This window comes from Meriones unguiculatus, chromosome 7 (genome assembly GCF_030254825.1).
Source record: "Meriones unguiculatus strain TT.TT164.6M chromosome 7, Bangor_MerUng_6.1, whole genome shotgun sequence".
NCBI classification, from domain to species: Eukaryota; Metazoa; Chordata; class Mammalia; order Rodentia; family Muridae; genus Meriones; species Meriones unguiculatus.
In genome coordinates, this window is record NC_083355.1 from 41775001 (window position 1) to 41828930 (window position 53930).

General features: G+C 50.8%; 1 protein-coding gene across 1 annotated transcript; it reads left to right on the plus strand.

Annotated features, from left to right (window-relative positions):
• Positions 1–25044: 25044 nt before the first annotated feature.
• Slc13a2 (solute carrier family 13 member 2) lies at positions 25045–48617 on the plus strand. Its single transcript, XM_021639778.2, has 12 exons — positions 25045–25235; positions 38991–39119; positions 40904–41040; positions 41134–41333; positions 42230–42401; positions 42505–42627; positions 45066–45284; positions 45464–45552; positions 45842–45963; positions 46783–46944; positions 47547–47684; positions 48071–48617. The coding sequence occupies exons 1-12, from the start codon at positions 25134–25136 to the stop codon at positions 48236–48238; spliced, it is 1761 nt and encodes a 586-aa protein (XP_021495453.1). The 5' UTR covers positions 25045–25133; the 3' UTR covers positions 48239–48617.
• The last annotated feature ends 5313 nt before the right edge of the window (positions 48618–53930 follow it).

Here is a 53930-nt window from a genome sequence, read left to right on the forward strand (position 1 = left end):
GTCAGTGGCCATCACGCTCAGCAGAATGACAAGCGGGAGGCAAGAAGGCAGTTCTCAACACAACACTGTAGCCAGGAATGGTTCACACTCTGGGAGTCTGACCCCAAGTTGTATATTTTAGGCATATTTTAAGCACAGCACAATTTAGTGAAAATTATTCTGGTGATAATTAACTCGTCCTGCATGTACAACTAAGCCTATGTAAATCTCAAGAAACAAAGTAAGTTAAATATAGGCTATGGAAGTTTTGTGACTGCACTGAAACTCTTTTTAAAGTCTGTAAAGATAGGTCTATAGATTGACTGAAAAAAAAAAAAAAAACAACTTTATGATAAGAGTGTAGGGGAGGATCTGGAGCTGGAAAATCTGCTTCCACACAGAGAGTTCAAAGGTTGCCAGGCTAGAAAACATAACCTCCAGCCAGGTGTGGTGGCACTCGCGTGTAATCCCAGCACTCGAGGAGGAGGCAGACGCAGGAGGAGCTCTGTGAGTTCCAGGACAGCCTCATCTACAGAGTGAGTTTCAGGACAGCCAGGGCTACACAGAGAAACCCTGTCTCAAAAAAGCCAATAATAACAGTAGTAGTAGTAATAAGAAGAGAAAAAAGAGAAAGAAAGAGAGAGAGAGAAAGAAGGAAGGAAAGAAAGAAAGAAAGAAAGAAAGAGAGAGAGAGAGAAGGAGGAGGCTGGAGAGATGGCTCGGAGGATAACAGCACTGATTGCTCTTCCCAAAGGTCCTGAGTTCAATTCCCAGCAACCACATGGTGGCTCACAACCATCTAAACATGAAATCTGGTTCCCTCTTCTGGCGTGCAGGTGTACATGCTAACACACATTGCATAAGTAATAAATAAATAAATCTTTAAAAAAAAAGAAAGAAGGAAAGAAAGAAAGAAGGAAGGAAAGAAAGAGAGAAAGAAAGAAAGAAAGAAAGAGAGAAAGAAAGAAAGAAAGAAAGAAAGAAAGAAAGAAAAAGGAAGGAAGGAAGGAAGGAAGGAAGGAAGGAAGGAAGGAAGGAAAGAAGGAAGGAAGAAGAGAGCATGATGTCTACTCCAGCCTTCTTTGAGGAAAGCAGACTTTTCATTCCTTCCCTTGAAGGAACAGCCCTGTGTGCCTAACATTCCAGGTCCCCTGTGAATACAGAGAGTACAGAGACCTCTGTGCTCTCCACACAGATCCAGGTAAGGATGGCACCCATGTCTAGATCGGCACCGATGAGCTTACTGGGTTTTCTTCTAGAACCATGGTGAGCGGTTGCTTGTGTGACTTCCCCAAACAGCTGTATCACCAAAAAAGTCTCACCCATCATGAATGATGAATCCTCATCACTGCACAGGCAGAGTCTCCCATTCCCTCAATCTACCAGTGCTCTCTGTCTGGACCAGATGTTTCCAGGTTCTTGGTCCATCCTCTAAAGAACTGACACCCCCACCCACAAGCAGTAAGGCAGCAAGGGAAGGTGCCGCCCTGGCCCACTGCCAGAGAGCCGCAGGCTCTGGGTTTTTCTCTAAAAGTTGATTTTGACTCAGTCCGCCTTGCTACATACGTGCCCCAAGCCAGTCTGAGCCGGGTCGACCCACAAACCCCTACTCTCAGGCTACATTTCAGGAGGCTTGGCCACAAAGAGGGCGTTCCTAAGGCTTAACAGGGAACCCTAGGTCTGATGACCCCATGGTTGTTTGGAGAGGGATTTGTGTGCTGCTCAGTGTGGGCGGGGCCCTAAGTCGCTGAGGGCACCGCTGGGAAAGTGGGGGTACGTGTAGACCAAGCCATGCAGGGTCCCTATGCTGGTTTCATAGTCACACTGGTGCCACCCAAAAGCATACCCTGCTGGGGCGTTCGGAGTCTCTACTGTCCTGACTCTTCCTTCTGAGAAAGAGTGTCGACAGGTCCAGTCTGTCCGAGGTGTGACTGGGTGCTCGAAGCTGCTTTGATCAGGATGGTGATGGCTGTTACACTCTGAGGACAGTGGGTGTGGCAGGACTCTCTTGTTCCCTCTGGGAGGACTGGACAGTTGGCTGGGGTGCGTGCGGGGGGGCGGGTATCTTCTCTTGGACCCTGCTGTGTTGTGAATAACTAACCACTTTGTCAGTGAGAAAGGTGGGAAGGGATGCGTTAAGTCAGTATGAGCCCTGGGTTCAGTCCCCAGCACCGCACAAACTGGGTGTGATTGCACACACCTGGAATCCCAGCCCTCAAGAGGTGATAGCAGGAGGATCAGAAGTTCAAGGTCATCCTGTGCTATACGGTGAGTCTGAGGCTAGCCTGGGCTATAGGAAACCCTATCTCAAATTTAAAAAAAAAAGAAAAAGAAAAAGTATGCTGTCAGGTAGGCATACCTGTCGTCTCAGCACTTGGGAAACTGAGACAGGAGAACTGCCATGAGCCTGAAGAGACCCAGTCAGTGAAGTCAGAGTGACAGTATGGCGTCTGTGTTCCAGAGTAGAGAATCGAGGCTTCAGTTGACTGGTTCATTCCTGAGGTTCCCAGACTCTTCCATGGGCTGGCCCCTTTGAAGAACACAGGATGGGTGTTGCTTGGCTCATCCAGGTCCTGGACAAACTGTAGATGAGGTGTAACTGAGGGAGGGGACCCGCTTCCCCTGATACACTGGCTTCTGGGAATCCTCGGCCTGGGCCTCACCCTCTGCTCCTGCCCACTTCGCCATCTGGCCAGATGCAGGCAGGGTTAAGGCTATTTTCAGGCCTAGTCAATAATGTTTCTTATGTGTGATGTCACCTGCTCAGGCTCACTCCTCAGCAGAGCATTCCCTAGTCACAAGGAACTGAGATAAAATTTGGCTATATTTCTTTTCCACTTTAAATGAGCACTGCTTAGCAGAATAGAAGTACACAAATGCTCTACATCCTAAAGCATTTCAAATCTTTAGCCAATATTTAATTTAAAAAATTTAAATTGAGAGGGGAGGGAGAAGAAGAGGGAGAAGGAAGAAGGGTGGGAAAGAGAGAGGAGAGGAGGGAGGGGCCACAATTGGGATATAAAGGGAATAATTAATTAATTATTTAAAATGATATGTATATTACAAAGAGTCCAGGAAACAAGACCATTCTGGGAATCCAGGTGAGAGAGCTGGAGTCAGCTGCTGCACTTCATCTGTGGCACTTTGCTAGCTGAGGACCTTATCGGTAAACCTGTCTGTCCCTCAGAAACAGCAAGTTAAAATGTCTGAAACCACAGGTCTCCTGGCCTCCGTTTCATGGTTTCTATAAATCGTAAGGCTTCCACAGACAATGCAGAAAACAAAATAGGTTCTTTTTCTCTTTGTCTGGCTAAGCCATAAATCAATCCATCCTCCTTTCCCAATTTTTTTTTTTTTTTTAATTTAGTGCAGCTGAGATGGCACTTAGACAGAAGAGCCGAGAACTCAAGATTCTGGTCCTCAGGGAACAGAAAGGCTGGCCTCACCTAGTCCCATGCCCATTCTCCCCCCTCACCCCATGCCTTGTCAGAACATCTCCTCACAGCTGCTCCATAGTGGCGGTACACCAAGGCATAGTTTTTGGAAGGGGAGAGGAGTATTCACTGGAGAACATGCTGACATGCATTTCGCTCTCCTCTAGTTACGAATTGGGCAAATTATGGACATGAAGGAAGCCAGGATAAGGACAATTTGGGGCACCTTGGCTCAATCTCCCTCACCCTATACTGCTGGTTCTCTGGCAGGTGGTCTGTTGAAGACAGACCCCATCCTGGCACAGGACGAGACTTGTGGGGTGTATGGGGCTCACCACCCCATAAATTGTTTCAGGGCTCAGCTTTAGCTGCAAGATCAGTTTCCACCTCTGTGTCCTGAGAGCTCCCACTGCCCTCCTGCCCTCCTCCTTTCTTCGGTCCTGCTCAGTCCTCTCCCTCCCCAGATCTGCCCAAGCTACTCTTGTTTGCCCCCTGGTGGCCGTGTCTCTACATCTCGCCTGCTACCTTGGCAGAGCAGCAGTGGAAGTGTGTTTGTCTTCTGTAGCTGCTTTGGAGCACAGAAGGACCCAGGTTCGCACTGCTCACCCGCCAAACGACTGGCAGCCGTGAAAGGCGTGCGTGAAAGGCTTACGTGAGGAGGTCAAGGACAAGACTGACAGGGTTGAAGGTCAAGAGCTCCTAGCTGGTAGGAGACAGGCGCCAGTGTTGATGGTAATGGCTGATATCCCTGAGGCAATACTGCTAGGGATCTGGAGCTTAATGGCCTGTAAGGGACCGAGCTCACAGGAAGGGCTGAACGGAAGAAGAGTCACACCGACCCTGGAGAGGCGGTGACCAGGGAAGCCTGTCCTGTGTGTCCCTTCGCAGGAGCGCTCCCTCACAGGCTCTCTCTATTTTTTATTCTTCTGACTGCAGTTTGCACCGCCTTAGTCCCTTTTCAATTAGTGGGATAAGACGCCATGTCCATGGCAACTTATACGAGAACGAATTTGCTGGCTCTTACAGTTTCAGAGGGTTAGTTCCTGACCACCACGGCAGAGAGCACAGCAGCAGGCAGGCCAGCAGCGTGCTGGAACAGCAGCTGAGGGATTGCATCCTGAGATACAGCCACGAGGCGGAGAAAGCATGGCACGGGGTTTGAAACCTCCAAGGCCCTCTCCTAGGGGCACCCCTCCCTCCAACAAGGCCACATCCCCTATCGCTTTCCAAATACGTCCACCAACTGGAGACCAAACATTTAAACATATGAGCTCCTGGGGGCCATTCTCATGGTACTATATCTTCAGCTGAATTGCATCAACACAGCAATCTTCTCCCAGGGCCAGGCAGGTACCATTCTATGCCACCATAAACTTATCCAAAGTGCACAGTTTTGGAGTACTTCTGAGACAAGAAACACAGCCTGGTCTTAAAGGGTCTTGAAGGCTATTGAAATGTGGTTTCATAGCTAATTGGACCAATATATTTTGCTAGGTATAAGAAGCCAGTTTGAAGCCAGGCGTATCTGTAATCCAGCTTCTGGGAGGTGAAGACAGGTGAATCAGAAGTTCAAGGTCATCCTCAACCCTATAGTGAGCTTGAGGACTACCTAGGTTACATGAAACTCTTTGTGAAATAAGCAAACACCCCCAAACAACAACCGTCCCCAAATAAAAACCAAATGGAAACCTAAAAATCTGAGTTCACTTACTCTGACACATCTGCCATGATGCCTCCTCCCACCAGGAAGGTATAAGGCTTGACCCTAACTGTCAACTTGAACCTCTGCTGAAGGATTACCTTCCTCAGATTGGCCTGTAGGGCATGTCTGTGGGGACATTTTCTTGCTTGCTAATTGATGTAGGAAAGCCAAGCCTACTGTGGGTGGTACAACCTATCCACGTGGGCCTGGGATGTATAAAAAGCTAGCTGAGCAAGCCAGAGGGAGGATACCAGTAAAAGCATACCTCCTTGGTTTCTGCTTCAAGCTTCTGCTTTGAGTTCCTGCCTTGGCCTCCGTGGATGAGGGACTCAGGGTTAGGAGTGTAAATAAACCCTTTCCTCCCCAAGCTGCTTTTGATGTATGTGTTTCTCTTTACAACAGAAAGCAAACTGGGATAAAAGGGCATGTTCTCCCAGGCAGAAAGATCCCTAAACAGTCCAGGAAAGGGGTTGACTGTTAGCTGAACTTGGATCCAGGCAGGGATGAAAGCAACAGTGTGGTATCCATCCACTTAGCTGGAAGACCATGAGAAGCATTGGTTCCACACATAAGGAATTCTCCTGAGCAGTTGAGGCACACAATAATGTTTAGGTATTAATAGAAAAGGGCACACACAGTTATGTGTATGTTTTTCAAGACAGGGTTTCTCTGTGTAGCCCTGGCTGCCCTAGACTCACTCTCTAGACCAGGCTGGCCGAGACTTCATAGAGAACCGACTGCCTCTCTAGTGCTATAATAAGAACGTTAAAGCAGAAGGTTCAGTATGAAAGAAATAGTAAGAACTGACAATCATTTCAAGGAAGGATTGAGTTGGGACGCTGGGACTGTTTTGTTTTGCCAGAACAGGTAGAACTTTGGGGGGGGGGCTTTATGAGGACCCACAGTTTGTCACTGGAGACAGAAAATTTGAAGGGCTCTTTGAGAAATGATATAATCTCATCAAGGAGGAAAAAGGAACAACTTACTGACTGAATTGAAAGTTTCTGTTCTGAGTTTTCTCAGAATAGAGCACTTGTCTGTGAGGTCTGTGTGTTGTCTTGGTATTGGGGGGAAGAGTGTTTGAGAAAGGGACAGATGCTCTTCACATCCCATCTAACAGGAGAGAGACGCTGCACTATGAAAAGGTACTCACAAGAAGAGACTTCCTCTGTGGCCAGCTGGGAGCCCTGTTTAAAAGACAGTATCTGTTCACACAGGAATGGAGAGGCTGGGTGAGGGCAGCCAGTCCAGTCAGGAGTGATGGGCAGGCAGGGGCGGCAGTCCTCTGCAGAGTTGTGCTGTCTGGGGCATTTTGAAGGAAGGATAGTGGCTGTGAAAAGTCCAGTATGGGAGCCAGTTGGAATGAGGAGGTAATGATAGGGGTCACAGCTCAACGTTATGACTTTTATCCAAGAGTCTCTATTAGTCTCTCTGAAGGAACAGGTCTAGGATGAATTCCCTAAACTAAGTTGAATCTTTAGAACATTAAAAAACTTAAAAAATAAAATGAGCTCGTGAGGCCAGACGGAGTGTTGTTGGTTAAGAGTGCTTACTACCCTTGCGGACAACCTGAATTCTGTACCCAGCACCCACAAGTGGCTAATATCTGCCTGTAACTCAGATCTCTTCTTCTGACCTGCACTGTTACCCACACCCACTTCTCCCTCCCCTCCAATAAATAAAGTCTTGAGAGAGCAAGAGAGACAGACAGAGACAGAAAGAGGTGCCGTTCATTAGGGTCTGGGCTCATCTGGGTCTTGCCTGGAGAGGTGATGGGGAGCACCAGGATGCTAACAGGAGTAGGCCAGCTGAGTTTCTGGGGATGGATCAGCCTTAGCTCTGGACAGATGAAACCGTGGTACTGGGTCTTGTAGTTTGACTGCAGATGAAGACATGAGTAGGACCCAATAGGGTCTACTCCAAACAATCTCAAGTCTTCTGTCCCATGGGGTGGCTTTTAAGTAGACTCAGTCTTGTTGGGCTAATGTAGGGGGGCGTCTTGACAAGTTGAGGTGAAGCTTGGGACTGTTCTTCCTAGCAGTCAGTGATGGTCTTGATCATCTGTCCAGTGATACAACATGCTAAGCTATGTAACGAGCGTTGGGACCTAACAAGAGTTCAGTCTGGGGAAAGGGTCCAGAGGGCTCTGGAAAGGACATCAGGAGGGCTGAGATGGGTGGGACACTTAGAGGAAATGGGAGATCTTAAAAGTACCACTGGGAGGAGAGTGGGCCCAGATTGTTCAGTCTTCAGGAAAAGCTTGCTGAGGTCTCCATCTGTTAAGAGTTTGCTCCACCCTAGCAACCTTTTCAGAAGATTCCAGGTGCCGGGTGGGTATAATACTTGATTTTCGGAGTTTCCCTCATTCCCTTCATTGGAAATGAAGCCTGGACTGTTATGATCGTAGGGACCGAGGGAACCCAAAATGGAATACTAAGGCATTCTGAGAACAGCGGTCACCTCCGAGGTTTCTCTGCTTTAGTGACGAACGTCTCTATCTGCCCTCCGGTAACCACTCTGCTAGTAGATATTTGAGTCCCTTGCATGGAGACATATGGGTGAGATCTGCTTGTTGCCTTTCCCCGATATGGAAGGGAAGGAGGTCTGAGAGACAACCCCCTCGCCACTTCTTAACTATCTGAGACCAGTGAAAGGCCCCCAGGTTGAGAACCTCAAAGGCTTGATGGGGTTGGAACGTCATCCTACTCTGTCCTGGGGTTCATTTAGAGATCTCCATGATCGAGAGAACCACAACTCTTTTTGCACTTCAGGATTTGAATGGTATTGGGGTCCTCAAGGGAATCTGGAAGGCTCCTTAAGGGTAGTTGTGGTAGGGCATCCAGGAATGGAGATGGCCCAGACTTGCAGGAGAGTTGGATGAGGAGGAGGGTAGACACTATAGGGAGGGACTCTGAGGCTCCAGACAGCTCCAGGCCATTAGGGGCCAAGGGGATTGGTGTTGGGAGTGACATAAGAACCTCTGGAGCCTCAAAAAGCCTTAAATGGACTGGAAGTTCACACATGTTGTTTTTATACAGGGGGAGAATGGAGCATATAAATAGGACCAGAAAAGAATGAATACAAAGATTTTTATTTATTTATTTATTTTTTTGTCAACCATACAGGTTCAAAGGAGTGTAAAGGAGGCTGGCTGGGGTTTGCCATCAATCCACATGAGTAGGCCTCAGGAGGGACATCAATAAGGTATGTAACTGGTCCCTTCCACCTCTAGGTTACTCAAAGTCCATCAGTAGAGATGGAGAACGTGAGAACCTCTATAACAGTGATTCTCAACCTGTGGGTTACAACCCCTTTGGGATCCCATATTAGTTACCCTGCATAACAGATATGTACATTACGGTTCATGACAGTAGCAAGGTTACAGTTATGAAGGAGCAGCAAAATAATTGATGGTTGGGGGTCATCAGAACATGAGGAACTGTGTTAAAAGGGTCACAGCACTGGGGGGATTGAGAACCACTCACTGCTCCATAGCCAGTCTTCAGAGGACCTCCTTTCTCATCGAGCTCCTAATAGTCCGGGAACAAGGTCAAGGGCAATTGTCCTTTCCCGGGTTTGACCTGAGTATGAAGATGCTGGGTGGAGGTTGACTTTTCCTCAAGGGAAAGAAGGGGGCATTTGGTCTCCAGTGGACCCCCTTTGCAGACTGCCTGTGGTTCTAATGGAGGCTTATAGCCTGGTGGTCTGAAACATTCTCAGTTGAGAAAGTACAGGTGATCACAACAGTAAAAGGAAAGACCCCTTCAACCACAGGTGGCTTAGTTTTTCTCAGCCTGAACTGGGCGGCTGCTATACCGAACTCCAAGCCGGCCTGAGAGACAGTTACTGTAGCTGTCAGTAGACCTGGAATTCATCTCTTTCATCCTCTAGCTTAACTTTTCTGGCCGTTAAGGTCTCCTCTGTTACTAAAGACTTTGACGACCATGTCTAATAAAATGGGGGAAAAAATCTGGGGTCCCTAGTCTAGTTTCTGAAACCATTGTTCGTGCCCAGAGGGACTTGGCATATAAACTGTAAAGCCAGGATGGCTTGACATTCCTGATCCTTGGGGCACTGACTAGCAGAGTTAGACACAATTTCGGCTAGCCCACACTGACAGAGAAGCTCCCTGTAATAACGCCCATGATCTGTTACCATCGGTGGGGTTGATACCAACGTTTCCATTTCTGCGAAGGGGAACTAGAAAAGACAGAGGAAGTGATGGAAGGGAGGAAACAGGGGAATGAGGGTGGGGAATCTGATGTGGGGAGAGAGGGGTGTGGGGGAAAGGAGGACAGAGTGGCTGCAGAGAGAAGAGAAACCGTGTCCTGGGGCATCTCTGAGAAAGGCTGGAGACCTTTCTCAGGGTAAGTTCTGGGAGAATACGGGGTGACTCTAGCGGAGACCCTTACTAACAAAGGACGTGGAAACTGAAGAGGCCCCCCTCTAACCAGGCAGGACTCCAAGCAGAGGTAGGGGAACACCAACCCACCTACAAAAACTTTGACCCAAGATTTACCCTGCCTACAAGATATGCAGGAAGAACAGAGACTGAGAGAATGTCCAACCAGTGCCTGGCCACACCATGGGAGACAGCCAACTCCTCACACTATTGGCAACACTCTCTGGTGCTTGCAGACAGGAGCCTAGCATAGCTGTCCCTCCAGAGGCTCCACCCAGCAGCGGATTGAAACATGCTGAGACTCACAGCCAAACATTGGGCAGAGAGCAGGGAGTCTTGTGGAAAAGTGGGAGGAAGGATAGAAGGAGCTGGAGGGAACAGTGTCTCCATGAGAAAACCAACAAAACCAACTAACCTGGGCCCAGAGGAGCTTATGGAGACTGAAACTACAAACAAGGACCATGTATGGACTGGACCTAGCCCCCTACACATATGTACACAATGGATGGCTTAGTCTTCATGGGGATACCCTAGTAAGGGGAGCAGAGGCTGTCTCTGACAAGGACTTGCTTGCATGCTTTTTGATAGCTTGAGGGCTGCCTTGTCAGGTCACTGTGGTATAGGATGAGCTCAGTTCTGTTACAACTTGTTATGCTGGGATGGGTAGGTGGGGGGGGTTCCCTTTTCAGAGGGTGAGGAGGAGGATACAGGGAAGGAAGGTTGGACCAGGAAGAGAGGAGGGAAGGGGCTATGGTTGGGATATAAAATGAATAAATAAATAAATAAGAAAAAAGGAGCATAGCAGGGTATTGCAATTTAGCTCAATAAGAACATACATTTATCATCTCTGTCACTATGCTATTCTAAGCAGCATGTATTGAATTGTGAGGTAGGGAAGACAAAATGTCTGTTCTTATGTTAGGTGGTAGGGCCTGGATATGCCTCAGTGTTGGTGGGCCTCAACACAAGCATGGAAAGGGGGTGAGAGGAGTCCTTGGAACATGCAGATTTACCCTGGATCAGCTGCTGCCTGCTGCCTTACGCTGAACGTGAGGGGCCTTCCAGTAGGAGGGACAGCCTCTTACAGTGGGCATACTCCACCGCCCAGTTGCCATCAAGTCTCGTTAAACCATAACGAAGGCCAGAGTCCTTCAGTTATGTACAAGAAGTAAGGGCCCAAAACAAACAAACAAACAAACAAACAAACAAACTCTTAACGTGTAACCTGACGTGCATGGCAGTGTTCAGTCCTGGATTTTAGGTCCACTGGAGAGCCACCTCAACCAGGGACCCTCAGTTGCCCACAGGCCTCTCAGCTACCACAAGCATCAGAATGTACAAGGACCCAGAGAGACAAGGGGAGCATTTCCTACATGGCCACAAAGGATGTGTTAAGACTGATGGTGATGAGCAAAGGGCATGGGATAAATGTATTTAGTGGACCAGAAGAGACGTTAAAAGGTGGGCATGGTGGCCACGCCTTTAATCCCAGCACTGGGGAGGCAGTGGCAGGTGGATCTCTATGAGTTTGAGACCAGCCTGGTCTACAAAGCGAGTTCCAAGACAGCCAGGGAGGTTTTTACAGAGAAACCCTGTCTCAAAAAAAAAAAAAAGTTTAATAAAGAAAATATATTGCAGATTGGAGAGAGAGCACCATGGTTAAGAGCAGTGGCTGCTCTTTCAGGGGACCAGGGTTCGATTCACAGCACCCACATTGCAGCTCGCAACCATCTGTAACTCTAGTTTCAAGGGCTTCAGTGCCCCCTTCTGGCTTCTGTGACCACTGCAAGCATGTGGTACCCAGACATACATGCACACAAAACACACATACACATAAAATAAAAATAAAATATTCTGTAAGAGAGACACAGAGGGCAACTTAGTGGGAGGTCTTTTATCATAGTTAATGGAAGTTCCTCGTTTTTATCTGTGAGATCATAGATGAGTTGATAGGTGAGCATCTCACTACCTTATCAAGCAGTAAAATTTACGGCACCAGTTTTCTTTCTTGAGTAAGTGAGTAAGTGGGGCATTGGCTCACCAGGACCTCGGCTCTAAAGGTTTATTTATTTATTTATTTATTTATTTATTTATTGGTGTTTGGTTGTTTATTGTTTCCTTTAAAACGGGGTTCCAGGCTGTCATGGAACTTACTATGTAGACCAGGCTAGACTCAAACTTAGAGATCCACTTGCCTGTGCCTCCTGAGTACTGGGATTAAAAGGCTCCACTTCGAAGCGTACAAAGGATTATATTAGGTATCTCAAGTCATTAGGGTCAGGCTCCAAGTAAGTTAGTGACTGATTGCCAAAATATAGGAATTGGCTTTTATTTTTGTCCTTTTCATCCTTTTGGCTCTGGTAAGCTTTGGGGCATCTTGGGAAGATCCAGTCAGAATGGAGTCATTATAGGGCATGGGATTGTACCGAGTGGTTTCCGTAAGTACTCAGGGAATCAAGTTCATCCTGAGCTAAGCATCATGAAGAAGCAAGGACAACCTGATGATTGATCATCTTAACTATTCTTATCTAGAGAGCAGAAGGGTCAAGGCTGGGCTGGGGCTGTCATTGGTCAAAGTGCATTAGTCATTTGTGCTAGCTGGGACGGAAAGATGCTTGATGACTCTCAGGTGCATGGTGTCCTTGTGTTTGTCTTGATGTGTTGTGGTCACATCAAAGTCACCTTGTCTAATGCTGGCGCTCTGTCACAGTCATCAGGATAACATGATAGTAAAGATACCGGTAGCCAGGCCCATACAGTGATCAGCCATGTAGGCTTCCCTGGAACCAAGAGCTAACCCAGAGTGCGGGACTTTCAAAGCTGAGAGTAGGGAAGGTAGGGCATCTGGCAGCCTTCCTTAACAGGCAATGGCAAGCTGTCAGAATCTTTTTTTTTTCCTCTCTTTCTACCTTGGTTTCTTCATAGAGTACTCGCCAAGCCCTTCCAGCCACTAGAGTCTATGTGAGTAAATGCAAGTGTTTTCTAAGATGTGCAGGGACCAGCACAAACACCAGTACTCAGAAATAAATTTACTACACAGTGAGGTCAAGGCCAGCCTGGCCTACACGAGATTCTATCTAAAAAAAAAAAAAAGAAAAAAAGATTCTTTCTTCTCCCCGAGAGAGCTGGCCCTGAGGTCATGAGAGTGGGAGAGCTGGCCACTGCTCCTGCAGCACCCAGGAGAGCTAGGCCTGCCTCTTGGTGGCTTTGGCACTGGGTAGGCTAGCTGCGGTAGTGCTGGAGAGATTGCCCTGGTGGTGTGGGTGTGGTAGAGCTGGCAGACTGACCAACTCCGCTACCACCCAGCCCAGACTCAGGGCTTTGAATTGGCCCAACATCCGCCTCATCTATGAAACTGCTGGAGCTCATGAAGGGGCTGGTCCTACAGGTATGTAAAAGTGACTTTTATACTACAGATATAATTCTCATCTCGAAGGTCGCTGCCTCTGTCTGCCAACCTAGGCCTAGTCCTGGGGGCTTCTAGCCTCCAAGCAATCTTATGTAGGCCTAGACGGTTTTTAGCTCTGAGACTTACTGCAGAAAAAGTCACTCTTTCTAGTTCTTTCTGAACTCTGGCTGGGTGGTTCAACTCAGCTGTTCCGGCTCAAACTCCTCTCCAAGCTGACTGACTTAGTCTGGCTTCTCGGCCTCTGACTGACTGTTCTGCTTGGCCTCCAAGTGACTTTAGCAATCCCTTCTACTCTTCTGGCTCCTTCTGTCTTTGTCTGTATCTAGCTTGTTCTCTCTTCAACCTGTCTCTGTAAACCTCTCCAAGTTAAACTGCCTCTGAATTCCGTGAACTGAGCTGCCACAAACTAAACTCTCCTCACGGCCTCTTAACTCATGGACTCCACTGAACTGCCTGAACAGAATGGACTAGAACTCAGAGGCCTGTATGCCTGAGTGCTGGGATTAAAGGCGTGTGCCACCATTCCTAGACCTAAACTTTTCTTTATCTGAAATTTGGTCTATACCAGGCTGACCTTGAAATCAGAGATCTACTTGCCTTTTTTTTTTTCCTGGGATTAAAGGTGTGTATTCCAGCCAGATCACACAGACATAGGAGGTCTTGCCAGAGCAGCCATGTTCTGAATTACATTTCCTCTACACAGATCCAAAGCTGCAGAATCGCCATGACACAGGGCAACACCAGGATACCCAAGAGGAGCCCTGGTGAGGATCGAGTACTGAGAGTGTAGCAGAAGCCAGAGGCCTCGAACATCGATGACTCATTGCACGAATATTTGCAAATAAAGATGTGTGGACAAAAGGGTGTACTGTGGGACACACTAGAGCTTCCGCAACAGATGGTTGTTTTAGTTTTTCGTTTTATTTATCTTCTTTCGGAGAAGAGGTGGCAAAAAACAGAGGGTGGATATGAAGGGATGGCAAGGTGTGTAATCCACAAAAAATCAATAAGAAGTTATAAAAAAGATTCTCATATGCATGCATATTAAAAACACATAATAAGGGGCTGTAGAAATGGCTCAGAGGCTAAGAGCACTGGCTGTTTTTCCAAAGGTCCTGAGTTCAATTCCCGTAAGGGGATCTCATACCCTTTTCTGGAGTGCAGGCAAACATGCAGACAGAATAACATATAAGTCACCTCTTCCTGTTCATATTACACACACACACACAGAGAGAGAGACAGAGAGAGAGAGAGAGAGAGAGAGAGAGAGAGAGCAAGCAAGCACCATTCCCTGAATATTTATAATGATGTTTTGGTCACTGATGGACCGCATATACCATGGTACTCCTATAAGGTTTTTGTTTCATTCGAGATGTCTCACTATGCTCCTCAGGACAGCCTTGAACTCCTAACCTGTCTGCCTTAATTTCCTGGGCACTGGGATTACAAACAGGCACCGCAATCCATAGCTAGTAGCCCAATAAACTTATATCACCTGCTTACATTATAGCTGTTCCAGTTTGTGCAAGTGCGCTCTTTGCTTGCACAATGGTGGCATTTCTTAAAGAGACATTTCCCAGAACATATCTCCATTGTGAAGTGACACATGACTCTATACCATAAATCCCACATACCCACATACGTGTGACTGTATCTAAACATACAGACAGACACACCAAAAGTAAGCATATAACTAAGGCCATCAGAGCTATGGCAATGTGTTCCAGCTTGTCAATACTGAGAGTACCAGTGAATGGGCCTGTGTGAGTGACATGGAACAAAATGCCAGGGTTTGCATGTCTCCTCTAAAGCATATGTCAAGAGTCAGTTCCAGGGATGTTGGAATAGCTCAGTGGCAGAATACTTGCCTAACACATATGAGGCCCCAGGTTCAATTCCTAGCACTTCGCAGAAAAGAAAAGAAAGCAAGTAGGAAAGAGGAGGACATAGAAAAGAGAAGGGGAAAGGAAAGGAATAAATAAAAGAAATCTTAGCTAGGCTTGGTGGTGCATGCTTTTAATCCCAGCACTAGGGAGGCAGAGACAGGCAGCTCCTGAGTCTGATGACAGCCTGGTCTACAGAGCGAAGTTCCCAGCCAGCTAGCCAGGGAGAGCCAGCTATAATGAGACCCTGTCTTTAAAACAAAAGTGTAAGTCAGGAGGCAGAGGCAGGAGGATCTCTGAGTTCGAGGCCAGCCTGGTCTACAGAGTGAGTTCCAGGACAGCCAAAGCTACACAGAGAATCCCTGTCTCAAAAAAACAGAACAAAAGTAGCAATATTTGTGAAGGATCGTGTGGTTTATTTTTGCTGTTTTAAGTAATGTGCATGCATGTGTCTCTTTGGGGGTGAGGATGGATGTGTATGTGAGTGCAGGTTCCCGAACAGGTCAGAGAGCATCGATTTCCCTCTCCTGCTGGACTTACAGACAGTTGGGAGCCAGCAGATGTAGGTGCTGGGAACCAAATGGACCCTCTGGCAGAGCAAAAAGTTCTGGTAAGTTCTCTACAGCTCCCTAAAGGTATTTCAATGGGGATTTAGTATCCATAAAGTGGTGTTTCGGGTTATGGGGGGAGAAATCTCTATTCTCGTTGTCAACATCCCCTCTGGAGCAGGAGCCAAGGCGCTGAGACAGTAAACAGGCTCTTAGAGCAGGTTGATGGTTTGCGTTGCCTGAGGCGTCCAGCAGGGGGCGTGAGCCAGGGCCTTGCTGGGGTGTGGAACCGCTGGGGCACTGAAGCCTTCCTGGTGCTGGTCCCTATTGCAGTACGCAGGGCTGTCCTGCTGCATTCCTAGGAGAATGAGAGCTTATTTACAGGCTGTGTAAAGCAAGGCCGTATTCTCCCAGAAGATCACTGTTCTGGCCTTTCGCCACTTACTGGTGCCACCTGTCATCTTCAGTGGGCCGTGGCCTTCCCCCTTTCCTCCCTGCCAGGAGTGGGAACCGACTCTCCCAGCTACCTTCCGGCATTGGCCCTGCAGAGGAGGGGCTGCAGGCATGGCGGAGAGCGCTGAAACAACAGCTGAAGGTTCAAGTCTCCATTGGGCCACTTGCTAAGCATGAGGCCCGGGACCCTCTCCCTTTTCTCGGGCCCCAGTTTATCCCTCCGTTCTGCAACAACAATAAACCTGGAGTGGTGTGAGGAGAGAGGTCAATGAAAGAGTGGGAGCCAGGGAGGAGGAAGTGGGAGAGAAAGAGGAGTGCCCAAATCTAGTCCAGAACGTGCAGACCCAAGGGACTGCATTCTCTGGTTGCTGACTGGAAGTGAGGAAAGTGGCCTGGCTGTTCTCCAGCCTCCTCCGTTGGCAAGAGCGCCTCCTCCTCCCTTAAGCGAAGAGCATAGAGCGTTAAGGGTGTCAAGGCTAGGGAAGACCCACACGGGGAAGATGGCTCTCCGCCCTAGGCACCTATATGCTTTGCAAATTAAATACGATGCACACCTTGCCCTTCTTTCCTTTCCTTTTCCTTTTGTTTTATTTTTATGTAGACTAGACCGTCCTTGAACTCACAACCATCTAATCACCTCCATTTCTCGAGTACTGGAAGGACCGGTGTGAGTTACCATAGCCAGTTTGAGCATCGTTTTTTCTTTGGCCCTACTGTTTTAATTTCTGGTGATGCAGGGGATTGAACCCGGTGCCCCGTGCATTGTCTGCCACTGACTTGCATCTCTTGCTCCGTTTTGACATCTTGTAGAAGGAAATAATTGGAGATGTGTGTTGGGGTGAGAAGTGTGTATAGGATGGTAGACGAGGAGTTTGCTTGTCTGTCAGCCACACACAGTGTTGGCACCCGGAATTGTTCAGACTCTTGCCTCCAAGAGCACTGAGCTACAGCACACCCTGAACCTCTAACAGGGAGGTGAGTCAGATCCCCGCTGTTCCCCAGGCTCTCACAGTCCCACTGGGGACATGCCAGGGACAGATGTAACCACCAAAGGGACAGTTTGTGCCAGGGACCAGAGCAGACTGTATGTCCTAAACACTTCAGACAAGGCTGGTAGCCAAGGGCGCATTCTTGGGGGAGGGTAGGGTTCCGTGGTGGAAGGCGGGTGGGTGATGTGTTCTAGAAGCCTGGGTTCTGTCCAACCCTGTGGTAATGAACATGGGGAGGCTGAGGGAGGCTGGGCCTGGAGAGGGGCACACCCATGCAAATGGCGGCCTGAGCATAAAGGGAGCTGGAGGGGGGAGGAAGGAGCCAGCTGTTCTACTGTGTGCCCGATGCTCTTCGCACATCTTCCCACACAGTCCACTCACTCGCACCTTTTTTAGTGTTTTTCTCATGTTGCTATTACAAACGAGGCTTCTGACACTCAGACCAGGAGAAAGCTCTGCACAGACCAGGGTCAGCGCCAGGTTTCCCATCCCAGCCTGAAGCGCTTGGAATCTGTCCGAGGCTGGGAATGCCGGAGGCTCCCCGCCCAAGGACTCAGTGGTCCGGAGAAGGCCACTCCTCCTCTCGGCAGCTTTCCAGTCCCTGTCCTCACAGTCCCTGTCCTCACAGAGTGGGGCACCTGCCTTATCTCTGCCTCCACCCAGGGCAATCGGATCAAGGCTTGCTGTCTTTAGGGGAAAGTCCCTCTGCTCTTTATAAACCCTCAAGGTCGGAACGTGTAACAGGAGAGTTTCCTCACTGTCGTCAACACAGGGAAAACAGGCAGGATTCTGCATACATTGCCAAGCACTGATGATCTCACAGGGAAATCGTTGAATTCACAGAAAGCGTCAAGGCTGCCCCTTCCCCCCCACCCCATTCATCTTTGAGGTAGGGTCTCAGTGTGTAGCTGAAGCTGGCCTCAAACTCACTACCCTCCTGCTCCAGCTCTCTGAGCCCCGGGATCACATACGTTCACCAGCTTGCCAGCTCAGCATTTGTTTCTTGACTGTGACATTCAAGACGCCCTTGAGAAGGCCTGTGTCCACTCAGTGCTGGCCCGAGAAACAGTGTCCAGGCCCAGCAGACCCTTTCCATTGCACAACTAGTTCCTCCAACAGCCCAGCAGGCCCATTTCAAGTGTTTCTGTTTTTTCTTTTCCTCCTTTCTGCAGCACTGAATATACCTTGGGTGGGTTCACTCTGAGCACCACCCATAGCCCTCAGATCTTGCCTTTTGACACCGTCCGCTTCCTCACTGCTTTACAGAGACAGAAGCGGACACCAGGAAAGGTAGACTTGTCCACAGTCACACACCCTGAGCTTCCAGGGGCAAGCCTGCTAGGTCCTGAAGCCCCCTCAGTGAGTGAGTGCTGGATGAATGAATAAGAGAACTCGTCACTGTGTGGATGCGCAGTGAGTGGACGAGTAAGGTTCACAGCCCTGGAGACTGAAAGGCAGTGTTCATCTTATGAGTCCTCCTGGCTCCGTGGCCTTTTCACTGTAGAAAGCTAGGTGAAATAACTGCTCGTGTGTGCGTCTAAGGAAACCATTGACAGAGTGGGAAGTCACCCTACAGGAGGGGCGGAGCTCTGGCTGTGCTGACAGGAACCCGTAAACCCAGCACCCAGAAAGCTGGGCAGAAGCATTGAGAGATGAAGCTAGCCTGGCCTCTCCAGTACAAAGCTGCCAAAGAAAGGAAGAGAGAAAATCGTTGTTTGTATGTCTGAGAAGAGGTTAATATCTAAACCATATGAAGAATTCCTACAGTCCAACATCAACAATAGAAATCTCTATGAATAGCCAGGTGTGGTGGTGTATGCCTTTAATCCCAGCACCTGGGGAGGCAGAGGCAGCTGGATCTTCTTGAGTTCAAGGCCAGCCTGGTCTACAAAGGGAGTCCGGGACAGCCAAGGCTACACAGAAAAATCCTGTCTCAAAAGAGAGAGAGAGAGAGAGATCTAGGCACTTAAATAACATTTCTAGAATAGAAGGAAGATACACAAATGTCCAAGAGGTATATGAATGTTGTTTAACATCACTGCTAAGTAGAGAAATCAAAAGAAAAACACAAAGAAATATTTCTCCATACCCATTAGTGTGACTGCTTAAAAAAGTCAAATGATGGGGCTGGACAAGTGGCTCAGTCATTAAGAGTACTTGCTGCTTTTCCAGAGGACCCAACTCACTTCCCAAGACCCAGGCCGGAACTGTCTGTCACTCTAGCTTCAGAGGATCTGAAACCCTCCTCTGGACTCTATGTGTGCCTCACACGCATGTGGCACACACTCACACAAACACATAAATAAAAAAAAAGTTTTAGATCTTAACCTAACCAAAAAAGTCTTTAAAAAATCAAATAATAAGGATGCTGTGCTGGTGAGAATGTCTAGATTCTAGAACCTTTGTGTCCTGCCTAAGGGAGTGTGGCGTGTCACAGCCACCGTGAAAAACAGCACTGCACAGCACTCCCCCCAAAGTAAATAAGTGACCAGGTGGGCTGGCACACACCCTTAATCCCAGCACTCAGGAGGCAGAGGCAGGAGGATCTTTGTGAGTTTGAGGCCAGCCTGGTCTACGCAGTGAACTCTAGGCCAGATGGTGGCAGGTGACTCCATGGTGACAGGAACATGAGGCACCTTATAGTCTTACCCTGGTGACCCATCAGAAGACAGACAGCCCAAGCAGAAGAAGGACCAGCCTGAGGTAGAGTGAACTCATATCCAGCCTGGGCAACTTAGCGAGACTCTTGTCTCAAAAGAAAAATAAAGGAAGAGGCTGGGGCGTAGCTGTTTTACAGTGCTTGTCTAACATGCTCAAGGCCTTGGGATCAGTCTCTCCCAGTGTAAACACTCTGGCCTCACCCTCCACCCTTACATCTATCTGGCAGCCGGGCCCCATGTCTAAAAGGTTCTACAACCCCTCAAAACAGCGCTGCCACGGGAGAAGAAGTGTTCAAACCCAGGAGTCTGCAGAAGACGTTTTGCATTTAAGTCAGGCCAGCTCATAGACTGAAGTGTTGGAAGCAGGCTCTTAGAGATGTTTGTACACGCTCAGTGATAGCAACACTGTTCCCAGCAGCCCAGAGGTGAAAACCGACCAACGGACACCAGAGTGTGGGGTGTTCCTGCAATGGGGCGCTACTTGACCCTGAGAAGGAAAGACAACCTGAGACCTGATCCAACATGGATGAGCCTGGAGACAGCATGCTGAGGCCAATGAGCTGGACAGCCAAAGACAACCACGGTACGGTCGCATTCCTAGGGAGTATCTAGAGCTGCCTAAATCACAGAAACCAGAAGTAGAATGGCAGTTGCCAGGAACTGGGGGAGGAAGAAGTGGGGGCTGGTTAATAAACGTGGCCTGTCATGTCTGCAAGACGGAAACATTTGGAAGTCAGTTATGCAACAATGTGAGTGTGCTCTGCCCTGTACGCAGAAGCTTGAGCTGATAGCTTGTGCTGTGCTTACTTTATCACAGTTCTAAAAGCAGCTGGACATGGCAGGCCTTATGGGGCGGAACTCTAACCCCAGATATTCAGGAGGTGGAGGCAGGAGGATCAAAAGTTCAGCCCTTATCTAGGCTACCGAGTGAGTGCAAGTCAAGCCTGGGCAACCTAAAGAGGCCCTGACTCAAACTAAAACCAAACCAAACAAAAAACCAAAAACGTGAATGGGAGAGTACTTGCCTAGGCTGTGCAGGACCTCAGTACAATGATGACCTGAGTTCAGAACCCTGGCATCCACATGAAAAGCTGTACTCCAAACACTGGGGAGGCAGAGACAGGGGGGGTCCCTGGGATTTGCTGACCACCTAGTTTAGCCAAATCGGTGGTTGCCAGGTTCAGTGGGAGACCCTATCCCAAAAACTACAGAGGAGAGTAGTTGAGCAGACACCTGACATTTCCCTCTGGCCTCTATACAAGCATATAAAGAGAAGTTTTGGGACTCACTTCCTGGCAGTGTGGGGAGGTGGTTCTTGAGGTGATGAGCTCCTTTGAGGAGTAAACCTGGGATCACTGTCTTGCTTCCAGATACTTCTTCACTCCCCACAGGGATGTTGATGGAGGTAAAAGCCATTCATTTCTTTTCCCTGTTATGTGACTAATGACTCCAACGTCGTCTTCCCAAGCTCCAGAATGCTAGAAAGAGGGCTTAGTTCTCAGGCTTGAACCTTGGAGATTACCTCGAGGGAATAGTAGCTATCACCTACCCATTCCTTCAGTCTACACCTGTCTGCTGAGTACCGGCACCCGACGAAGCAGGATAGAGGATTCTCTCAGCATGCAAGAGAATGTGCAGTATGGAGCTGATCCAGGGCACTGAGCAGGGGACCTCACCCAGTCTGGGCTGACGGCTCACAAAGCAAGTTCAGTCAACAAGGCTGACCCCAGTAAAGTAGGGAGGAGAAGACACAGACAATGTGCCTAAGAGATGCCATAGCATGGGAACTTCCTGGAGATTAGAAAATACAGAGCCCAACGGGGGATCTGAAAACAGAGTCTGGTTCATCGAGCGAGAGGCACGAATAAGGAGGACTAAGCCAAGGAAGGAAGCAAGCAATGGGTCCCATGGGGCTTTTTAGTCACCCTTTGAGCACCTCAGGTGTGTGTGGGGGGGGGTGGATGTGAATATTTATGAACTAAGTTGTGTGGACCCAGCTGGAGAGGAGGTTGAGGGAGAGGATGCTCAGGGATTCTTCAAGCTGTAAGCAAACATCCATGCCTCTGCTCATATCTCCCTACCACCTTGCACTAAGCTGGTCCCTGGAAAGATGCTTCTTTTGATGAGGAAGTGGTTTCCTTGACAACAGCTCCATGCACCTTCCCAGTCTCTCTGAGCTGTGGTCCATTCTTGACCCTTGAGAACATCTTTGCCCTCTTCTTCAAAGATTTGATGACTTCATCTGGCCTTCTGTCCTCTGGGATAGACAGTTCTATGTCTTCATTTCAGATGTTGGTATATCTAGCTAGCCTTTCCAACCATCCCTAAGGCTGCATTGGGCCCTCTGAATGCCCTGTCCTCGCCTGTCCAGGTATGAACTTACCAAGAGCCACCTTTGCACCCTCCGCAGCCCAGATCCACCTCCAGCTTATCAGCAGCCCTTTGCTTCTGAGGAAAAGCTGGCTCTTGAATTCTGTGCACATCTCCCAATCAGCTGTCTTTGATGGCTCTCTCCAGGAAGGCCCATAGGCAAAGCGCAGGGCAGGAGGTTCCTGATTCTGACGTTCCCCTGAAATAGAACCCAAGGCTATCCCAGGCAAGACCCCAGCAAAGGCAGAAGGCTGGCCTCCAACCTGTACTGCTCATAGTCCATCAGAAGTCATATAGAACATTTACTGAAGGAAGGCATGGGGGCAGGGAGGGAAAATGAACAAGGCCTTGCAGAGTGGGCCCCTGGCTTGGTTGCTGGGCAAGGAGTAAGTTCTTGCAATGTGTGTGGCAGCTGGAGGCTTCCAATGGCCCGGGGATACAGACTCTGAGCTAAATTAATCATGGGGCTGGGTTGCCTGGCTGCTGCTGATTCAATCATTTTCCAGCACTGACTGAACCTCAAAAGAGCCTCGGGGGAGGGGCTGGAGAGATGGATCCATGGGTAGGAGCTCTGGCTGCTCTTGCAGAGGTCTAGGGCTCCTTTCACAGCCCTCCGTAACTCCAGTTCCACAGCACCTGACACTCTCGTACGGCCTCCACAAACACCATGAACAAGGCGCACAGATACACACACAGCAAACCCCGTGATCATACTCGTGAAATAAACAGATCTAAAATCGATTTGTTTTTGACAGAACAGCAGCGGCGAGACCGGGAGATGGTTCAGTTGGTAGAGTGCTCACCACAAAACCATGAAGACTTGAGTTCAACCCCAGCATCTCTGTACATCATCTTCATCATCATCATCATCATCATCATCATCATCAGAGTGCAACAGCACGCATCTATAACCCCACTGTTGGAGGTAGAGGCAGGAGGATCTTGGGGACTCACTGGCCAGCCAGCCTAGTTGTGAGCCCCAGACCAGTGAGAACCCTGTCTCTAAAAGCAGGGTGGGCGGCTGCTAAGGAATGACGTCTTAGGTTGATCTCTGGTCATATGTGTGTGGAACACTTACACACATCCACACACAAACACACACACACAGGCGTACACACACACTCATGCATAACCCCACACACAACAGAAGAGGAGGAGGAGGAGAAGGAGGAGGACCAACCAAGGCCCCCAAAGTCTATGGCATGGAAGAGGATTATCGGGAGAAACCGGAAAACAGTAGCCAGCTAATTTGGAAATGCCAAGTTTTGTCCCAGCTCCATCAAGGTAGTCCAGAACAACGGAGGCTGAACCAAGGGTAATGTTAGAAATGAACCTGACTTCGTGAATTAACACTCTGTGCGACACTAGGGAAGCCACCTCAGTGCTCCGAGCCCGTGCTCTAGGCTGGTATGGAGGAGAATCAGGACGCAGAGTTCACAGTCGTAAATTTTGTTCTTGGGGGAAGTGAGCCTAGGCTGGTAGCTGTGGCGGCTCCTCCAGGGCCCTGGGCCATGGGAGAGGCTTCCTTCCAGAGAAACTAGAATCAGGGTATTGTCCTGTGCATCTGAAACTCTTTTGTCTCCTGTCTTCCTGCCTCTTGTTCACTTTGGTAGCTCTGTGGGAGTAGACAGGGCTGGGAGCTACCTGTTATTTTACTGTAACTTCCCATCCTGCCTGGCTCTGCAACCTGGGCCCATCCGCTCCGCCGTAATCATTCTGCCAGGCATTGAGGTGTCTCTTACACAGACCCCAGGCATTGAGGTGTCTCCTACACAGACCCCCCGATGGGTCCAGCAGTGCATGGATGGCCTAACAGCCTGAAAACATGCCCAACAGCTCTCAATCCCACCCTGTGAGGTACAGCTTCCAGCCAGGAGGCTTTTCTGTCTTCAGCTCTACAGGTGTCTTTGTCAGGCTGTGTCACTAACAGAGACAGCCTCTCTGGCACCCTCCCTTCTTACCTGACACCCACAGGTCACCCATGAAGCACCTGCTGTGTGCAGCATGGGGCCACGAGGGTCAAGGGCACCTGAGAAACACACCACAGTCTACACCCCATCCCCCAGCAGCACACAGCCATCAGCCTGCTCAAGGTCCCGCTTTGCTCTTCCCTGCCCCTCCGACTCCACGCTAGACACTGGACCACACAGGCTCTTCTCCAGGCATCCTTGTTGGGCTGTCTCCATTGCTTTCCCCAAGCTTCGGCACTGGCTTGGCACCCACATGGGGCACTCACAGAAGGTGTTTAAAGTCTATCTGGCTCTGTGTCTTCAGGTCTCAGTTTCCCCACTTCTAAAGTGGAACAGTAACATCTAGCCTTTTGTGCAGTGGATGAAACGGTCCACCAAGCAGCTTGGACTACATGCTAGGGTATCATGCTCCGGGTGCAGCATTTTAATTTCTAATCCTTGGCAGCAAACGCTGCCCCTGACTTTGCTGGGTCAAAGCTGCCGAAGGCCTGGTTGGGTAGATTGATGCTACGTGGAATGGCTGAGTATGTAAATAGCATATGAAGCAATATTTGCCGTTTTCCCATGGCAGTCAGGAAGTGGGGACCAGGAAGATTCTGAAAGAAAATAACCTTTATTGTCTACCTATCACACATCAATGCTCAACATATAGAAGAAAAGATTACTGCAGAATGAGGAAGCAGCCGGTGGCTAGGTCAAGTCAGTAGGCCAGACTTGCACAGAGAGTAAGAAGAACCTGTGACTTTGTCAGATCCCCTGATACTTAGGAGGGGACCGGCTGGCTGGCCGGCTGGCCAGATACCCCCAGGCCTCTCAGTTCTGATTTTAGGCTTTGAGACTCCTGAGGACAGGATGCCTGGGTAGGCAAGGCAGGGGCGACGCCCAGCTCCAAGGGTCATGTGTCAACTCCTCAGCTGAGAACTTGGCTTTGGGGAATCAAAGGCTAGAGGTGGGCTGGGCTGCAAAGACGGCTTAGCCCCTGCTCTGTCCAGCCCTGGTTGGGGGCTCTCCAAGGCCACTTCTCCCACAGCCTGTACCTGGAAGGAATGGAGTCTGGCCTGCTTTCCTAGTAACCTGAAGCCTCTCTTTCTTGTCTTAGCCCTCCCTGACCCTGCTAAGTCTTCCTGGTTGTTACTCCTCCTGCTGCCCCTCCTCCTTACTCCCACCTCCTGATTCCAAAAACACTCTGATTGCCAGGGTGGGTCAATGGTTAACACTCATCAGGCTTTATATAAGCTGCCCCAGGCCACCTGCTGTGAACTGTTTTCAGCCCTTCAGTTTCGTGGCTCCCGGAGGCAGCTGCTTTGGCAGCCTCAGCCTGGCTGGTCCACACCATGGCTACCTGTTGGCAGGGCCTTTGGGCTTATCGTTTCTACCTGATCGTGCTATGTCTGCCCATTTTCCTATTGCCTCTGCCAATCATTGTGCGAACTAAGGTAAGGACTTGTGGGTCTTACTCCTCACAGTTAATTCTTGGGGCGGCATGGGAGAGATCATCAGGGTCAAAGTGGGGCATCCTTAGGTTTTCCTCTTCCCTTCCCTTCCCCGGAAAGTGAGGCCACCGCCTCCTGGTGCTTCTGACAGCATGAGTGGTTTCTGCAGGACAACTCGGTCCCTATGCAGACTGCTCGGGTACATGGGAGCCTGCCGCTTTGAGGACAGAAAGCCAGTTTCATAAAGGCAATGCAGGAGCAGACAGATGAGTTTATCTTACCACTGTGTGCCCACTCAGCCCTGAGCTCAATGCCAGCCAGCGACAGGAAGAGGCAAGTGGGTAGCTAGATTTTGAGAGGGCGATTAGGAGAGAGCTGGCCTCAGGCAGTTGTGCCTTCCCAGGTAAAAATAGAATAACCCACCTGCAATCTCATGGGCGAGTCCCTGAGGAATCCTTCAGTGGACAGACAGGGCACAAGGTACCCGCCCCTTCCCCAGAACCTTGCCCTTATCCTGAGATGGGTGAACTCCCACCACCTCTCCTGTCTGTAACGTGTACCCAGGAACCCTATTCCTCATCTTACAAGGCGGGTCCTACTGTCCCATTTTACAGATGGGGAGAGGAAAGATAAGTAAGTCAGTTTTTCAGTCTCAAGACCGAACTTGATTCTGTGAAGTTGGGTTCATTAGCCCTTATGGGTTTCTCTATTTAAAAAAAAAAAAAAATTAAAGCTGGGTGTGGTGTCATACGCCTTTGATCCCAGAACTTGGGAGACAGAGTCAGACAGATCTGTGAGTTCAAGGCTAGCCAGGTCTACAGAGTTCCAGGACAACCAGGGCTCAAAACAAACAAACAAACAAACAAACAACCCTAGAAATCCCTAAATTTTAACAAAATTCTCTTAGGGGTTTGGGAAGGAAGCCTCCAAGGGGGTCTCGTACCTTAACTTTGTGTTTGTAGGGGGCAGAACTGGAGGTGTGGCCCTGTCTCTAAAGCTCAGTCTTAGCCTTGGACCATCCCATGCCCCCGGGACTGACCAGTGAGCTCGTACTTGTTGCTGCAGATAGGGAAGTCAAGGAAGGTCTTTGGCTTGTGTTATTTCTGGGGAGGAGGCCCAGGATATGGCCCTAAGGCTTGTCCAGTGATAAGGCTTTAGAGATGACCTTCTCAGACAAGCGTCGTCTCTAAGCAGGGGATTGCTCGGATAGATTTCAGACAGGCTGGAACATGTGAGCCAGCACCGCCACCATCCTGGGAGAGGCACAGGTAGCTCAGGAAGACTCATTGTTTTGCCCCAGGGTCACAGGGTCTCGTGTAGTGGAGAGGCACGAGTTGGTGTGAGAAGCTGTGACTGTTGGTGGGGGTGTGGTGTGTTGGCAGCTCTGGGCTTTGGTCTGCCGTCCCTGGCTCTGCCACCTGCCTCGGGCACACAGGCTCTGCTAACCCTTTCCTGACTGAACCTCCTGTGTCCTGAGAGGCCAGGCACTGTGCTGGGCCTTGGGTTCCCATCCTACCCAGGAATTCTATTCCTGTGTGATCAATTTCTCCTCACCGGCTCGTGAGCTCATCAGCATGTAAACAAGCCGTTATGCTTCTCATGTGGAATCATCAAGACCCTGCCCTGTGCCCGTTCCCAGTAGCAAGCCCCAGAGTGTGCTCTCTCTCATCTCCTCTGACTCTGCTATCCAAATTCCCATCAGCTTCCAGTGTTCTAGCCCAAGTCCCATTCTCTCCTTCCTCAACCATGCCCAAGATTTGCCCAGCCGGTCGCATCCTCCTTGCCGTGTTGTCTTCACTTGACATTGGTGACACCTAGCTCTGCCCTGTCCGCACACGATTCCCGGGCTCCTCCTCCATCAGACTCTGCTGCTTTCCCAGCATCCCTCCTGTGTCCTCCATACCCCTCCCGACTCCTGGCCAGGTAATTGCATGCTGTCTCATAATTGGAAAAGAATCTCTCTAGCTGGGTGTGGTGGCCCCCACCTCTAATCTCAGCATTTAGGAGGCTGAAGCAGCAGGATCATGAGCTCAAGGCCAGCCTGGGCTGGGTGGTGAGAACCTGCCTAAAAACCAAAACAAGAACCTCCCCTCCCCCAAGGATCTCTATACCCCCCAGTCCTTGGTCTGGGATCCCACTCCAAACCAACACAACTATATTAGCCAAGTAACTTGGTACTCGGTCCACACGAATATTTATTTCTCTGTAAGCAGCCTCAGTTTCTCCCATTGAAATCAAAGCTTAGACTGGCAGTTCAGAAGACTCTTCCCCATAATCCTACTGAGAAATGTTTCAACCTACTGTTCAATGGTGGCCGAGACTCAAGCCATTCTGGATGGCCCACTTCCCTCCATCTACTCACACCAGCAGGTCCTGTGCGCTCAACACAGGACCAAAACAACAACACAGGACAAAAAGTTTCTGATTTATGATCCCAGAAAACTCACCCTAAGTTGAGGCCTTTGTAAATGGAGAACACACTAAGTGCACCCACTAACACCACTAAGCACGGCATAGCAACACAGCTCAGGGCAGAGCAGGGTTTGCTAATCTTCCTCACTCTGCCTAGGAGCTGTGGCTTGCTACCACCACCTACTATCACCAGTATGACAGCTTGCCAGCCTGGGGAAAGCTTGCAGCATCCTACAGCAAATCACAGGCGAGACTGTCAGGAGTTGGGGACATCCATCTTCTTCTTTTCTTTGAGAAAGGGTTTCTCTGTGTAGCCTTGGCTATCCTGGACTCACTTTATAAATCAGGCTACCCTCAAGCTCACAGAGCTCTGCCTGCCTCTGCCTCCCTCCCTCCAGTGCTTGAGATCACAGGCATGTGCCACCATGCCTGGCTTAGCTGACATCTGTGTTCTGAACTGCTGCCTCTCTACCCTGTCTTTTTTCACCTGTCCCAGCCTTCCTGACATCACTCCCCACCCTGCTATCATTCCCAAGACCTCTTTCCAATTACTGCCTTCCTATTAATCTTAGAAATATGAATTTAAGATGTCCCAGTCCCCAAGGCCCCACAGCAGCAGATCGCTCCCTCAGCCGCTCCCACCTCTGCTGCCTGAGACGTCCCTCAGCTCCCCTTTGGGCTCTCCTCTCATTCCTCCCCTTCTTTACAGCTCCACGCAAACCTATTTCAGAAGCCCTCTGTCACACCAGCCATCTGGCATTTAATTTACAGAGCAGCCCCCGTTCGAAAGAATGTGTCTGGGGCTGGGGATGTGGCTCTGTGGGTAGAGAGTGTTTGCCTAGCATACATGAAGTCATGGCTTGAGTCCCTAGCACTGCAGAAACTGAGTGTGGTGGCACACTTCTGGAATCACAGCAGTTGGGGTGTGGATGCAGGAGGATCAGAAGTTCAGGGTCATCCTTAGCTACGCAATGAGTTTGAAGCTAGCCTGGGATCTATGAGGTCCTGTTTACTTTTCTTCTTACCTTTCTTCTTTGAGGCAGGAGCTTTGGCTTGCTCTCTGTAGACCCCTAACCTCCTGGCTCTGGCCCCTAATGTGGGAAAGGGAGCTCCAGCCAAGGCTCAGACCTCTGCAATAAAACAGCTAACATTTACTGAATGTGTTTTACGTGCTCGGCATTGGGCCAAGCACCTGGAAGACCTAGCTCAGCAATTCCCTCGAAGGCTTAGCTCACTTGTCTCCCATAGAGGCCTCTGTTTAACTGTGATATTCTGCTATTTCCATTCCACAGACATGTAAGCCCAGGCCCAGAGGGGTGATATAACTTGCTTTCAATGCCCTCTGGGGAAAAAAAATGTTGGGACAGTAATCTGATGTTGGGGTCTCTGAAGCTGTCTAGAGAGGCAAAGAAGCCTCCCCACAGCCCTCCCTCAGGCCTTCCTCCTTCATGACCACCCTCCATTTTCCTGTCATGTCTGCGACGCCCTTGCTATTTTCCAGGGCCACAGGACAAAAACACAAATGTTCTGCCCTCAACCTAATCAGGGTCCCCAGGAGGAGATGGGTGTTTGTGCCACACAGGTGTAGCAAGAAGGCTGAAGCCCTCAGAGCAGGCAGTAGCCCCTTCAAAGGAGCCTCGGGGGACTGGGTAGCCAGGTAAAGCATAGCTGTGAGGCCCACAGAGGGTAGGCGAAAGCGCGGGGCCAGCAATAACCGTTGTGTGAAAGACAAAACACGACAACCAACCTCTTGAAATGCTGCCTGTCCCCTTTGGCAGTGCCAGCTGGTAGAGCACACAGTGTGGGCTGTGCCCAGCCTTGCAGGCAGGCACTGCCTGGCAGAAACTTTATACCGTTCATCTCCTCCCTCGTGGGCGAGCCTCGTACTCGGTGCTGTGTGTCAGGTACCGTTTCTGTGTTCTGGAGAGAAGGTGTGGGGAAGCTGTCATCCCTGTGGGGGTGGCCCGGGGGCACATACAAAAAAGGTGTACTGCCCAAGCGGTGTGAGTACTATGGCAGGTGTTGACATATATGGGCTGGGAGGAACTGCCCTCAGCACAGGGCTCCAGTCAGGCCACCCAGGGAGTGGACAGTTACCCTAGGACCAGAGAGGCAGTAAGAGCCAGCTAGACCCAGCTCTGGGTGAAGAACTGTCCAGACAGAACCTGCAGCAGGTGCAAAGTGCCAACGCAGGGGTGAACTTGGCAAGCTGACAGGGCAAATAGCACTCCCTCGCTCGGCGCCTGTACGATTGGTGTCAGTCAGGTTCAAAGAGAAGGGGGAGAGGGCAGACTATGGCAGCCCTGGGAAGCTGGGGAAGATATGGGACTTCATGCTTCAGGTGATACATCAGTCGAAAATGCAAAACCTCTTGGAACCTAAAAATATTGTGATCAGTAATGGTGCCATAAATGGTGTCCGGGGATCAGGTGAGATTGAATGTGTCTATGTTAAGAACGGAAAAGAGCAAAATATCTGGTTTTGTTTGTCTGAAACAGGGTTTCTCTGTGTAGTCTTGGCTGTCCTGGACTCTCACTTTATAGACAAGGCTGGCCTCCAACTCACAGAGATCCGCCTGCCTCTGCCTCCCAGGTGCTGGGATTAAAGTTGTGCACCACCAAGCTTGGCCCGAGAGCAGAATTTTTTTTTTTTTAAATTATGGCCACAGGGCACACAGTCCTGTGTACTTTAGAACTGGAGATAAGCACCCTCCGGACAAGTTGTTCCTGTCCCCAAAGCAGAGGACACCTGTGCAAGGAATTTACACCCTCTGTCTTCGGAGACTTCCCAGCTGAGAAAGCAGAGTGCAGAGAGTGGAGCGTGGCTTTGGGAGCCAGGGAGATAATGGAGGGGGAGGCTTCTCACCCACCCTAGGATATGTGTGGAGTGTGCAACCTTATCGCACATCCGCCCACAGACCTTCTGGTCACCAAGGGTCGTTACGGGGAAGAGATGCCCCACCAGCAGCAGGGTATCCTGTCCCCAGGGCTCCATAAACTCCGTTCCCTGGAAAGCACAGGGGCCTTGGGCCCTCAGGCTGTTGAGCTGAGCTGTTGGCCCCACCAGGGCCTTGGAGGCTCAGATGCTTCTGTCTATGAAAAGGGAGGTGTGTCTTGTCGCACAGCCTCAGTGGTAAGGTGTGCTCCCCACACATAGCAGAGAGGAGCACTGAGCTGTAAGCAATAGTTTTCACCTAGAAGGAAGATTTGAAAGTGTCATCCCCCTTCCCCAGAGCCAAGAGATCCCCGAAACAGAGACAAAGGGACTCCGATATAGACTTTACCCCTGATTACTAAGTCATGATCTGACTCATCAGCACCCCGGAGGAGCAGAGCATTGTGGGAAAGGAAAGTAGACACTTTGATGGTAAAACCCCATGACAGACAAAGTAAATAAATAATAAATATATATTTAAAAAAAAACTCATGACAATCTACATGGAAACCCTGGGCTGTTGGAAAAATCTAATTCCCAGCAGACTGTGGGAATGCTGGTTCATGACACTCAGCCTGACTGAATCCACTCTTTAGCAGACACAGCAGGCCTGGCTCCAGGTACAAACTGGGATACCAGGAGCCCAAAGCTACTCGGTTAACTGAGGCAGGAGGATCATTTGAGGCTAGGAGTTCAGCCTAAGGTAATAAAGGGAGACTACTTGGACAAGGAGAGAGGGAGTGAGAGGAAGTTCTCTGACAAAGGCATAGCTGTGTTGAAGATTTTGCTAAAGTGATTGGCTAACACTTTGTGTTTGTGAAGAGTTGGAATGTTGCAGATCAAGAATTACTGAACTGGGCCGGGCGTGGTGGTGCATGCCTGTAATTCAAGCACTCAGGGAGGAAGAGGCAGGTGGATCTCCAAGGGTTTAAAGCCAGAGTTTGGTCTACTGAGCTAGTTCCAGGGCTACGCAGAGAAACACCAATAGAAAAACAAAGTGCATGGGATCACTCCCAAACTGCAGCTGGATGCTCACACTTGGATCAACAGACTCCTGGTGAAAGAGCTTTTGTTTTGGAAGGCAGGAGGGAGGCGGGAAAGGGGTGCCTGGTTCTCAGACACCGTGTGAAGAAGCTATTCCCAAGAGGAACTGAGTAAATGGAGCTCACCCAAAGGAGAACAAACGAAGGCGTCAGCCGCCATCACTCTGCTTGGCAGAACCTGAAAGGCAGGTGGGGCTGAAGAAGGCTTCAGGGTGGACAGGGGCTCCAGGTGTCCCGGCCTATTGGCATGAGGAGGCTCTAGAAGGAAGCCACGCCATGCCATGGGTTGGTGGGTGATATTTGGCTTTCTCTGGCTGGTCCTTAGTTGGAATTGGGAGACGGTAACTCCTGCTCGAGTTAAAGGAGCAGAGTTTGTGTGTGTGTGTGTGTGTGTGTGTGTGTGTGTGTGTATGTAGGGGGTGAGTTATGAGCCTGGTGGACCAGAGACCTGGGGACAATTTTTCACAGCTGAGCTGACCCACGTGGCCTTCCTTCTTTTCCTCCTCCTTTCCTTCATCGTCTTCTTTTTCTTCTTGGGCTGAGATGGAATCCGGAAGCTCTCGTGTGCTAAGCGCAGACTCCACCGCCAAACCTTGCCTCTGCCTTCCTTCATGTAATCTTTTAATTAAAACACCAGCCTGGCCACTCCACTCTCTCTGCTTCGGTCCTTCAAAAGGCCTCCCATCTTCATGGGCCTGACTTCGAGATAAAGCTCTAGATTTCTCTCAAGGCAGACAGGATTCTTCTCAAGTAGACACCTCCTCAGAAGCCTGACCTTTCTGCCTCAATCCCACCCCTTTGCACTCACCCCCCAACCTACCTCCGCCACTGCTGCCCACCAACTGATCCCTACACATCCATCAGCACCCGCTCGGTGCCTCCTCCCTGGAAGCCTTCCTCAGGTTAGCAGTAGGGGAGCTCAGGAAAGGGCATCTCCCCTTGGGATCTTTGATCTTCTGGTTTCTCCTCAGCATTGGTGTTTGGCAAGTTGCCACCTAAATGTCCCAGCTTGCTCAGAGCCTTGAGACTGTCCCTGCACCCCGCTAAAGGCATCCCCACTCTCTGGGCCTCAAGGGCAGTGGCACTGGCCTGCTGTCGGCTCCACCCCAGGTTAACCTTCAATTACCAGGAGGAATGAGCTGGGGCGCCTTTGAGACTGTGGTCCTTTGCTCCCGTCTCGAAGCCATGTGTTGTGCTGTGTCTGTGACGAGTAAAGGCCGTGATGTCCACAGCCCTTGCCCTTCCTTGCCTTTGCCCTCACTGGAGTCTGCCCTGGCTTCTCTGGCACCTTCATTTCCACGTGTGCCTCACACATCAGGCTCTCCGAGCACGTGCTTTCTTTTCGCTGTGAAATGAGTAAGCCTCCAACCTAGGACTGGAGACTCCACTAAGGTGCTGGTCTTTCTGTCCACTGCCAGCATTGTAGGCCAGCCCAGCTAGCCAGCCCACAGAGACTCTGAGACTCCCTGGAGGTCAAGCTGCACACGAATCGTCTCTCTCAAGGCTATACATTCCTTCATTCTTTTCTTTGTTCACCCTTTTAGCAGAATCAGACTCCGGGCAGTTTATGGTGCGATGACAAAGATTAATACACATTTATTTCATAAAACTAAATGCTGCCAGGCCTGGTAACACATATGTGTAATTCCAGCACATGGGAAGCAGAGACTAAGAGGTTCCATCATGACCCATAGAGAAAGCCTCAGTCTTAAAGAGACAGGGAGGGGCTCCCCGGAAAAAAGGATACCCAGCTAAGATCTAGGAATGAACAGGTATCAACTAGGCAAAATGGGAAGGAAAACAAAGTTCAAAGAGAAAGATGTCCGCGCAAAGGCCTCTATGGCCAGAGGGAGGACAGAGTACTTGAGGAAATCGAGAGAGACCAATGTCCGGAGCAAAGCAGCAAGAGTGAACTGTTGGGTACAAGGCACCCAGGCCCGGGTATGGGACTCAGTGGTAGAAACATAGGCAGAGCGTGCCCCCCAGCACTGAACCCCCAAACAACAAAACATAGTTACTAAGACGAGTATATTGCTTCGGTGTTACAATGAGGACCAGGGGCTAGGAGCAGCTCCCCTTCCGGCCTGAGGAGGAAGGAGGCAGAAAGAGCTCCGCACAAAACTCTTTTGCTGCTGCCTGAACCCTGTGCCCACTGACAACCCCGGCATGGGCTTTGCCCTTGTTCCAAATGGAAACTGTGCCGCCGAGATCTGTGCCACACAGCGGGCCTTAGGGACTTTCCAGAAGCTAGCATGTAAGCTACTGTGGCTGCGTGTCAGGGCTCCGAGCCCACACTCACAGTTCTCAGCTCGGAGACAAGGAGCCCCAGTGTGACTAGAGTCCCTGAATTCCCCATTCCTGGAGCTGGAGATGCCAGCCAGAAATCAGACATAGTGTGGGGCGGAGGAGAAAGTCTCCCCAGTGCTCTGCCCTCTAGCAGTGTCCGGAGGGCGGTACCTAACCACAGAACCTCACAGGGAACCCTGGCAGCACCCCAGCTCCCGCCTGGACCCTCCCATCTTCAAAAACTGCGTCAAGGGATTGTCAGGCCTCCTTCACTTTTATTCTTCCCAGAAAAATCACTTAAGAATGCATAAAACAAACAACGCAGACTTGCAAAGCAAAGAAGATGAATTGTGGTTTCCAGGAAAACCCCACTGCAGTTTAGAAATATGTGTTTCCTTGTTGGTGTCATTTCCAAACAGGGGTAGTGTAGACAGTATACCGAGAGGGACCCGGAAGTAACTGCCTGAACGGATGTGAGCGGGTGTCCAGTATCTGATAGCTACAACCCAATATTTGTGACAGAACTGGAGGCACATGCCTATAATCCCAGCTACTCGGGAGGCTGAAGCGAGACAGTCATTTGAGTCCCAGAGCTTGAGGTCAGCATGGACAGCTTTAGTAAAAGTCATCTTGGAAATGAAATATTTGTAACAAGGTCACCAGTAAGAATGACAGTGGGGAGTCGGGGAGACAGCTCAGGGGTGAAGCGATGACTTCGTGAGCATGAGGTAGAGTCCCCGTGTCTGAGTTTTTAAAAAGAGTGCCGTTGGCACACGCCTGTGATCCCGGCCGTGCGGCACTGGACACAGGAGGGTTCCTGAGTCTTGGTGCTGGCCCGCCTACCCTAGTCAGTGAGATCCAGGTTTAGTGAGAAACGCTGTCTCAAAAAATCAGGTGGAGAGCCATTGGGGAAAACATCCAATGTCACACACAAACACACACATGCACACATGCACGGACATATGCACACAAAAAATAACAACAGACAGATGACTTTATAACCCTGTTTTTAAATTGACACCTCTCAGTTAAAGCAGACAGCTTTGCCTCACCTCCCTCAGGCAAGCCCAGAACACGTCATTCATCTACGTAGGCAAATTCGTCCAACACAAAGCCTACATTTCTGTTGTTGGGTTTTGAGTTATTTTATATTTATGTGTTTGTTTACTCATTGTGGGTTGGCACATGTGTGTCACGGTTCGTATGGAGGTCAGAGGACACGTTGTGGGTTCTAGGTTTTAAACTCAGGTCGCCAAGCTTGATGGCAAGCATCTTTAGCCCCCCGGCACATCTTTCTGGTCCTGTTCTTTTGTTTGGTTGGTTTTGGCTTTTGCCTTGAGCAAAGGTCTCACATAGCCCAGGCTGGCCTGGAACTCAAGGCTGAGCTTGTAGCCCTGAAATCCTGACCCTTCCGTCTGCCTTTCAAGCGATAGGCTTGCACACATGCACCACGCTACTGACACGAAGCCTACTTCCTAATAAAGTGTTAAATATCTCTTTCTATTCATTGAACACTGAATCCAAAGTGCAAGACAGACTGGTCATACATTGAGAACAAGATATGGAACACTGTGGTAAGGTGTGTTGGTATGGCAAGGTATGGCAAAATATGTTAAGTTGTGGTAAAGTACGGCAAACTGTGGTAATGGATGGAAAGGTGCGATAAAGTGTGGTAAGGAATGGTTTCTGGCGAATGAATGCTTGTCAGTTTGAACATCATGATGTAGGCAGACTCACAGTGGCACATCTGTGAGCCAGGACAGTCTGTGCTGCCTTCGCTGGCTATGCTCATGGCCTTCACTAGATGTGCCTAAAGAGATAGCGTAGTTCTTCTATCTGAGTTCGTGGTCCCAGGATTCCTTGTCCCGGCTGAGCACCCACAGTCCAGGAAGAACACGTGAGGAAGAGTCACTGCTTTGGCAGACGGCTAGGAGGGTGGACCGGGGACACGGGGCTGAAGCCACTGGGACAGAGCTGGCTAGATGTGGCTCTGAGACACGCCGGAGGGGCTGGGCTTAGCTACCAAGTGGTGAACGTGTAAGCTCTCCAGGCTGTAGGCTCTCGGGGCAACTACCGAGACGGTGGGATAAGGGGGTCTCAAAAACCAAGCACCTCTACTGGGTGTGGCGGCAGGAGAGTGGCATGAGCCAGTTTGCCTCAGCCTCCCAAATGCTGGCATGAGCCACCAGTGCTGAGGAGGTGCAGACAGGAAGATCCCTGGGGCTCACTGGGAAGCAAGAGAGAAAAATCTGGCCTTACACACACACACGCACGCACGCACGTGCACAACACACACACAAACATACATAAACAACACACATACATACACACATGTCCTAACTCAGCCACTCCCACCTTCACACAAACACACATACATTTACAAATACACACATTCACGCACACACAATTATAAATAAATAAAGCAACGCCCCTTGATGAATCTGGGCCTCAGGACGTGGCAGGCCCTGGTGAGGTAGTTGTTTGGCTTTAGAACTCCGGTTCTCTACCTCGCCAGTCACAGGGAGCCCGAGTCCCTTGCAAAGGGGAAGAATTGAGCAGAGGCGGAAAGCAAACTGTACCGGCTCAGGAGCCAGATGGCCCGGTTTGTCTGCTTACTATTTGTGTGACTTTGATATGTTGACCTAATCAATCCGCACCTTTCTCTTTTCACCTGTGAACTGTGGACACAAGTTGGGGCCTCAAGGAACAGCTGAATGTGGCTGAAAAGCACTCAGCACTCAGAATCCGCAAGTCACAGAGCCTGGCAGCGACACAGCTTGGCATGCTCTGCAAAGCTGCTTTCTGGAATCAACAGACCTCCGACCTCCTTCTGTCTCTGACCATACAGTTCTAGGGTTAGGGGCACAAGAGGGAATGGCCTGCCCTTAGTCCTAGGGGTGGGTAAGCAGTTGTCTATCCAACCAGGGCAAGTACAGAGGAGCAAGAAAAAACAAAATACTGGCATCAGCAGGAACCAGCTAGTGGAGGAAGGAGGTGGATCTTTGGCCAAGGGTCATAGGGGCCTTACCCATGAGGTGATGAGTTCAGGCCCAGCACTAGAAGGGGTAGAGGTTGAGTGTGTTCAATCAGTTCCTGGCATCACTAAATAAATGAGAGCTTGCCCAGAGAAAGCCAAGAGACTACGGAGCGCCTCCCTATCTGTTTCCAAGGGTGTGTTCTCTGGAGCACTTGGCCTTATGCAATCCTGCCACTCAGCCAGAGTGCCTGTCCTAACTCGGGCCACTCCCTAGCTCCCCTGAGACCTTGAGCAAGCCACTTGCTCTCAAGGCACATCTATAAAGTCAGACCAGCACACCCACCTTAATGGTGCTTATGTTTTTAACACAGAAGTTCTAAAAGTTGTTCAGTAACAGCTTCCTCTTCCCTGGGGCCTCCCCTCCCCACTCTCCAAGAAACTCTATCCCAGCATCAGAGTTCAAGGCTGCTGGGGGCTAAGGGTGAGCCTAGATGAGTGAGTGGTGTAAGGAGAAAGCAAAAACCTGGATGGATAAGAGTCCCAGCCCACAGTCTACAAAACCCCTAGCCTGCTGTTCCTTTCTCAGCAAGCGGGCTGGGCAGGTGTCCATGCCCAGAGGCCTCCCTCTGGCTAATCATTCCCTGGCCCTGGGAGGCCCTGCCAAGGAGGCTAGACCCCTGACGCCTTGGGCCCATGTCTGGCCTCCGATTATTCTAGGCTTAAAGGTCAGGATCTGTGGTCCTGAAGAAGGAAAAAGGATTTCTAGTACCCAAAGTCCATGCCTCAGAGTTGCCCCAAATTCCTTGCCTAATGCGAGGCTAGAAGAATCCCTCACATAGTCTGTAAAAGTGAACCGTGCCGTGGTTTGTGTGCTGAGTGGCCCATGCAGGAGTCAGAACTCCCGGGGAGTCCTTTCATCAGACAAGATTAGCTTCAAAACTAAGGCCCGTAGATCCTGGCTCCAAGGATCAGATGCTGCCGAGCTGACTCTGTTCTGGAATAGAGCTCAGTGGAGAAGCCTTGCCCAGCATGCACAAGGCCCCAAGTTCAAGCCCCACCCCAGAACAACTAAAGAAACACACGGGAGATCAGCATGGGCCATGCCTTCCTCTGGTAATCCTCCTCTCAGCTAATTCTGCGGGGCCCCTGGAGTCTTCTTGAGATTGATGGGGCCTGTTACAAAGTTACACCAGGTGCGATGCTGCACATCTTTAATTTCAGCACTCAGAAGGCAGAGGCAGGAGATCTCTGAGTTTGAGGCCAGTCTGGTCTACAAAGGAAGTCCAGGATAGCCAGAGCTACACAGAGAAACCCTGTTTCAAACAAACAAACAAACAAACAAACAAACAAGCAAAGTCTTGGCCCCAAGGCAAGGCAAGAAGGGAACACCTTATTTTGTTTGGGAAGATGGTTTCACTGGTAGCACATACCTTTAATCCCAGCATTCAAAAAGTGGAGGCAGGGGGCTGGAGAGATGGCTCAGAGGTTAAGAGCACTGGTTGATTTTCCAGAGGTCCTGAGTTCAATTCCCAGAAACCACATGTTAGCTCATAACCATCTATAGTGAGGTCTGGTGCCCTCTTCTGGTGTGCAGGCGTACATGCAGACAGAACACTGTATACATAATAAATAAATACATATATATGTATATTTAAAAAGTAGAGACAGGCAGATCTCTCTGAGTTTAAGGCCAACCTTGTCTATATAGTGAACTTCAGACCAACCAGGGCTCTGTTTCAAAACAAAAACAACAAAATAAATAAATAAAGACTTGAGATAGTGTTTCATGCATAGTCCAGGCTGTCCTTGCTATATGGCCAAAGATGACTTTAACCTCCCGAACAGCCTGCCTCTACCTCCTGAGTGCTTATGGACCACGTGACGCTTGGGAACATATACAAGGCACCGCATGCTAGGAGCACTCTGCAACTGAGCCATATCCCTAGCTCTTCTCTGTTCGTTTCCATTTTGAGACGGGACCTTGGACTTGGATCAAGCATTCACAGGCTCTCTTAACGCTGGTACTAATGGCCTGGTTTCTCTTGAGGGCAGAAAGGATTGTAGCTGCGCCTTCTAACCTCTCTGTTTTTCTCCTCTTGCCCACAGGAAGCCTATTGCGCTTACTCCATCATCCTGATGGCTCTGCTGTGGTGTACCGAGGCCCTGCCCCTGGCTGTCACCGCCCTGTTCCCCATCATCCTCTTCCCCTTGATGGGTATCATGGAGGCTTCTGAGGTGAGCATCCCCATCAGCAGGAGGAAAGACTACAGGGAAAGAGGGAGGGAGAGGAGAGAACCAAGAAAGCCTCATCACAAGGCCATAGAAGAAGGCAGAGGGCATGGGAGAGGGTAGGCTGGGAGGCAGAGTCTCCTAGACACATGTGGGCTGCTGTGAGAGTCCATTCACAGCAGGAGGGACGAGCCTTGCCAGAGAGGCACGAGGCCTGCAACAAGAGAAGGGCGAACAGACAGCCAACTAAAGAACTCACCCAACAGCTGGTCCTGGTAGCACATTATTGTAAGCCTGGCTCTGAGAGCCTGGGACAGAGGGATTTCAAGTTCAAGGCCAACCTGGGCTATGTAGATAGATTCTGTCAAAAACAAAGAGGTCAACTGTCATCTCTCTGGGTATCCACAGAACCAAAGTTTATTCTAAGACACCCTTTGGATTCCAGGATCCTAGGATGCTCTATTTTCTTACATAAGATGTAACATGTTTTTAATAGAGCCTTATACATCCTCCTTGTGATACACAATATTAGTAAACGGTTGCTGTAATGGTGTTGTTTAAAAAATAAGGCTGAGAGATGGCTCTGCCGATAAAGGCACGCGCTGCCAAGTCTAACACACTGAGTTCAGTCCCTGGGATCCACATAGTGGAAGAAGAGACTGACCCTGCAAATTGTCCTCTGACCTCCACACGTGAGCCATGGTGCATGTACACACACACACACACACACACACACGCATAGATAAATGCAAAACTTTAAAGAAAATACTGATGTAGAGAAAGTCTGTACACTTCAGTATAGATGTAATATCTGCCTGAGAAATTTCTACACAAGGTTGCCTCATCCATGAATGCAGATACCACATACAAAAATCTGACAGAGGGCTGGCTGCATATTCTCTTAAAAAGATGTATGTATTTGATGTGAGTATTTTGTCTGCACGTATGTATGTGTATCACATGTGTGCCTGGTACCTTCAGAGATCAGAAGAGGGGATTCAGTCCTCTGGAGCCAGGGTTAAAGTGTCTGCCACGTGGACACTGAGAACCAAACCCGGGCCCTCTGGAAGAGCAGCCAGTGCTCTTCACTGCTGCACCATCTCTCTAGCCACTAATATGTTTCTTGAATTTGAATTGCACCAGAACTTGCTGGACTGGGGAGCAAAACAGAGAGATGGGCCTACCCCTGAGCTGACTCAGATCTAAAGGAGTTTTCAACTCCATCTCATCCCTCTCTTTCTCTTTTTCCTCCTCTTCCCACACTCCTCTTCTTCCTCCTCTCATTCTCTTCTTTTCCTCTTCCTCCCTCCCTATCTCTTTCCTTCTCTTACTCCTCTTCCTCTTCCTTTGTTTTAACACAGGGTCTTGCTGTGTAGCCCAGGCTTGCCTAGAATTCATAACTCTCCTGCTTCTGGGGTTTCTGCAGAGCTACCAGGCCTGGCTGAGCATTTGGTTTGTAAAAGTCACAGGTGATGTTGATGATGCTGGCCCCCTAGGGACCACACATACCTTCTAGAAAGAGCAGGGAATTAGTTACCTCCCAGTGCTCAGCTTGAGGCACAACTGGCTTCAGGCTCCAGCCTCCCAGTCTTTGAGAGGAGGAAAACAGTGAGTTAGGCAGGAACCGGGAACCTGGCTCCTGTAGAGAGTTGGATGCCCAAAGGCCATTTCCACTTGTTTCTGAGGTCCCAATGGAAAACTAATTTGTGAGGATGTCATGACCGTTCCCCACAAGCTCGATGGTATCAGGAGGAGACCCCAAAGGTCTCAGATACATCCCTGCTCCCCAGGTCTGCATAGAGTACTTCAAGGACACCAACATACTGTTTGTCGGGGGGCTGATGGTGGCCATTGCCGTGGAACACTGGAACCTACACAAACGCATCGCCCTCCGAGTACTCCTTATCATCGGAGTGCGACCTGCTCTGTGAGTCCCTGCTGGCAGGGTGGGAGACACGTACAGGCGTCCCACATCTGGAAGAAAGCTGGGGTGGCAGTGTGTCTCTCTGTTTGCCTCTAGGCTGCTTCTGGGCTTCATGTTGGTCACAGCCTTCCTCTCCATGTGGATTAGCAACACAGCCACCACAGCCATGATGTTGCCCATTGGGCATGCGGTCCTGGAGCAGCTGCAGGGCTCACAGAAGGACGTCGAAGAAGGCCGTGAAAACCCCACCTTTGAGCTCCAGGAAACAAGCTCCCAGAAGGAGGTGACCAAGCTTGGTAAGAGACATGAAACAGACCCTGCCCCTAGCCCCTCAGTGCTTGGGAAAGATTCGACATGGCTGCTATTCCCAATGGTAGTCATCTTGAAGCCCATGGGGTGGGGGGAGAGAGGAGAGAGAGAGAGAGAAAGACAGAAGGGGAGAGAGAGAAAGAGAGGAGCAGCCAAGCTGTCCAGGTCTTCCTGAGGTTTTCCCAGATGTGGTGAGATAACTCAGGAGGTAAAGGTGCCTGCATGCAAGCCTAAAGACCTGAGTTCAATCCCCAGGACCCATATGATGGAAGGAGAGAACTGACCCCTGCAAGTTGTCCTCTGACTTGGCAGAGGCAAGGTACTGTAGCATGTATGTGTGTGCATGTGCAGGCATGTGTGTAATAACATTAATAATTTATTGGTTTTCTTTCAGAAAGTATTAAATGCCAAGATCCATAGACTAAGGATGTAGATCAACGGTAGGGCACTTGCCTAGCATGTGTGGGGCCCTGAATTCCATCCTCAGCACCATAAAATAATAGTAATAACAACAACAATTATAAACACCAACAACAAAGCTAATCTTGGCATGCTAGGATCCTCAGTCCTAGACACCCAAGAGTTTGGTAAGAAGTGAGCAGAGAACAGGAAATGTTCTCTGGGATCATTCCTCCTGCTTGGTCTAGGTAACCCTCTTCAATTCTCTGTGCCTCAGTTTCCCAAGACATGTTGAGCTGGGTTGTGTCTGAGAAGCCCAAAGCTACAGAGAATGCTGGAATCTGGAGATAGTCTCTGCCCCGTTGTCAGCTCAAATCTAGGTGGCTCGCTGACACAGGGCCCTGGAGGCCTCGGGACCCAGCCAAGATTCCTGCAGCTGTTCTTGTCTCTGTCCCCACATGCCTTTCCCTTTCCTTGTCCACAGATAATGGACAGGCTGTGTCTGCTTCTTCAGAGCAAAGAGCACAGAAGAGCCAGGAGAAGCGCCGCTTTAGCCAGGGCCTGAGCCTCTGCATCTGCTATTCGGCCAGCATCGGGGGCATTGCCACCCTGACGGGCACCACACCCAACCTGGTGCTCCAAGGCCAGGTCAACTCGTGAGTGCCGAAGGGGGGCACATGATGGACTCTCACTGGAGGGCAAATGGGTCCAGGCGGTTCGGGGACAGTGTCACACAACAGCCCATGTCCCCTTCATCAGGATCTTCCCCGAAAATGGCAACGTGGTGAACTTTGCTTCCTGGTTTGGTTTTGCCTTCCCCACCATGATCATCTTGCTGCTGCTGGCTTGGCTATGGTTACAGGTCCTCTTCCTGGGTTTCAAGTAAGTGGAGCCTTAGGTAAGAGAAGCCCGATTTTCTGCCTGTACCTGGGAGGAGCCTCTGTCTCATCCGAACATGCTGGGGACCATGCTACAGGAAGCCTTCTTCCTCTTTAGGTCCTTGGCCTGCCCCTTAGCAGATGGGCAAAATGAATCTGAAGGAGTAGTGAACTCTGGGATTGAAAATCATGTCTTGTGTGTGTGTCTGTGTGTGTGTTCATGTGTATGCATGTTTATGGACAGGTGCATATGCTCATGTTTGTATGAGTGTATGTGAAGGCCAGAGTGTTAGGTGTTCTGACATTAGGTGTTCTCCTCAGCCATTTTCCACCTTATTTTTTTGAGACAGGGTCTCCCAACGAACCTAGAGGTCATCCAGGTTACACTGGCTAGCCAATGAGCCCCAGGGATCCTTTGTCTCTGCATCCTTAGAGCCATTTTTTTTTTAAGTATATGTGCTTGGGACTGAACTCAGGTCTCGATGCTTACATGGCAAACATCTTACTGATCAAACCATCTCTCGAGCCCTGAAAACCAAGTCTTCCAAGATCAGGCACCTTCCCACAATGCTCCAAGGTCCTTGGATAAGCACTTGGGGATTCCACACAGAGCACGGTTTGTTATAGAGGCATCTGAGGTGATCCTTCTGTTTGCCTATCCATGTACTGGACCCTGGGACTCCTAGACCTTAGGTGAAATCCTTATCCTTGCCAATCACAGAACTTCGTGTGTCACAGAGAGGTAGGACCTTGTCCCTGAGGCCAGGATGAGGAGGTGAATTTCACCCTACATGCGACCCTGAGTTACTCCTCATTACAGTTTGGAGATGTACGATGAGAAGTATTAGGTAGCTGGGTGTGATGGTATACCTGTATACCTGGGGAGCTGAGGCAGGAGGATCATGAGTTCAAGGCCAGCCTGAGTTACACACCAAGACCCTGTCTTAAAAACCTAAAGTAAAAAGTAAAAATTTTAAAAAAGGAAAAAAAAAAAAGGAAAATAGTCAAATGCCCTGATAAGGCTCAGTTGAACTCAAGCCTGTAATCGATTAGTGATGTCTACTGGGTACACGGATCAGTGATGGTCTGCATGTTACTGGGGTGTGAGTCATCATTATTCATTCGTCCTTTCCAGGCAGAGGCAGCAAGTTATCAAGCTGTACTTTGAACGAATCACTTGGGAAGGTCCAAAGAGGCTAGATTAAGGTTGGGAGCCAGTACAAGGCAAGGCAGTGGTTGATAAAGTCAGCACAGTGCTGGATGCTGTGAGGGTGAAAGATGTGTGAAACGTGGTCTTTGCCCCGAGAAACTCACAGACCAGCAAGAGATAAGATTTTCCCAAGTGTAAAGCTAAGTGCTCCCATGGGGTAAACAACACAAGAAGGCAGCCAGAGCCTTCTAAAGGCTGAGGAGGCTGGCAAGGGCGCCCAGGGGTAGGCAGAATGAAAAGGGGAGCTCAGAATCAGGACCTGAAGCCCCTCAGGGTCTGGGCTGCTCATCTTTCACACCCTGGGCAGGATGAGCTCAGCGCAAGGGACCCTTCAGAGGAAGGGTGACAGTGGGGAAGATGAGGAAAACATAGCTTTCTTGTTGAAGGAAAACCACCATCCCAAGTTATAGGTACACACCTATAACTCCAGCACTCAGGAGGCTAAGGCAGGAGGATCAAGAGATGAAGAACAGCTTAGGCTAAAAACAAAACAAAAGGGTGAGAAATGTAAGCCAGTGAGAGGAGAGCTTACGCAGCATGCATGAACCCTGAGTTCCTCATGATCTGAGCACTATAACGCAAGCCTGGCATCCAAGGTCAGCATGGGCTGTGAGAGCCTGTCTGGGGTCGGGGAGCCATGCCATGACACCCCTCTGGGTCTTGGGCTCTTTTCTGTTGGCGTTACTTTTTAAACTCTTTATTTAGGGTTCATTAAGCCTCTACTCCCTTGCAAGGCCTCAACCCTAGGTAGGAGAGAAAGAAGGTTAAAAGAGAAAGGGGACAAAGACCTCTTCAGACTTAGTTCCTGCTGGTCAGGGTCATCAGGTTCTTGGGAAAAATACCAATCTCAGTCATCAGGATATCCAGCAGAACCATCAGCCTTCTTCTTTCTCCATCTTCTCCTTGAAACACCTCCCTCCCCCAAACATTCCTCAAAGCATCCTTTTTCTCCTCTCTGTGCTCTGGTATTTATAACCTGCATACTTAAACTAACTGTAGCTGGCAAAGACCACACCCCTCTCCAAGCTGCTTGAGGCTGTTATCAGCTGCAGACAAACAAACAAACAAACAAAAGAAGCATTTCCATATCCCACACCTGGGATTAAAACAAAAACCTTTTTACATCACATAACTGAGTTTGTAAAGAAACCAAAACTTCCCCTCCACTTTTCTAGAATAAGGACATAATGCCCATGCCTGGTGCAGGCCATTCAAACTCTGCCTTTCCGCAGCTTCCGGAAGAACTTTGGCTTTGGGCAAGGGGAAGAGGAACAGAAACAGGCTGCCTTCCAGGTCATCAAGACCCAGCACAAGCTGCTGGGCCCCATGAGCTTTGCCGAGAAGACAGTCACTGTACTCTTTGTTCTGTTGGTGGTGCTCTGGTTCACCAGAGAGCCGGGCTTTTTCCCGGGTTGGGGAGACACGGCTTTCGCCAACGAAAAAGGGCAAAGGTAAGACCTGCCGGAGCAGAAGGGGAGAATGCCTGGGATTCTGCACTGGAGAGCAGGGAAGGGAGGGCAGAGGAGGAAAGGACACGATGTCTCCCTTGGGGATGCCCACCATAGCGTGCTGATGGGCAGGACCCTTCTCTGTCCCCTGCTCAGCCTCTCCCTCCCCCGCCCCCCCACAGCATGGCATCCGATGGAACCGTGGCCATCTTCATCAGCCTGGTTATGTTCATCATGCCCTCTGAGATTCCAGGACTGACCCAGGACCCAAGTAAGCACCTGGCCTGGGGCTGGGGAGGGGGCTCCGGTAGCCCCTGCCTGAAGGCATATAGCCTTCTACCTCATCTGGAAGGAGCTGGCAAAGCCTAGAGAGGTTGGGGTGACCTTCCAAGGACGCGGGGACTCAGGGACAGAGTTGGAACGCTACAGGGATGGGAGACTGGGGGGCTCCCTCCTACCTGCCTTAAGCTCAGATAGGAACCCACTTAGGAAGGCTCCAAGTGGAGGGGAGGGAAGGCCGATTGACTTTTGGTGACCATCCTTGTCTGCTTGGGGAGTAGAAAAACCAGGGAAGCTGAAGGCTCCTCCTGCCATCCTCACCTGGAAGACAGTGAACGATAAGATGCCCTGGAATATCCTGATCTTGCTGGGTGGGGGCTTTGCCCTGGCCAAAGGCAGTGAGGTGAGAGTCTGTCTGAGGGAGACCCTGGGATAGCCCCACACTAGCCTTATGTACTTTCCCCATCTGGGTTCTTGAAGCCCAAAGGAGAGTAGGCCTCTCTCAGCGATGAGCCCCACCCGGGCACCAGCCACGTATTCCCGAAGCCAACACGAAGCCTGAGCACCCACAAGGCTCGCAGCGGCTTGATGCAGTGCCAGACGAGGCCTCCAGGGGACGCCAGATAACAGTCTTGCAGGGACTGGCGTGTCTTTCTCTTTGATCCTCCATCTAAAAAAAGCGGAAATTCAGGATACCGCCTTCCTGGACCTCCAGGTCCTGGCAGAGCTGAGCCAAGGGTTGATGTAGGAGATTCCTGGGTCTGCGGTTAGTGTAGAGATAGTCTCTGTGTGGAGGAGTCAGGAGCTCAGTGCCTGGGCATACAATGGGCAGGGCCGGAGTGGGAGCTCTTCCTAGTCTGGAACTTGCCCACTTTTCCAATCAGCTCTTCAAGGCCCTGATTCCCCTCTCAGTCAGGAGCATGGTCTCTTCAGCCCTGTCGCTCAACAGGGAGAGGGCTCAGGCAATCCAGGGGCACCAGGGAGTCAAGAAAGGAAGGTGATCACACCCCACATAGCCAGGTTTTCACCAGGTCCTCCCCACCTCATCCCACTGGTCCTAAGGAGCAGCAGGGAGCCCCCTTGGTCCCAGCCGGGTACTGACTTCCTTCAGAGCTGTTTGATGTGGAGGCCACAGAGGTGTGGGCAGGGACAGGGCCTCCCAGAGTTCCCGCTGAGGACCCAGGCAGTTTTGCCTCCTATACGCTGCCTCCTCTGCCTTCAGAGATCAGGTCTGTCTGAGTGGCTCGGAGACAAGCTGACCCCGCTGCAGCACGTGCCACCAGCAGCCACCGTGGTCATCCTCTGTCTGTTGGTCGCCATCTTCACCGAATGCACCAGTAACGTGGCCACCACGACGCTCTTCCTGCCCATCCTGGCCTCCATGGTGAGCTGACACTGCAGCTTCCTCCGGGCAGTCCTCCTGCCTGCTCTCTACCCGCCACTGGCCAGAGTGGCTGCTCTAAACTCCGCACCTCCATGGAGAGAAACCTCCTAGGTTTCCTTCTTCTCCAGGTGTTGAACTCTTAGGTCCCAAGGCCTTCTGGCCCCTGAGTCACCTGTCTCAGGTGACATCACTCTCTGAGTATCCCAGTGGGGCTGGCTGGAGGCCTCACCCACCTCCCCACCCAGTCCCCTGTTCTGGTCATTCTAGAAGTGATGGGGGTAAGATTGCTCCCTGGAGCGTCCCCAGCCCCTTCCTCCTCAGGCGTGTCCCCACAGCCTTTGATGACACCTCCTGAACCCCTTTGAGATCAGTTTTATGAGCCCCTCCCCTCACTACACCCCACAGGGCAGGGCAGCACATTCATCCCTGAGAGGTCAAGGGCCCTCTCCAGGTCACCCACAGCACTCTGCCCAGGGACTGGGTTCATGGCCAGAGGGGGGAGGGGGAGGGCAGGCCCTCAAAGGGTATAAGCGGAGGAACCGGGGTCTGGCCTTCCTGCTGAGCCTGGGCTGGGGTCAGCTGTGTCCGTTCCTGTCCTCCAGGCCCAGGCCATCTGCCTTCACCCTCTCTACGCCATGCTCCCCTGCACCCTGGCCGCCTCCCTGGCTTTCATGCTCCCGGTGGCTACACCACCCAACGCCATTGTCTTCTCCTTTGGAGGTCTCAAAGTGTCTGATATGGTGAGTGGCAGGGAGGTGGGAATGTCTCGGCCCTCCTCCTGCCCGAGGGACACTGAGGTTCCCTAGTGGGGGCTGGGAAGCAGGAGCTCTGACATCTGTATGCTCTACAGTCTCAGAGCACAAATAAAGGGAGGGGACATTCGGAAAGTCGGGGGGGGGGGAGACCTAAGAGAAAACGAGGCCCCAAACCCCAAGAGTGTATGAGGGACCCCCGACTTTCCCTGTTAGGACGGGCAGTCAAATAAGAGGCAGAGGCAGTGCCTAGCACTGCAGGTTAGACTGAAAGCAGGACTTCCCAAGGAGGGCTTTGCTGATGGGAAGGGTCCCGAGCACACCTGAGAGCTCAAGAGTGTACCTCTGATCCACATTGCCTTGCCTCGCCCTAGGCCCGTGCCGGATTCCTGCTTAACATCATCGGGGTGCTGGTTATCACCTTATCCATCAACAGCTGGAGCGTCCCCATCTTCAGCCTGAACACATTCCCTCCCTGGGCCCGCTCCAACACAAGCCAGTGCCTTCTCAGCCCGCCCAATTCCACCGTACCAGCCCCATAGACCAGGCTACAACCTAGTTCTGCGGGGGAAAGCCCACGGGTGCCACTCCTCAGGGCCAGGAGAGGGCGCCCCAGACGCCAAGCCCCGGGCCAGAGGCGCAGTCTGTCGGCGCATGTGCAATCGTGTATCCGTGTGTCTGCATAGGTCCTGTGTGTGTTACCTCTCCTGGGTGCCGATGAGTGTCCGTGTGCTGTGCGGGGACGCGCGCGTGTATGGCGTGGCCTGAGGGCGCCTCAGTGGTTGTGTGCGTGGTGACGGCGCCCGCCCTCTGTCTCCCAGCTAGGCCTCCGGACTTCTTTGCACTGTATTTATTGAAACTCCGGGCTGGAGGCGCCTGGGAGCGGGAACTCCAAGGTTCATTAAAGGCTTTTTCAGTAGAGTCCGGGTGTGTTTCCCCGGTGCTCAGAAGCAGAGGTCGGGCACCCCTGCCAGGCCGTTTGGAGTGGGCGCAGCCACCTAGCAAAGTTGCGGTGACTTCACCGGCGGCTAATTGGGAGCTGCCAGTCCCTGCGTGCCTTTGGGAAAACCGGCCTCCCCGTTCCCAGAGCACTCCCTGGACATTTACATAAAACCCTCTGCCCCCTGCCAATTCCTCGCCGACCCTTTCTCCGGCTGGAAAAACCGGTCCCACCAGACCAGAGGAGACAGGCTGACCCATGCTGAGTGCTTGGAAAGATGGACCCTCATCCAAAATGGCAGCCCTCAGGAAGCGAGATGAGGGTTAGACAATTAGCAGGCTCAAACCTGCCATCGCCTTCAGAGTCCAGAGCCAGAAAGTATGCAGCGATCTGCCTCCTTCCTTACCTCACTCCACACTTGTGTAGACCCCGGATACTCGAGTATCTGGCAAGGGGGTGGGGAGACGGACGACACCACATCACCTGCCTCTCCTTGGCTGGAAATCCATCTCTATGTCTGCCCCAACTCTCAGTGCAGATGGTGCCGTGTAAGCCTGGGCTTCCTTTGGAGAGTTTCCTAGAACTTACCCAGCTCTCTTCTGCAGCAGAAAGAGGAAAAAGAGATCTGTGAAAAGGAGGACCAGCTAGGAAGGCAGAAAATATTTTGCTCTTGTCTCCTAGCTGGGATTTGCTGTCCTTACAGAGCTGGGTATCCCAGGGGAGAGCAGCCGGGAGGTGTCTCCAGGGGCCATGGATCCTGACAGGACATGCCAGGCATCCAGGGGGAGTGAGGTGTGTCAGGAGAGTGGCGCTGCCCGCCCCCCATGACATTCCTTACACATGAAGTACAGCCATAAACCACGGGAAGGCCCCCCTAAAGCCTCCGGGGACAGTCCCCCACAATGCAGTGGGCTCCCAGGAGGACCTTCTCTGCTACTATGGGCACCAGCACTGCGGAGGACTTCACTGGGCCCCAACAACCGCCTGTTCATCTATTTCCTGCGTGTAGCCTGAGCTGTCCTGGAACTCACTATGTAGACTAAGCTAGCCTTGAGCTCATTGTAATCCTCCTGCCTCAGCCTTTTGAGTGCCACCAAATCAACTCTGTATCTTGTTAGCCCTGCTCAGAGGGGCAGGTACAGACTGAGGTCACACTGTCCTGGGGCTAGCGGGCTGGCTTACTAGCCCTGTCTTTTTTAGGGCAGATGGACACCAGCCAGGCTAGAGCCAGAGCTGGGCCATGCAGGTGCTCAGACCCTGCCCTCCTCAGCAAGCTGGGTTGAGGAGGGCCGGGCAGCAGGCAGCACTAGTTGGCCCTAATCACCATCATTAACTGGGTAATAAAGCACATGGACCGAGCTGGCCTTGGAAGGAAGGGCCAGTCCGCCTGGGTCAGGGCCAGAACAGTAGCCTGGTCACTCCAGGCTGCAGCAGGTAGATCAGGCCTGCTAGCCTAGGACCACCCTGCTAGGCATGCACACCCCATCACTGCTGCGTTCAGGGAGAGTATAGCAGGAGGTTTAGGCTGTCTCCTGGCAGCTGAGACTCAAGGCGTGAGCTCCCTAATCCTGTGGAAAATCAAGAGACGGGGACACATCACGATGGCCTGCCAAATGGAGCCTTGCCCTTGGTTTCTGGTACAGGGAATGTCATACAAAGCCATGAATGTGCCAGGAGCACAGAAGTGCCTTCTTCCCTGGAGGCCAGCAGGACACACTGTCCTCAGAGCCCCTCTCCAAGTTCTCTTGTGGGCCACTCTTTGTGACTGAGGTAGCGCCTCCATCTCTCTGGCCTTACCTCACTTTAGTTTCAGCAAATAGGCCCACATTTCTGAGCCAACTTTAGATGTCTCCCCTTTCCTGTGACTGAGACCCTGGGCAGGGGAAGTCCCCATTTCCTACTTCTCCCCCTGCCAGCTATGGGCAGCCATAGCAGCCAGGCCACTGAGGCAGCAGCTCCCAAGCCTGTCAGGGACGCCTGCAAGTCAGGAAAGAGTTTGTTAGGTAGGTGGAACCAGGCCAAGTCTAGGGTTCAAGATCAGCCCCTGCAATCAGACCTCTTTGGGGGCCTCTCTCCCCGATTCTGAGGAAGGCAGGGGCTGGCAGAGGATGGAGAGGGCTTGGTCCCTCTCCAGCAGGGAAGGTGCCTACAGGGGTAGGCTCCAGCCTTCGCTGTCTGGAAGCTGGAGGCCCAGGAGGACTCAGCCTCAACCTGCAACACAGGTGTGCTGTGAAGGAACAAGGGGAGGGGGAGCAAGACTGTGACAAGAGTGGGTGACCCCTGTGCTCAGAGCCCTGGAAGGACCCTGCAGAGCACTCCCCCACATTCCTGCGAACCGGCTCTCCCAGCCCCTTCACACACACAGCCACAGACACCCACAGTCACAGACATCTGCACACCGGTGCTGCTCAGACCCACACACCCTTACAAGTGTGCAGAGGCTCACACAGGGCTCTGGCCAGCCACACGCCGTAGCTCCGTGCCCCACCATAGCCTTGGACAAGCCTGAGGAGCGAGAGGGGGCACCTGCGTATTCTGCAACAGAAAAACTCATTGCTCTTAGAGACGCTTCTCACCCACTCCGATCCCCGTGGGGAGGGGTTAAGACCTGAGCACAGCAGCCATCCAAGGCCTGGAGGACTCTGCCCCATCCTCCCCCACAGACCCTCCCCAGCAAGCTTGGAAACTCCCTGCACTTCCCAAGGGTCAGCCAACCAGAACAGGGGCGGACCTCCCTGGCCGGCTCCCCGGAGGCTCTGGTCTAGCTGTTCCACCGGCATACCCTCCCTGTGACCAGATCCCTCCAGTCAGTCTCTGCCGTGTGGCCTGGCCTACAGCATTTCATGCTGGGGTAGTCTGCGGGAGGCAGCGTGCTGGTGCCTGAACCCAGGGCCTCACGGACGCTGAGAGTCCCGGACCCCTCTGCAAACCTTCCTCAGGGCCTTCGTGTGTGGAAGGGCAGGCTCAATCTTAGGAACTCACTTTGGAAAGCAGGGCCCAGTCTACAGAAGCAGAGTTGGACAGGCATGTCAAGCATGGCGAACTGTGCCTGTTGGAATTGCTGGGCAGGGGGACTGCTGTTAATTCAAGGCCGGTCTGGTCTACACAGAGAGTTACAGGCCAACCAGGGCCACAGAGTGACACTGTCTAAAATGAAAGAGAGAGAGAGAGACAGAGTAGGAGATCAGGGGTGGGTGAAAAAAAGACTCAGTCAGTAAAGTGCTCACCACACAAGCAGAAGGACCTGAATTCAAGCCTCAGAATCCACAGAAAAACCCGAGTGCAGCAGCTTGAACCCAGGCACAGGTGGATCTCTGGAGCTTCCCAGCCAGTCACCGCTGCCAAACCAGCTCTAGATTCAGAAAGAAACTGTCCCAGAAAATGAGGCGAGGAGAGAGTGAGGAAGACATCATACATTGACCTTTGGCCTCCATTCATGAGCCCAAACACACCCACACAAACACAAGCATACACCCCCCACCCCCACCCCAACACTTCACATACATGCGTAACTTGACAGACGATGGCCCTGCCTACTCCATGGCACAGGGGCTCCAAGCATGGAAACCTCTCCTGCTTGGGCCCCACAGACTGGCATCTGGCAGACCCTGCTCCAGGGATTTCCACACCTGGCCAGCGCTGGGCAGAGTCTAGCAGGCAGGTAGCAGTTCTAACCCCTCAGCTTCCCAGGCCTCTTCAAACACTAGCTGTGGCCACCTGGACCAACGCCAGCCCAGCTCTGTCCACAGAAGGGTGGGTATGCTTTCTGAGTCAACACTGCAGATGCTAGAATCCAGGTGAGTGTCAGAATAGGGCTTCTGGTCCTAGGAGAGAACGCCGAGGGCCTGGTTTAATGAGAGGAGTGAACAGTCTGTCACCAGGAGGAAGACCTCGCCTGGCTTCCTGAGCTGAGCTCTGCCAGGATTCCCAACGCCTCCATCTACTAGGCTACAGTGACGAAGAAGGAGCTTTCCGAAGGAAGCGTGAGCAGAGGCAGACTCCTTTCTCAAGAGGAAGGGGCTTGACACACCCCACAGAAGAATATTGACCGGTGGTGCACTCCTGGAAATCCCACCTCTTGGGAAACTGAGGCAGAGTATTGTAGGTGTAAGGACTGCACAGTGAGTCCCAGCACAATCTGGGCTACATACAGAGACCTTGTCTTTAAAAGACAAAACAAACAAATAAACAAGAGAAGCGGAATCAGAGCCAGAGAGATGGCTCAGGGTCTCTTGTCACCAAGCCTGAAAACCTGCGTTTGATCCTGGGACCCGCATAGTGGAAGGAGAGACTGAGTCCCATTAAGTTGTCCTCTGACCATCACACGGACACATAGGCATGCACCTATGTGTACACACACACACAAACACACACACACAAATGTAGTTTTAAAGTCTTGAAAGGAAAAAGGAATCTCACTGAAGGAGCGCCACAGTCTCCTGAGAGTCCACAGCCTCCTGAGAGTCCTTGACTGTTGAAGTTACATTTCTTCCATTTTTAATAAAGTTGAAAACCTTTCATTTGTGCTTTGGCCATTAATAGTTTTTTTGGTTGTTTTGTTGTGGTTTTGTTTCTGTGAATTTACATTTATTGTCCTTTATTCCTTTTTTCCTAAGAGACAGGTGGCCTTTAATTTATCTGCAAGAGTTCTCTATGTAGTGTGGATACTGGCCCTTTGTATGTTGCAACAATTTCTTCTAGATGTTACCTTTGTCTTTTAACTTTGTTTATATTATATTTTGCTCTAAATAAGGTTTGAATTTTTACTCAGTGAAGTCTGTCAATATAGGCCTGTATGGCTCCCTGATTTGATGGCATGCTCCAAAGTGTCTTCACTACTTCATAATTTTTCCATTTATTTGTTTGTTTGTTTGATCACTTTACAGTCAGATCGAAGCCCCCTCCCTCCTCTCTTCCCAGTCCTGCCTTCACATCTTTCTCTCCCCTCTCCCCCTCCCCTTCTCTGAGTACCAACCCACCGACCCCCATGGGTACCAGCCCACCCTGGCACATCAAGTCAAAGCAGAACCAAGCACATCTTTCACACTGCGGCCAGACAAGGCAGCTCAGCCAGGGCAAAGAAATCCAAAGGCAGGCAACAGAGTTAGAGACAGCCTCTGCGTCCATTGTTAGGGGAACCCTCACAATGACCAAGCTACACATTTGCTACATATATGTAGGAAGCCTAGGTCCAGCCTATGAATGTTTTTTTGTTGTTGTTGTTGATAGTTCAGTCTCTGTGAGACCCATGGGACTACTTCATAATTCAATAAAATATTTTCTATGCTTCTCTG

Excerpts from the sequence above, each read along its gene's own strand:
- Slc13a2 (XM_021639778.2), top strand. The coding sequence starts at position 25,134 with ATGGCTACCTGTTGGCAGGGCCTTTGGGCTTATCGTTTCTACCTGATC. Across the intron at positions 25,236-38,990 it reads CAATCATTGTGCGAACTAAG|GAAGCCTATTGCGCTTACTC; the intron begins GTAAGGACTTGT and ends TCTTGCCCACAG. Across the intron at positions 45,964-46,782 it reads CCCTGGCCAAAGGCAGTGAG|AGATCAGGTCTGTCTGAGTG; the intron begins GTGAGAGTCTGT and ends CTCTGCCTTCAG.